This window comes from Schistocerca americana, chromosome 2 (assembly GCF_021461395.2).
Source record: "Schistocerca americana isolate TAMUIC-IGC-003095 chromosome 2, iqSchAmer2.1, whole genome shotgun sequence".
Taxonomy (NCBI): domain Eukaryota; kingdom Metazoa; phylum Arthropoda; class Insecta; order Orthoptera; family Acrididae; genus Schistocerca; species Schistocerca americana.
In genome coordinates, this window is record NC_060120.1 from 722788562 (window position 1) to 722860650 (window position 72089).

The following is a 72089-nucleotide window of genomic DNA, read 5'->3' on the forward strand; positions in this document are numbered from 1 at the left end:
CTATATCAGAGGAGTTGCGATGGGGAGTTTCCCCTGCAAGAAAACTTCAGCGATATAACATGTATGGGACTCGATCAAATAGTATAGAGTTATAGAGTTAACAGCGCCGCAAATCACTGTACAGCCTGCAGGAGAAGAGGTTCCATAAACGACTGCACTATTGTACCAAATGTAAGCAAAGACGTAACTCAGGTACGGTTCGTGTGTCCGTTATCACGGCTGTCATATCATGTGCTCAAAATGTAGATCTTGGGCATTGCTACTCGTCGTAAAGTGATTCTGGAGAAGCAGTACTGCACATTGAATCTCGATTAACTGCAGCACAGGCCTATCATTGACGGCAGTTCATGCAGTCGGGAGTCGTTGATGTTTCTTAATAGATTTCTTCTTTTAATTTTCACATCAGGTAAACGTATAGAAGTGTTAAGTTTGGTAGGCATGTAGATGATTTTGCTTTTCCTGAATGATCGTTCCAGTTCTCTTGAAATGTTCTCTTAAGAGGGTCTGTCAGTACGTGTACTGAATGGGAAGAACATCAGTCATGTTGGTGTCACACCAACTGCCTTATGTCCAGAGGGTTCCCTCCAATAACTGCGGCAGCAGCATATCTTAGGAACTTGAAATACTTGACAGTATTTAGATTGCCATCAATAAAACATGTAACGATGACGCGGGTCTTGCAAAATACACACCAAACTTTGATAGACCAGGAGCGTTATTTTTACGACTTCTTTGAGTGAGCGTGGGATATCAACTGACGATCAGTGCCTATTGCGAAGACTAAGTTGCCCATGGTTTGCTAATGATACATCGTCACTAACCAAAATATTGCATAGTCATGCCGCATTGCTTTTCATTCTTCATGGATAACATTCGGGGAACTGTAACCAGTTTTGAAACTCATTTCCGTGAAGCTGTAGATGCGGTGAAATGTGAAGAGGATGAAAAGTAATGAAATGTAGTGTTCCTAGAATTCATCCCTTTCGTGGTTACAAGATGCCTCTTAGTGACATTTGCATTCTGTGCTATTGCTGCTCAAATGTTAATTTCATTTCTTTCATGATCTTTTCTTATGTTTCCTTTGCGTAATTTATTCTGCACACTCCTTGTTTCTACAACTCATTTTTATAATGTCTGCAGGGACATATCGTCAGTGCTTGACACCATCAGGATATTCTTCAGCATCTAACCGCACCGCTGCTCTAACAGTTTCGCGAAATTCGCCACAAAAGATATTAGAGGTGGTCTATCCCAGCTGCTTGACCCTGTATATGCGACAGGAGCTCAACGTTCCATTCCTGTCTTTGTCATCATGTTTTACACTTTTGGCATGGATGCGTATGACCCTAGCTGTTTTTGCGCTCAAAAATAAAAACAAGAAAAGAAAAAAAACTGTAATGAAATTAACTCTGAAAATGGACCGCCAAAGTAATATCGGAAATCTTAAACCAAAATGTTTGTTGGATTACAGCGAGTCTGTGTGCAGTGGACAAATACGACATGCTACTTAGCTCAAAGGAATGTATAGGGAAAACTCTAAAATGGCATAAAAAACTCTTTTTCATTCCGTAGATATATGCTTACAGATTCCCACGTTATATTGGAAAGAATACTTCAACTAACGAATCTCATCTCATACGTGAGATTTTAGACATGCCGCCTAGAAAGGAAAACGTCAGGAGGTCGATGGATCAGACGAGGAAAATCCGTTGTTGCTTCGAGAAAGGCACTCTTCAAGGACCGTTGAGTCCTCAGTGGAAACACGGACTTGTAAGGAGACGCATCATGCGCAGGAAGAACAAAAATTAAAGAGGAATAGCGTTACTGCTGTAAACAATATGATGTGGAACTGTGTATTGTGCCGTATTACGAAATGCATCACCCAAACAAAAGCTGTCTCGAATGTACTTCTTTGTAATATTATCTAGTGTTAGGAACGTATCAGAGAAGAATATTCAATGTACGATTTATTTTAAGAACCTTTTAGTGAGAACAACCAACCGCACTCGGGTGTGCACACGGTTATGGCGCATTCAGCAATGAAAGTGTTATGGGCGCGAGGAGTATTACTTCAGGTGAGCTGCTAATCTTAACAGAAGGAATGAAAGCCGTCATGCATTTTAAAAAGGTAAGCACGCATTCTCGCAGTTACCATCACTTTCCAGAACAAGGGAATGAGCAAATAATAGAGGTCATATATATGGGATGAGTTGTTGCCCAAAAAACGTACGTAAATCTTCACGACGAGTGTACTTTGGCAGAAGCGATAGATATCAGGGAAATAATTATTAACCTGTGCTGACCACAGATAGAATGATGAAGGAACATACCTTTCAACATTTATGGATTTGGAGGAAGCTGTACCCTTCGACGTCTACAAATGCCAAGTGGATGTAGCAACAGTGGAAAAACTAGAAAGAAAATGTAATTCTAAGGAGGTTTGCAAGGAGGGTTGTCGCTTACTGCCATGTTTGTCTGTTGAGAACGAACGACGCCAGTCACTGATTGTATTATCTCTTGTATAGACCATATGCCTCAGCACGACTCACGTCACTAACGGCCGGTAGGACGGTGGTCTTTTAGAAGTAAGTGTTGACCTGTCCAAGGAGCCACTACGCACACGACATCTTGGTGCTACTAGAGATAAGTAGACAATGTTCCGTCAACGAATTTCTCAGCTAATGTTAATCATCAACGTCGCAAACATCACAGATTGTTGTAAAATTTCTCATTGCAGTAGTCAACACAGCAGTATTTACCCTGTAAAATATAGACACCCTACACGAGACAGGCTAATAGGCTAATAGCATGAAAGCCTTTGAATCAGATGTCTTAAGAACCTATCAAGACCATAATAAAACGGTTGTCATACGACCTTCTATTCAAAGTGAATAATTTACGAGAAGTGTCCCGTTCGTTGGTGCAAACTCTGCTTTACGTGGTGGTAATATTTCGTCCTATTAACCAGATAAGACATGAATCTTAATTTTTTCTAAATTTTCCTGGTAAGTATCATGAAGGACGTACAGCAGTATCAAACTTCTGTCTTACTGCCGGCCAAGGTGGCCGATCGGTTCTAGGCGCTTAAATCCGGAACCGCGTGACTGTTACGGTCGCAGGTTCGAATCCTGCCTCGGGCATGGATGTTTGTGATCTCCTTAGGTTGCTAGGTTTAAGTAGTTCTAAGATCTAGGGAACTGATGACCTCAGATGTTAAGTCTCATTGTACTCAGAGCCATATGAACCATTTTCAGTCTTACTACAGGCTCTGTAGATCTCTGTGTCAGCCAATGCGTGCGGTAACACTTGCTTGAAAGAAAACAAAGAAATATAAAAACCTGTGTTCCAGGTGTGATGAGTTGTCCAGAAGGATAAAAGAAATATCTCGATTAAAAAAAGCCACGTGAAATTTATAAACATCTAACTACATGGGACACGAATGGTGCGCAATAAAACCAAAGTGAACAACTGGTGCGGGAATAGTAAGTCTGGGGAAGAAGATGTTCCAAATACCTGTGGCTTCCCAAATTGCTTAAGATAAATGCTGGAATAGTTCCTCCGAAACTGGCACAGTCTCTTTCATTCCCCTATTCTTACACCATCTGAGCTTGTGTTCTGACGGTCCAGGTCTCGACTTCCTCTCTTACTTCCAGTAAAGCCAAAGGTCCAGAGTGCAGAACCACGTACTCAGGACAATACCGCAAAAGCTGTTCCGACTTGCTGAAAGCATGATCTCTTGTCTGTATCGTGATACCTGGGTAGTAAACTTAGTAGACATGTCAGGCAGGCGACAACAACCGCAGATCATGCAGCAAATTAAGAGCGGTCTTTTTGTGAGCCTATAGGAGGAACACGGTCCCTCTGAGAAGTTGCCTAACTCGTTCACCGCATCGTGGATTCTGGTGAGAGTTGTCCAGGGTAGAGGATAAGATCATAGTGCTGTTTTCGAACTCCTGCGGCCTACAGATTCAAGTCTGGACTGCCGCATAGTTCGAGGTATCACTTGGGATCGCAGCCCTGTCACAGCTCATATTGCAGCAAACATTTGACTAAGTGAAAGCCAGGGCCATTCGGAGAGGTTTTCTGTAAGATGGGCTACAGAATGGGGATGCATCTCATTAAGCATCTTTCACATGCCATCACCGATCTCCCGGCCATAGGTGATGCGCTGAAAGGTGTTGAATGACGTTGTGGTTGGAAGTGCATTCTGGGCTATAAGAGGGCCAAATATCGGAATGTGTCAGCGATTCGCAGGAAATTCGCCTCTAATTTTTGGCGAGAGATGATTGAATAGTGCAGGATAAATACCAAATTCCGCCCAGGACGTCCTAAGATGACAGGAGGACGTCTTCCATAACCAGCTCCTCGCAGACACAGCTCTGGTGTTGGTCCTCTCTGAAATATGTTGATAACTTCCGTCACCAGAACGATCACCTGTATCCTACTGTGCACTTATGGGCGGTACCTTGTCAGTTCTGCGTCAAGGTTTGTACAGGGAGAGATTTCCAGGACGAAGATGCCCCGACAGGAAAACGTTTGAAGCCATTCATCGTCGACTTAGGGAACATGGGGCGCTTAAGCCTGATACTTGCAGCTGGGGGAGACCGAGAAGGACAAGGACACCGCAACGGGAGGCGGCAGCTCGTCACGCTGTTAGTGATGACCGTTGAGTCAGCACAAGATATGTAGCTGCAACATTGAATGTTGACCACGTGACTGTCTGGCGAGTGTTACACGAGGACCAGGTGTATTCATACCATTTACAGCGTGTGCAGGCACTATCAGCAGCTGATTCCCCCTCACGGGTACTCTTCTGCGAATGGTTTATTCAACAAAATGCCAACCCTAATTTTAGTGCAATGGTGCTGTTCACAGATGAGGCGTCATTTCATAGAGTTCAGATTGTAGATTTTCACAGTCGGTATGTATGGACAGACGTCAATCCTCACGTATCTGTTGAAGCAAGACATCAACAAAGATTTTCTGTCAATTATGGGCCAGCATATTGGTGATTGTTTGGTAGGGCCTCACTTTCTTTCACCCAGGCTCAACGGGCAGAGTTATCAAAACTTCATAGAGAACGTTCTACTTGATACATTAGCTGATGTGCCTGTAGCTGTACTGAATGCACGATGTAGCACATTCTCATTTTAGTGTCAATGTCCGTTGCTTCTAAATAACAAATGGATAGGTAGAGACGGACCAATTGCCTGGTCTTCACGCTCTCCTGACCTAAACCCACTGGATTTTTATTCGTGGGGGCATTTGAAAGCTATTGTGTATAGAACCCCAGAGTAAGAAGTTCAGTCTCCGTGCCTCTATTATGGAAGGCTGTGAAACCATGCACCAACCGGCATCTTACGTGTCTGCTATGAATGCAACATCATTAAATATGAACTTTGTACACTCAACACCATAGAAATGCAATGATGTTCACACCCTGACATGCCATTGTGGAATGCTCTGGATACGGGGCAGCTCCTCTTCATTTATACAGTTTATTGCACAGCACCACTGAGGATGCAGTAATCACATGGTGATGTAGAACTAGAGCATACACTGCAGTCTGCTCTGCGAAATATGCCGAAGATTCAAGTTCAATTCGTACATCTGTAGGTCCAGATTTAATTATCCCGTTCTGATTTGAGCCGTGTATTATGACTGGCGCCAGCTCCTTGAATTTCTGTGAGCTGATTAAATACTCCTCCTCTTCATAGTATGAAGCACGGAACCTCGCATACTTGTCATATGCTAGACTGTATACGTTTTCATCCCGCTTCAGGTGTAAATTATCATACGTTTAGAATTCGGAGTTCAGGTAGTCTCTGAAGCGCAAATATGATGAACCTCGGAATGTCCAGTTGTGCGGCAGTTTTAATAGACCATGTCTGTTGCTTGCAGTTGGTAGCACTGGGTACCCAAAAACCTCCCATGAACTGAAAGATAATGGTAGGAATACACCGCCATTCAGTATCTTTAAAAGGTGTAAACGCTGCTCATTTCATAGAGTGATATGTGGGATTTTCCATATTATTTTGTTGTTGTTGATCTCGTTGTCCTCTTGAGCTCGTTGAATATATGAGTTGTCGTCCTTTGCACTCCATACCTGAATAGGACCCTGTTTAGCGTTCAGAACAATTCATCACAAGTCCCCAAAGTACCCATAAGCAATTTTGAAGGTATACTGTATTAAATCTCTTGTACTCTCCCGCTTTTCTATCCACTGGCTTGTCTATGAACCATCTAGATTTCCTAAGTCATTCTAATCCGAGGGAAAAGCAGAGACGACCCCATTAAGTCATATCATATTTCATTAAACAGGAATGCTTAAGCATTAAGTGTAAGGTTCGATGCCCCTGTAGCAGTACCATCGCTTTTCGTAAATGATCCATCAAGACATACGAAAATCTTGCTTAAGATAGTTAAGGCGTCTTCGTTTTGGATAACAATCTTAATTTGAAGGTCACTGCTGGTTCTATTATAGATGAAGCCGTATAGTGATTTCCTTGCTGCGAAAATGGACACGATGATTATCCTTGTCCACAATACGCAACTCCAGACAGTCCAAAGCCTGAACAGGTTCTGGGAGGTAAATAGGGTTTCTAGGCGTCTGAACGATTGTATATCCTGTTCCCACTGACCGGCAGAATCCGTAAATTGTACGAATAAATCTGACATTGAGGTAAGAATTTGCTGCAATGTTACAGTCGACGCAGACTGTGCTGACAGGAAGCATATTCACCGACTGGTATGATCTGTAGAATTGATTCGGATCCATCTTCAAAACGTGTCCCTTTGTGAAACCCAGTAGCCATATTATTGAACCTTTCTGGTTAAAATCAATCATTACACTTGTTACCTTTATTTCAGGTTTTAGTGAACTGGTATTTGCACATAGCGCGATCTCTTTCCCAGACCGTTTTAAAACTTCGTTTAAAAAGTCAATATCGTATGCACTAGGTTCTATTTCTACAATTTCTTTTCCACCATTAATTTTCAGAAGAAGTTTGTTGTTAGCCTCTGTGATATTCGGAATGCTATTGTAAGTCTCCAGTCCAATAAGCGCAATAATCCTCTCCCCGTTGCTTAAATCAATTGGTAAGGACAGTGCATCTGAGTCTCAACAGATGGGTGGATGCTTAATGCATGTCCTTACATATAAACTTCTTCGCAAACGTTAGAAGGGTAAGGTGGAACATGATGCACAGATGTTCGCGTAAGTAGGTATTTCAGTCCTGGTAGTGGTGAAAATTGTAGAACACATGACTTTTGTCGGTTAACTACCGTTGTAACTCTTGTGGTAACTGTAAGTCTTAAAGATCTAAATGAGTCGAAACAGTAGTCGTTATTTGTATTTTTCTTAACATACGCCAAAAAGTGGGTTCCTGGTCCCCTAACAATATCTAAATTCACAATTCCACATTGTGCCGATTTCCATATAATCTTCAGTAACGTACTCCGCACAAACACACCATGAAATCTTGGAATGCCGAATTTTTTCCTGGCAAACTTGAACAGATCTGTATTTTTAAGACGTCTGTCCAATAGAATAGCGAATGGGATTTGTTTAATTTATGAAAAGACCTAAACCTTCTTTGTATAGGTATAGTCGTTTCCCGATGGCTGCTGCTTCTGCCATGCGGCTACGTCTTCTTGCTTGGTCTAGTTGTTCCTGGAGTTCTGTGCATTCTTCACTGTCTGGCAACAGCTGCAGTACTACCGGCCAGGGATCCCATTGCTGAGAGACTTGCAAGGGCAGGAATGAGGAACGGGATAATTCTACCTGATGTTTCGGGTATCGGCAGAACCCTGAGCACTTTAACTGGTCCTTTACGTTTCAGAGCACTTTTAGCTGCATACATCACTGTCAGGATGCAGTTTTTGTAACACCTTTTCTTCGTCTTGATCGTTGTCCTTTTATTTTCGGTGCACGAGGTGTAGCGTTCATAACTTGCTTAAAATTCGCACCTAAAGCGTGAAATTCACACCCAAACCCAACTTAATTTTACCACGTATGGTTTTACCAATTACAAATGCTGCAATACGTTGTCCTATACCAATATCTTTTCTCGCTCGTATTGCACTGGTTTTGTCAGCTAAAATTCCTGGAGATCTTTATGTTTGGCGTATGCAGTGTCGTGTTCCAAACACACTATGTCAAGCAGGTGAATCACGTTATCACCACGAGCTAAACGTTCTTGATGCTTCATACGGGTTCACAATAATTAAACCTGGAATATGCAGACCAATGGGAAATTGTTCGAAAGTACTACCACCTTCTATAATGCCTCTCCTATCCCGCATGTTATGCTACTGTGCTGATTGTGCTCTGTAATTCCAGTTATACAGCATATCTTCAGCGTCAGTCCAGCTGTTTTGTGTTGTAGGAAAACCAAGCCATTTAACTAGTGCTCTATTCCATTGGCGTTTTGTGACACATTCAATGAGAAACACATGTGGCTCTGAGTTCTTCTTCATTCCTCGGTGTAAAAGCGTCCTGGAATTTCAGAGCCACTGCTATCCTTCAAGATGTAAGTTCTAGGATCTCTTGTCGACACTTAGGAAACTGTGAATATCTCACTCGACCAGTTTGGGAGGTATGACTTCTCAAATGATATCTTGTGTTTTGAGATGTATACCAAATGACAGTAAATTTCCCTTTACATGGATCCAGCATTTTAATACAGTAGTACACCATATCCACGAGTCCATTATCACAAACATCGATTGGTCGCATTTTTAATGTTCTGTGTTTGGTTCGATTATATTGGGCAATTATTTTTGCGAGGCTATCTGTCCATTTGTATGAGCTGCAGAGATTGACCTTTTATAATACATTTCAGACAATCCACAATACTCACCTTCAGGTGGGTGAATGTTGACTAGTGATGTATTCCATACCACTGCCTCACGGTCTTGAAATGCCTACTGTAAAACTTACCACTATGATCGATTCATTTCTGTCTGCAACAGACGCTCAAACACCCATTCGACGTATGTCCCCATTTTTGATTTAACGGATAATGCCCAGACAAATTTGGAGTATGTATCGATAACCATACAAATATATTTGAATCCATTATTCTCATGTGAGTATTCACTCATGTTCCGGCGTAACGACAAGCGCTGGTGCTACGATGAAGAACGGAAGAGGAGAGAAGGCTTTGAGTCGACGTCAGCCATTAGTACGCTGACTAGGACCACAACCAAGACAGGCACTGCAACTACACGAAGAGAATACAAGCGCCACGCCGCCAGCTGCGTTGTCATTTTAACTGGCCTTAATACGCTACATTAACACGATTTGCTTGAATTGTTGTCTTGCGATCCGAGAAAACAGCTTCCTAGGCAGCCTATGGTAGACGAGTGGGAAGGATACTACACCTCATGTCTACAAGATGACCCTGCCATATGTCATCCAAATTTTTAGCATAACATGCCTGTGAGATATTTTTTGCATCCTGGTTTGTGTAGTTCTCTAACTACTGACTCCACACTCATTCGATTATACCTCTCTCTCTAAGCTCTGAAATTATTAAGACAACCTCTTTCGAATGAGCGGAATTGCCTGCAGCATCTGACACCATGAGCAGTCGTAGTTGGTCTATTATCTCATTGAGGTCGCCATAGTGTTATACGAAGGGAGCTGATTACTAAGTCTTTTATGATGAATGTCAGTACCATATCATTGCTATACCAACCGATTAATAATAATGGTTTTATAATGTCTCTTCTCATGTCTTGGTTTCCTGCTTTCCAGTGTACACCAGTCAACTGTATTATTTCACTATATATCTGGCTGAATATTTTACTGTTCTTGACAGTTCGAGGAAAATGAGTGTCAGTAGACCTGGTGTTCTTTGAAATTCCCTTGCCCTGTCTGCGTTTTTTTTTCTTAAACTTAAAGGCTTTTTGTACAATGTGTAAGGTTTCTCATCTCTGTCACTAAACTTTTGTCTATCCTAGCATCGCTGTGACAGTTAATGAAACCAGCAATACCATCATCGTCGTCGATCTGTAATTTCGCTGAAAGTTCATAAAGGGATTTAGTAACTGGTTAAGGGTTTCTCTCAGCATCTGCTCCCGATCGAAATATCCTAAGCTTAGAAGCCGTAACTTCTCTTGAACACCCTTCCAAGCAGTGAGGACCTTACACTTAGTCGACATCTTGTTGCACTATGTCGTCAAAAGCATCCAGGCGTTCCCAAAAACATACGTTTTTCATATTAGGTGCATTGTGCTGCCACCTACTGCCAGGTACTCCATATCAGTCATTAGACATCGTGAGGGAGCAGAACGGGGCGCTCTGCGGAACTCACGGACTTCGAACACGGTCAGGTGATTGGGTGTCATATGTCTGTACGCGAAATTTAAACAGTCCCAAATATCCATAGGTCCACTGTTTCCATTGTGATAGTCAAGTGAAAACGTGAAGGGACACGTACAGCACAAACTCATACAGGCCGACCTCGTCTGTTGACTGACAGTGACCGCCGACTGTTGAAGACGGTCGTAATGTGTAATAGGCAGACATCTATCCAGACCATCACGCAGGAATTCCAAACTGCATCAGGATCCACTGCAAGTACTATGACAGGCGGGAGGTGAGAAAACTTGGATGTAATGGTCGACCGGCTGCTCATGAGCCACGCATCACGCATGTAAATGCCATTCGACGCCTTGCTTGATGTAAGGAGCGCGAACATTGGACGACCAATTTTCTGGTGGGGGTGAATGCTGTGTTGTTTTTGGTTCCTGGGGGAAGTTCTGGGGGAGAAACCACCTTTTTCAAGTGCCCTCTGTGGCAGTTTTCTAAACTAGCTCAGTCGAGGCCCATACGTCAGGGTGAACACCTGTGTGTCACTCTGTCTGGGGCAGAGGAACAGGACAAAGCTGTCTCCTGCACAGCAGGCCTCTCTCCCGACTGTTGATGCTGGAATACTAGAGGTGGCCATTGTGGCTGCAGCCCCCAGCATATCTGCCCTACTATTGGTGTGAAGATGTGAGCTGATGGTCTTTAATAGTATAATTACGTGTGGTGAGTTATGTTCACGTCGGTTTTGTGATGGTATTGCTTGTGTGATCGGGAAAAAAGCTATCTATTCAATTACTTCTTTTCTATGTATTTTACAAGACCTGATCTTCCAAAATATCATTCTCTGCTATTTTGTGGGAAAACTCATTATTATCTGCTGAGTTTTCCCCACGAAATAAAAGAGAGATCCAATCCTTGTGGACAGAATTTTATAAATGAACTGCATATCTTTCACTATGTAACTGACATTTATATTACTTTCGTGTAGTGAGATTCTTCCTCTCCAGCAAAAACTGGATCTTTTTCACACCAATTTTCAGGTGTGGGGGGCGGGGGGATGGAGTGGATGAGGGGAGGTGGCTGGAGGATTTCCCATTTCCCAGAGAGTTAGGAGTTATTAATTGATCGATTTAATTACATACTCAATTCATTTGATATCAAAAATGTCTTTGTTTCAGCGAGGGGAATGGTGGCTGGGAATTTCAGAGGAGGTGGGGTAGGGGAGATGGAGACAGAAAGCGATGTGGTGGGGTTTTTTTCAGAAGGACTTTATCCCAAGGGGGTCATAAATCAAATAGCAGAACAACAGGTTAAGGTCATGAATCAATGAGTTGTCACAATTTAATTTGCATATCCAAAGTGCACCAGAACCCGCTCTACCCTCTACTCTAAGTTTGGCTTGTATTAAGCGGAGCTCAAGGGTAAAGAATTTTTAGCTCGCTAGGAACTTGGGTGTTAAGGCCATGTAGTTACGGACGTCATATAAACTTCGTTGTTGACATGTTTAAAGGAGATTTATTGTTTATATGTTGAGGCAACCTTTGTTCGAATTCCAAATGTTCAGTTTATGACAGTTAAGCTGCTGATGTTTTGAGATTCTGATGTGAATGAACAGCTTGTACTACAACAGAATTGAACCGCTCCCTGGAGAAAAAATTATCTACATCCCTGGACCCTGGAGTTGTTACTTCCCGTTCGGTTAGCTTCTCAGTTGGAATCACGAGGCTGAGTGGATACCATTCCAGTCCTCCTACAAGGAAAAATCCCTGTTAGTACCGGGAATTGAACAAAGAGGACACTAATTTCCAAACGTCACACATATTTACAACGTATTATGCAGTACGACAAGTACTGTTTTCCTGGTGGAACTTTGGCAGACACTGCCAATGAAGTGCAAGGTATGGTCTCCGTCCCGCAGTTTTAAGCTGTCAGGAAGTTACAGAACAGCGCACATTTCGCTGGAGGACTGAAAGATTACTTCCGTTTGTGTGGTGGTTCTCCTGTGTGAGAATTTTAAATAATTAAGTGGACGACTCAATACGCAGTTAACGTAAACCCTAGTTTGGTCATGCGTACTGCTGGGTACGTGGAATAGGCAAGCGGTGGGAGTGAGAGCTGAGAGTTGATTGGGGGACCACCCACCCCCACCGCCCACAGCTGGCTGGTCGTTAGAGGTGAATATTTCAGCCAATGCACGGCCGGAGCGCCGTGTCCACAGCGGGAAGCATCGCGCCACGCCTGCATTCTGCATTCGTTCTCAACGTCCCAGCGACGTGGAAATATCTACGACATTGTCCGCGGTTCTCAGTCTTCGCAAAAACTCATTGCTGGTCGCTCACAATCACCCGTTAATATCAGAACCAGAGCGAAACAATTTCCTGTAGCGGTAATCGCAGGATGTTAGTGAACAAAATGCGGAAACTTCATCGCTGTGCTATCAAAAATGCTATAATCTGTTTTAGACCGACAAACAAATATAGAGAGGGAAAGATAATGTACAACACGTAAGAAGGGAGAAAGAAAAGGAAAGGAACTAATAATATTAGCTGTATCGGTATCAGCGATGGCGAGTAAAAGTTAGATGTTACTTACAATGGATAGCACGTCTTTTTAGGTACATTTTTAAAAATTTTCAAGTTTCTGGCTTTCACTGGCTAATTATTCATGAGAAATCAGGCACAGCGACTGCCTTGAGGATTTGCGGAATTAAAAGTTAATACATATTACAAAAAAATTTCGTATATGCACCTTTATCTGTTTTCAGTTACGGCTGGATGGTTATGGCGGGATCTGTTGCTTCTGTGTTCTGTTGACTTAGTCTTTGCCCGATTTAATCACTTGCACATTGCATAATACTTTATATTTTTTTGGCTCTGAAACAATCCTAGCCCGAAGCTTGACTATTCACACACTTGCTTCCGACTTCGCACAACGAAGCATTGTAGAAATGCAGGACGATGTTATGTTCTGTTTCTGAACATATAAATACTGTGACTGAGAATCGACAACATGCTAGAGCGCCGAACACAAGTCGTAAACTGTCGCTAAGCGTTCGCGGACGGCTGCCGTAAACTCCGATACATTAGGCTGCGAGCGCCGGCTATGTCAAACAAGAGGTAACGCCAGCAGTTAAACGTTGCAAGAAAATAGAGGAAACGGAGGTGGCCATGCGTCACTGGAAAAGAATTTGAACTTTTTTCATTACTGACGACATTTTTATTGTTCGCATTAAATAAGAAAAACTACAACCAATGGCAGTAAATGGTGACTTCTACAGTTCATCTTTTACAGCACAACAAACGATGTTCACGCTGCTGTCGAAAAGGAAGGATAAGATTAAAAATTTTCACAAAGCAGTTTTTTCCAGGTCATAAAGCGATCCCCAAAAATGTTGAAGTGATCCCTATTTGAAAATCTCTGTTGTACAAAGCCTACAACAATTTCTTAACCAGGCACGCAAAAATTTGGTAGATGCTTTTGGTAGTACGTAGTCAAGATCTGAAAGTACAGCTTTTATACTTTCGCAAGCGCCATTTGTTTATCACTCGCGCCTCCCCACTTGAGCCTCCACATGCCAGAGCCCGAAGTACTGTACAGTGGAGTGACAATTAAAACTCCTATTCGCGGGAACTTGAAGGCTAGGGAAGACAAGGCGGAAGGTGGAAACATGTGCCCAATGTTTTTTGAAATTTTGTTCGAGAAGAAGTTATCCTACGTGAAAATAGTAAGTAATATGAGTATGCAAAATATCAACCTCACGCACGCATGTGTTCTCGTACTGACATTCTGCAGCTGAATATGTGCCTGAAAACCAAATGACTAAACCGAAGGAAGCGAAGAATTATAATGAAATCAAGCTAATAATTTTCTATTATGAATTTGATCATGCCAATAATGTTGAAGAATAGCGCATCTTCTGCAAATTTGCTTCACTTTACAAGTCCAGCTTCAAAATCCAAAGAAAATAACGCACAGCATCGATGTTAATAATTAAATAGCGCTACGCTACTTCTTTAATGACTTCATTAATGACAGTCGTTTTATTCTTCTGCATTGCATTAGTGAACTGCAATGTTAAAAGCAAATACATTTCTGGTACCAGCTGCAGGTCAGAAGCCGCGCACTTTGGCACAATGAAGAAAGCATGATGCCAATGTCAAGACAGCTGTTCACATACCTCTTACTCATCCCATTGTACAGTTCTACGTACTTCGTACTTGGTATTTCAGGCGGCTGCAGGGGGCGGAGCGTGTGACAATGCGTACACGAGAAATTTAAAAGCTGTACTTTCACAGGGTCGTAACTGCGTACTGCCAGAATTACCACCCAAACGTTCGCTTGGGATCGACTGCTGGGGCTGTTATATTGCTAGTGTGATATTTATCCTTAAAGTATGAGGTTAAGATGGTAATGTTGCCTCGTTAGACAAATTAATTCCAGTACTGTTTTAGTATTAATTATTCATATGCCCGTGTCGAGCCGCGTAGTTCATGTAGAACATGGCTGTATATTACGTGAAGGCATATTTCGATTGCTGGCATTGTCACACGTGTGGCATTACCAATTACGCATGTATAATTTAACTATCGGTCCCGAATGCGTATTAAAATATACCGTATGTTTATATGAAACTTATACGTTTACACAAGTATTTATTTCTCGGTTTAATGTCAAAACCTATTTTTTTTCCACAAATACTTTTCAGAACTATGCGGGTAGTTTTCTTCTTTCTTGTTGAATGTTCCTTATTCACCATCAAATAATAGCAATAATAATAATAATAATCCAACACTGACAAAATTCTGTGTGAATGACATTCTTAGTTCTGTTGTAATACCTTTTGCTGTCAATAAGTCTTTCGCCAAAATAGTTTCTTTAGACAGCGATGCACAGTTTTAAGGTATTTCAGAGACGATTTAATGGAACCAGAAAAAGCTGCTGTAATGTATATTTAGTCACATTCAACCAGCTTCTCTCAAAAGTCACGGTTTAACACTACACTAATACGACACGACTTTCGCCAGACAGGGTGCAACTGATGCCAAGTTTTGCAGTTTGTGATTACTAAAAATGTGTAAGAAGCACATTCATATGATAGATGCTGCAGCTAACAACATTTATGTACTGGACGATAAGGAAACCGAGGTTTTTTGATGTAATGTTCATCGGTGACTTGGAAATAATTTCTCGTTAAGCTGGTTGTCTGTGCGTAAACTCACGTTACAACAGCTTTCGGTCGTTCCATTATGCCAGCCCTTAGAAAACTTTCAGGGACCTTGTTTCAAGGATTTGTTTTAGAATGATATCTTGAAAGAGTATTCATGATTGGCCGTTGTTATCACTTTGGTTTTTGTCTAATTTCTCTTGATGCTATATTCTTTTCCCATTTTCGTAACTCTCTCCATCACGAATTATATTACTTACTCCGATTCTGTTAGTAATGCTTCAGCGCCTGCTGGAAATTTTCACTGAAATTTTTTATCTTGCATGCAGTTCCTTCATCACTCTAATCGTATGTATGTCAAATTGTGACCCTCCGGTAGTTTACTCATTAAATGACGATTCGATGATAAGCTATACCTGTACCGTCTAAAATGAGTTGCTTTCGGGAATAAGGTTACACTCTTTTTGATGTTTATTTACAAGTATGTCGTTACGTTCTTGACATGCTGAAACTTCGAACCAGTACACTTACATATAGTATATGTCTTTATGTGTTGCTGTTAAGATATAAGCGGTCGGTACACATCCGTACGTTCGAGCTAATGCTTCGTTCTCTCGGTGCTTCTATAGCAATTTTCCAGAGCCGCCAGAGCACTCTTGCTAACGATGCTGGTTTAATCAACCAGGAAGATACGATATAGCGCAGAAACGGTTAACAGGAAAGCCTCTCGGGTCCGGAGAGGGAGGAAGGAAGTACCAGCACACTGAAGCCCCCAGTCGGTCGATAGGCTCTACTCAAACCATCCACTGCCGCTGTAACGCAGGCCCCGTTTCAGATTTAGACGGAATATTAATCAGGCCACGTAGTTAGCATACCCTCAGTTACGTTATTGCACTGAAAATTCTTTTTCAACCTGTTAAATTCCAAGCCGTCTTATATAAAACAGGCCTATCACTTCAATTCGATGTGACGAAGACACTAACAAATGTACGGCTTTCCTAAGGAACAACCCACGCTGATTTGTTTTCTCTGAGGAAGAAATCTCGTTTCACAAAATTATGTAAATGTTCAGCTATCCCTCTTCTAGCATCTAGAATTACAACGCCCACGTAACTGACGACATTATGAAACTGTTTTCAAAACTTGATATTCACTTTGTTGCACTATTCATCTAAGAAATCACTGATACGGAGGACTTATAGATCATGAATAGTGTTGTTATAGAATGAAATGTTATGTTCTAAGTGCTTCTCAGCTTAATTTTGAGCTTTGGTACTTTTCTGTAATTTGAATGTTGACATGTAGAACAGTACGCAGAGTAATTTCAGTTTTATGATACATTTACAGCTGAAGAGCTCAAGAGAGTCATTTTAAAGAATTCCAGTACGGTGCTTTTAACATTATGACAAGATATTTTGATGAGACACGTATCACTGATGAAAAGTTTCACATTAATCTGTAACACAAAAGCCACGAAAAGCAGCATCTAAAGGGGTCGGGTGAGGGGACAAACTGAGACCGTTTACGGAATTTTAATATCACACTCTTAGTAATTATGAATCCTTATTTTTATTAGGAATAGCAGTGCGTGGTTTTGAAGCCTTTCATCTTAGTTCAGTATTAAATCATGTCCCAGTCTGTTTAAGTGCCAAAGCACATTATAAATTAGCGATGTATTCCTGAAAATTTCACGCATTTTCTCATTGTAATAATGTGTGTTTATCCATATTTCAGTATTAATACATCCTTCCAAATTATTCAGAACAACAGCTATTAAATTACCTTACAACATTTTGTAGCTATCCGTCTCTCAAGCAGCTTGTTGCAACTTCCAGCTAAGTTATAAATCTGAATCGTAATTTATGCATTGTCTAACCAGTGTCCAAAAAGTACATCAGTAGTTTCTTCGTATGTTAGACACAGGAAAATTAATGATATTGTCTTAGACAGTATGGCGGTTTTATTTCGTGAAGTGCTCTCGATTACTAGTGAATTAGTGAAGCCTGCTTGTGACAAGAATGTTCACAAGCTGAACTAGCTTGTATGATCTACTCATTATCGCAATTGCGGAACATTTCATATATAGTCGATGTTTCAGCACTATATTGCATAGTGTTTCTACTGAGCTATGTGCAGATACCACTGGTTCTTCCACAAAGACGGTGTGGAACTGGCCGTTCATTTGTTGTTGACACTTTTCGTTCCAAAGTCCTGCTTCACACTGCATCAACTGTGAACTGAAGTGGCGGGTCTTATGTCGTCGATTTGGAAAATGGCTGCTTGAAGATCCACTTAGAAGAAAATTTCATTTCAGCTGCGCCCACTAATCGAGTGAAGCACTTATGTAAATAAGCGAGGCAGCAAGAACAAAAGGGCAAGTCTTGAGTAGCGAGAATAACGTTGCTCTAAGCAGCATAGATATCTATGGGATTCCGGAAAAGCGTCAATGAATCAGACAGGAACAGCAGTCATGAAAACTATATTAGAATGTTGTAAATTTCAAATTTGTCGTCTTCCTGTTTTTTTTTTTTTTTTTTTTCACATGTATACTACACCGGAAGAAAGATGGTACAAAGACATACATACACGAAAAAGAGCGTAATTAGGGAAAAGTAAAGATGGTTTAACTGCTTTTCGATTTAACCCTTAGTACACATAAAAATACAAATAAATGCACTTAAAATAGCGATGTATTTGAACGTGTTCTTGAAGAAGCATCTGTTAAATTGCACAAAAGCATGCAAGTATCAAGTAAAATTAAAACAATCAGTATCGCAACTAAAAGAAAAACAACAGACGGATAGAAACGTGAGCTAAGGTAACATGTGTGTAGCTGATCACAAGACAGGAGAAGAAACAAATTAGACAACTATTCGAAAAAAGTGGAAACAAAATTTTAGTCTTAAAAGCCTTGGAGGAGACAACACACACCATTTTAACATTTTAAAACGTCTAGCGCAGGGCAAATATCCTAACTTAAATTAATAGCTGCTGTCGTAACGATGTAAAAGTCATACAGCTATATTGCCTAATTAAACAACGAACTAATGTGATGCGGGTTAAAATCCATGCCTCAGGAGACTGACAAAAATAGTTCCATAAACTTAGTCGCAATATGAAACAATTTGGAATGTTTCATAACCTGCGTACCAGTCAACATGTGTGCACTCCACAGCTTGCCCCCCCCCCCCCCTCTCTCTCTCTCTCTCTCTCTCTCTCTCTCTCACACACACACACACACACACACACACACACACACACACACAGAGAGAGAGAGAGAGAGAGAGAGAGAGAGAGAGAGAGAGAGAGAGAGAGAGACAGAAAGAGAGAGGGAGAGAGAGTCATGCAATGGACGTACTAACAAAAGCAAAATTACTAAAACTCTTCTATAAAATCCCTCACTAATGGCAACATCATTGCATTGCAAGTTCCGTGCATTCATTAGCTCGTAAGACAAATGTTTTTTTAGATCAGTTAACAATCTGTTTGAGTAATATAAATAAAACTCAAATAAACGTACTAGGAATCCATTAGATAATACGTGACTTGTTAGATATAACTGACGAAAGAAGGAAAAATAAATGTACAGCAAATGAATCGGAAGAAATCATCGCACGCAGAATGTGTAACACAAACGAGGATCAGTCCGTGGTCCAGAGCAATAAAGGAATACGCGAAGTTGTACTGTGTCTTAGAGGATAGATCGAAGAACTGCTTTGGACAATGTCGAGTGAAATCGGCTCTTTGGAATACTATGCAGCAATAAAATACGAGGAATAAAAGATTATCTAAAACCGGTGCATAATACAGATATCAGTTCTAAGAATCGGAAGAGCAAGGGAGGAAATAATTGAGAAGGGAGTAAGACAGGGTTGTAGCATGACCAACACGTTATACACTGAAGTGCCAAAGAAACTGGTAAAGACATACATATTCACATTCAGAGATATGTAAACAGGCAGAATACGGTGCTTCGATCGGTAACGCTATATAACACAACAATTGACTGGCGCAGTTTTTAGATCATTTACTGCTGCTACAATAGCAGGTTATCAAGATTTAGATGAGTTTGAACGTGGTGTTATAGTCCGCTCACGAGCGATGTGACACAGCAACCCCGAGGTAGTGATGAAATGGGGATTATCTCATACGACCTTTTCACGAGTGTACCGTGAAATCAGGAATCCGGTAAAACACCAAATCTGCAACATCGCTGCTGCTGGAAAATGATCCTGCTTGAACGTGACCAATAGCGGCCGAAGAGAATCGTTCAACGTGACAGAAGTGCAACCCCTCCGCAAATTGCACAAGATTTCTATGCTAGGCCATCAATAAGTGTCAAGGTTCGAACCATTCATCGAAAAATCTTCAATATGGGCTTTAGGGGCAGACAGCCCACTCGTGTACCCTTGATGACTGCATGGCACAAAGCTTTAGGTCTCTCCTGGGACCGTCAACACCGACGTTGGACTGTTGATGACTGGAAACATGTTGCCTGGTCGGACGAGTCACGTTTCAAATTGTATCGAGCAGATGAACGTCTACGGGTATGGAGACAACCTCATGAATTCATGGACTCTGTATGTCAGCAGGGGACCGTTCAAACTGGTGGGAGCTCTGTAATGGTGTGGTGCGTGTGCAGCTGTAGTGATACGGAACTACATCTAGGTACGACTCTGGCAGATGACACATACGTATGCATCCTGTCTGATCACCTCCATTCTTTCATGTCTATTGTGTATTCAGACTGACTTGGGCAATTCCAGTAGGACAATTCGACGCCCCACACGTCCAGAATTGCTGCAGAGTGCCTCCAGGAACTCTCATCTTAGTTTAAACACTTCCGCTGGCCACCAGACTCCACAGAAATTAACGTTATTGATGTTATCTGGTATCTCTTGCAACGTGCTGTTCAGAAGAGATCTCCACTGCCTCGTACTCTTACGGGTTTATGGACAACCTTGCAATATTCATGGTATAAGTTTGCTCCAGCACTACTTCAAACATTAGTCGAGTCCACGCCTCGTCGTGTTACGGCAGTTCTGCGTGCTCGCAGGGGCCCTACACGTAGGCAGGTGTACCAGTTTCTTTGGGTCTTCGGTGTACAATCTCTTCGTTGAGAAAAATGTAAACGAAACCAAACGAAAAATCTGGGAGGCACCTGAATTTCTGGCAAGACACAAAGTTTTTTATTCTGGGGGCTTCAATTCTGTCAAAGGTGGCAAACGTCATGGTAGATCAGTTGAACAAATGTATAGCATCTTGAAAAGGGCCTCTAAAATGAATGTCGTCTAAAGCAAGCAAGGATAAAAGAATGTTGTCGAATCAAATCAGGTAAAGGTAAGAGAATCTGATTATGTAGTAGTAAAGGTAAAGTATGTGGCGCAAACCCGTGACCGGACTATTGGCTAAGCTGCAGGCACAGTGCAGCCCTTGTATCCGTTGTTGCACGAGCAGGGGCAGGGGTGGCGGCTCTTCACCCCAGCCGCTTTTTACGCCCTAGAAAGATCCCCGGGAATAGGTTAAGAGGAAAACATGACCTGGTACATGACACACCGTCAACTGGCATGTAAATAATTGTAGCTCCAGTGCCCTGTGACATACAGCCCGGTCACTAAAGTACGTTTCTGTCGTTTGTGTTTAAATCAGGTGAAAATGAGCGTGAACAACAAGAGATGTTGATTGACCGTTGTGAGGGACACGGGGAAACCTTCTGACCTGAAAGAGCCCGAACGACACCAAAGTGTCGGTCTCCATTTGGTCAGCTGCTCGAATAGTGCAATATCCAAGTTTGTGGAGCATTCGGATGCTACACTGGCCAGTGTTGGACTCCTTGGGAATCTGAGGCAGGCATGCACGTTGCCAATGTTCCAGTAGACCAGATCACAAGGATACTATCACAAAAGAGGATCGCCATATTGTGCACCAAGCACGTTTTTGCCCCTTCACGGCTGCACCTGCAATCTGATAACAAGTATTGGATTCACTGCAAAATTCTGTCTCCTCCCACACCATTGGTATAAGATTAGCTGCAGACAAACTGGAGAATGCGTAGGCAGTAGCTAACACCAGAACGCAAACAGCTGCATCTGGAGTGCTGCCGTGACCGGGAACTATCGAGTGCTGATGAATGGCGTTGCATTCTGTTCATCGATGAATCGCTATTCTATAGTACTCCAGATGACAGATGTCTGCGATTGTGGCAGCGACGAAGGGAGAAATAGCGTTCTTTCAATATTTTGGAGAGATATAGCAGTGTTACTCCTGACGTTATGGTGTGGGAAGCCTTCGGTATAAACATCAAGCCACCCCTTGTAGTGACTGAGGGAGCCCTGACCACACATCGGCATGTCACGGATATCCTGACCGCTACGGTAGCAGGTTCGAATCCTGCCTCGGGCATGGATGTGTGTGGTGTCCTTAGCTTGGTTAGGTTTAAGTAGTTCTACGTTCTAGGTGACTGATGACCTTACATGTTAAGTCCCATAGTGCTCAGAGCCATTTGAACCAATTCTGAAGGGATATCCTGCGTCCTCATGTCTTATCTCTGACGCGATAGTATCATTGCGAAATTTTTCAACAGGGTGATGTTCGCCCACGCATGGCATGTGCCTCTGCTAACTGTCTGCGTCTTACTGAGATGTTCCCACGGCTTGCAAGATCCTCAGATCTGTCGCCGATATCCAGGATATCTACGACCAGTTTGAACAGTTGTGACCGAACATGCCTCAGGGTAGGCCACACCGGCTTAATGAGGTCTTCCCAGTCGAATCAGTGTTTGATAAAGGCCAGAGTGGGTGTAACATCATACTGATACGTGGGCTCATAGGGCCAAGTCGTTACTAAATTTAACTCAGTTTTGTACTCACTAAAATAACGCCACATACCCACTCAACCCTTTCTTTTCGTTTCTTCCTCCCCTTATAGGTGGTAGACGTTTTTTGTCGGGCAGCGTAGTACACGAGTTTTACTATTTCATCAGCAAAATAACTGACGGTGACTGATGTAGACAGGGTTAAAATTCAGGCACGCAACAGAACAAATCAATTTCCCGGAAAAAGTTAAATATTTAAACATTTATGTAAATTTAAAAGTTAGGAAATCCCATCTGAAAGTATTTCTTTGGATTCGAGGCCTTGTACGGGAGTAAAGAGTAGACGACTGATAATGCAAAGAAGAAAAAAACATATGGTTTTGAAACCTAGTACTATAGAAGAACTCTAAATATTACATGTGAGCATCGGAGAATTAATACAGAGGTCCTGAATCAAATCGAGAAGAAAAGAAATTTATGAAATAATGTGACTCAAAGGAAGGATCAGTTGTCAGGACACATTGTGGAAAGTATCGATTGATGGGACACATTGCGGGAAGGATCGATTGATTGGACACATTCTGTGGCGCAGACGGAAGGAAGTGAGTCTATGGCAAAAATTGTAAAGGGAGACCAACGACTGACTACAATAAGCAGGTTAAAATGGGTGTAGGATGCACTATTTCTTCAAAAGTGAAAAGACATGCACAAGAGAGAATAATATGGAGAGATGTACCAATCCCGTCTTCGAAATGGTGACTGTAGTAACACAATTTATAGGCACTGCCGAGTGTTTTCGTAACTCGAATTTTTATGCCACTGTCTCGACTTAACATATGTACAACGTTTGTTGCATAAGCACAGCACATCCACCATCGTCTCAAATTGTCACGGAATCCATCACACATCACGTACAAGTTGTTATCAGTTGACATCCACAATGATGTCACATATCAGTGGTTGATGCTGTTTCTTCTTATGTTTCAGCAAACTGTAAGATAGGAAGATTACACAACTTCGTTTTTATACTGATGTAAGATCTTGACAGCTTCTCTATGCGCAGCAGTCGAGTCATGAAGTCTGATACTGAAACACCGGGAGTTCTAGGAGCAGTATTGGATGTGTTGCCCTGTTCAACCTAAAAAGAGAGACAATGGTAGAGCCACTGTCGGCAACGAAGGTGAAGTTAGGTTCCTGAGAAGAGGCAACACAAGTGATCGACCCTGTTGGAAAATACAACACGCTGATTCGTGATCGTGCTTAGTGCATTTAACAGGGGAACGTTCCCAGTCGCAAATAAACGACCGTGATGACACTTGATGGGTATGTGGATGGGCCAAAATCATGCAATAAATATGTTTCTTTTTTCGTCCAATGGTAAAACACAACCCGAAAGATAATTTGGCGTATTAGGTTTAGACGAGATATCTTCGAAACAATGACACGTAAAAAAAATACTTCATATAAATGCTCTCATTCCTTCCGAACAGCTCTTGTAAATCCCAACGGTACCGACCGAACGTCGTGCCATCCCCAGCCCGTCGGCGTCACTGAATGCGGACATGGAGGGGCATGTGCTCAGCAAACTGCTCTCCCGGCCGTTGTCAGCTTTCGTGACAGGAGCCGCTACTTCTCAATCAAGTAGCTCCTCAATTGGCCTCAGAAGGCCTGAGTGCGTCCCGCACGTTAGCAGCGCTTGGCAGATGCGGACGGTGACCCATCCAGGTTCTAGCCTAGCACGACAGCGGTTAACTTAACTGATCTGACTGGAACGGGTGTTATGACTTATGGCAAGGCCATTGGCTTTCATATGAAAGGTGAAACATAATTAATGTTCTTGAAAACAGGTATAATCAACATTTGTAATAATATGAAAAATTTGCAAGATACCCCACACGCGTTAATTCATTATGCAAAGTGAAAACATTTGTTGAAACCTAAATTAAAGAAACCTACGTGCCATATCCGTCCATGTGCAATAGTGCTGGTTTCCGAAATGGCATTTTTTGGAAATTGCTCGTTTTCAGTGTGCTGTTGGAGCGTTTTCAAAATACCTAACTATTGTATGTGTGGTGTCTGTTCTTTCGGACTTTTCCGAAAGACTAGACCCCTCACATTCATAATTCGTGATGAAAGAGAAATGCCGACGTCAGTCTCATGAGGGTATAGAACAGAGACATCAAGTGAAAATTTGTGCCGGGCTGGGTCTCGAGCCCAGATTTTCCACTTTAGGCGAGCGATCGCTAATCAAACACGCTTCTCGTCCAACCGAAATTCCCAGTTCGTTACACATAACTTCCGTTGCATCCCCTGTCCACCATCCTCATTGTTCGAAAGATTTATCATGATTCTCGCAAGATGGCGGATCTAGCGTGCATCCACAGTGAAGATGTATCACGAAATAACGTCCAGGCATATAGATATTACTACAATATATGTAGTGGAGAGGGGGAGCTGTGGAAGTAATTTGCGACATGTTGAGAATTTGGGTCCGATTGCAGGGGTGTTCGGATAGTGAAAGTGGTCAAGGTGACTACTCATGCAAAGTCATCGTCCACCACAAATTTTTACTCCTCATTATTGAATTATTTCAAAGCTCTCGTGAGGATGACGTCTGTATTTCTGTTTCATCGTACCTAATTAAACTAACATTCATAACTAGTCTAATTATTTGTTTTTCTTACTTTGTTGGATGTTTGAATTCTTGTTATTTTACGTTTTGAATTAATGATTCCTTTTTACCGTTCCACATATGTGATTTTGTTAATTGAAAGTAATTAGTAACTCATTATTATGATACAAGATCATTACAGTTACGACAATATATTAAGAAACTTTTAAAATACAATTTTCCTATTTACACAAATATCGAAAGTTGTATATGTCCCATGGCTGTACCTGTGCTGCTGAGCCTTTTGGGATGACCAGATGAACAAGTTCCTTGGGCTCACGTCCGACGCTGAGTACGAGTACGGTTCTTTTAGAATGGTGACTCCAAGCGTCTAACAACAGGATAGATTTCTCCCGCACTGGGAACGAAAACATCTGTCAAATACCTTGTGACGTGGTCAGACGTTAGTTTGCCAAATTTTGATGCCATTACAATTTCATTTTTGCTTCAAAAAGAGATTCTCGAATTCTCGGTCCAAACTCTTTCTGTGTCGTTAGATTCTTGGGGTAGCCAGCGTGAAAGAACTGTTTTGTGCGCACACCGGAGGACAAGGAAATTGTTCATCTGGTGATCACAAGAGGCTCGACAGGACAGGTACAGCCGTCGGACGTATACGGTTTTCAGTGCTGGAAGAACTTTGTGAGACGTTTTTCAGATCTAGTTCTGCTGAATGATTATGATGTCAGTCTCCACATGAAAAACAATATAATCAATCTGCATTCAGTAGTACATAATCAGTTCTCTATGCTGAGTTTTTCCAATGCACTGAAATATTTGTGACAAAGATCAGAATATTCAGAGGAACCCTGCCAGAATCAGAAAATTCCGCTAAATGTTGTGTTGTCCGCCGTGCGTATTATGTGTAGAAATTTCGTTCATTTTAAGTGCACGGTGTGAAAAAAAGTTATGTTCTAGGCATTTTGTTACAGATTACCAATACCTTCATGATTTTGTATAATAATAGTGAATTACTTACTATTTTCGATTGAAAAATTCACCTACATAAAACGCTAAACTAAGAAAGCCCATAAATTTAAAACGTAAAATAACGATTTAAAAGAGAACTAATATGCCAAATTACCTTTTAGTGTGTGTTTTACTTGTTAGCAGAGGCAATACCAAGGGGGGGGGCGGGGGGGGGGGGAGAGTACAATGCGTCAACTTTTTTAAAATATTGCAGTCTAGTCTGCTTATATTTCAAAATTTTGAAAAACTACTTTTTGTTTCCAATGAAATCTTCTATCGGATTCATTATATGTTTTAAATTTTTCAGTTAAACTGCATCAAAAAATTAATCATGTGTACATTGTCCACACAGTCGAGCGTATACGTCACCACACATTCCACTGACTCATCTTGCAGGAATGCCAATATTTCATCTGCCACCTCTTTCTCATTCTGAGAAACCTTGGGTTCCTCTCTGACGAAACGTCAACTTCGGCAACTATTGTCGTAGGTTATTGCAATTTTTGCTTTGTTTATCGTTGCCACTGCTCTGCTTTGTGTCAACACTACTACTACTGTAGCACTGTTGTGAGTTACTTGTCGGCTAAGACTAAGCAGTTCCACTACGCTCTGTAGCCTCATACCGTGCTCACCATTGGATAGCTTCAGCCCCGCGCCGTGTTGCCATTATATGCCAATGTTGTAGACAATATGTGGGGCGTCAAACGTCGTAAACATCATTGCTCTTTTGCGACCACGCTCGCAAGTGGTCCATTGTCAGTAGTAGAAACTACCCTATCATAGTTCGCGTTCAGTATTTTCTGGTTCAGAGCCTCATTTACACATCAACATCTCTTTAAAGAGTATATTGAAAATAAAAGCCAACGACAAAGAACGAAATATGACTTTTTCGTGGTTGTCAAAGAGTCTGTAGTACACGTTATTGAAAGTAAGTCGATGTCGCTAGGTCTTTTAGATTCTCGACCCGACTTACAAATGAGTATTTCTTTAAAAAGTGAGTTGCTAACACAATTCAAAAATGAACGAATTTTGTTCTTTTTTTCAAACTAATTTTTGGCATAAAGTGCACCCGCCGCCCCCCTCTAAATGCGGGTTATGAATAATGTCTTGGTATTGCTAGGGTTAAAAGTGAAATAGCGTACAAATGGAAAAATAAATATTGCATTATTTTGACCCCTCTACATATCTGACAATTTTGATCAAGAGCGTTTATTTTTATCTGGCAACGTTGCCATTTAAGCTACGACAGAGGGTTTCATGACTGTAGCATACGTTCCTTACATACCAACCGAAGATTCAATTGATATGCTACATCAATAGTTAAATTTTGTAAATCACGCTATTGTACCATTGATTGTGTCAATTATTTCACAAAATTATCGCATGGTGTGTAACAAGATAGACTACTTCTTGTTCTTTTATGACCTGTGCTGAATGTGCAGTTGTAAAATATTTTGGTTTCTAGACAACACTATGCATAAAGATGAACAATTTAAGTTCTGTAGTACAAACCAAGTCTCTGAATTCTGTGAGTGATTTTATGTTAATTTTTAGGCAAATTTCATAGATGGGATGCCAATTAGGTTTTTATGAATGTATATGTCGCTACTTATGTCGTTATCGAAGCTATTGTGAACACAAGTCAATATTTTAATAACAGATCTCAGAACAATCCGGAAGGTAAGTTACAATAGTAACATCATAGTCATGTGAAAAAGACTTGCAGGTAGTATATGTGTATAATATGGGTGCATGCTGATACTATATGTTATTAATTTTAATTTCACAATAAATTCTATTAGTACGAGCAAGATTCAACTTTAATGTAGAAGATGTCAAATACTGGAGACAAAAAAGTGCAAAATTTAAATAAAGTCATTCCATAACATTGTGCGGTATTACGTTATTCCAGTAGATTGTTTTACAGATTCTAAATTCGAATTATTTGTGGTGTGAAATCAAGAAATGACAACAAAATGTTGTTCAAAATTTTGTGTATATTATCACTGTCTCTCAGTAGCTTGTTATAACTTACAGTAATCAATATTTCCCTCTTATAACTCTGTTTCTAAGTTCATAATCCTAACGCAAGCGAAGAAAAACATTTACATAAAGACTGAAAGATTGTTATCTTGATATCATGTTCCAGTAACTTAATAGCTGCTATAGAAAGATAATCCGTTAATAAAGACCTGTTTACTAGATGGCCGAATAATTTAGCGGCGCACAACATCATCTATAACTTTCTAGCAGGAATAAATGGTTTGCTTATGATTAATAATAGGACACAATCTTAATTTCAGTGTGCAACTCCTGTATAACATAGGTAAAATACTATAGTTAATTATTGTAAGCCCTACTGATGTGATGAGTTTGGGTATTCCAAAAACTAGCATATGAATTAGTGATCGAAAATCTACTCTTATTTTCTTTTTCCTTTTTGCATATTCTTGTGGGCACCTTAATTGACTAGCATGTAAGAAAAATTAAATCTAAACGTACTCTTCTTGTGTTACACATGTGTACTAGTTTATCATTCACGATGTTATACTTCCTGTTGGTTGTGAAAAGGTTTATCATTCACAATGATACATTTCCTGTTGGTTGTGAAATTTTGTTGGTTGTGTCCTTCTCAAGCCAGTAATCGACGACTCTTAGTGCATATTTTATGATTTTTTTGTATTACGAGAAAAAGGCTATATTTAATTCTGTTTGTTGTAGCTGCAAACTGCAGTCCAGGAATTTCACTGGCCCTGGGGCCATGGCAGTAATTCGCTTCTTAATGGCCAGGTAGAAACTGTTTTCTGCAATTGTGCGTTGTAATACCTGCGGCTAATATAGGGGAAGTGGCTGTGTCGTATTTTCCTCGGAGAAACGGGTAACGTGGATGGAGGAGTGGGAAAAGGAAATAGGGGTCCACCGATGAAGCGGAGAGTAGGCAGGAGGGGAAACTTTAATCAACAAATGAAGTCCGTGAATCAGTGGTTCTTTACTACTGGTTCCTAGTTTTCCGTGGCTAGGGTGTGTTGACCCAAACCGTAAACTATTGAAGAAATAATATGAGTGAAGAGCAGCCATTCACTGCACGTAGAATCACTACTAGCTGTTGACCGATGTTCATTCAACTTATGAAGGATCACACGCGGATATTATATTTGTCGTTGGTAGCCAATAACATAGTTAGCCTCTTATTGTTGAAGAGCTATAGCAATGACTATTTTTAAAAAATGAAGAGCTTTGGTTAATGACAATGATTGATCTATTGCAAAGGAAATGTTGGCTTCAGGAACTGCTCTTTATTTTCTACTTTTGTCGCTAAATTCAAACAGAAAAACAGTTTCACTGTTCGTAATTGAAAATAATTAACACTCCCCATCAGTCAGATATAGATGATCATAAAACTACCGGCCCAGCCGGCTGGATGAATTATTTATAATGTGCAATGATGCACGCAAATCTTGTCGTGAGTCAGTCTACCTATTAGCGAAAAGCATATAAAAATCCCTAGGGTAGATACTGAGATCAGCATTCTTATGCAGAAAGAAAAACGCTTTGGGTTTTAATTTATGATATGTGTAGGTTCTGGTCAAGGTTTCTCTATCAGACCATCTCATATATCCCATCATTGTCACGAGATGCCATTCTACGATCCAATTACTCACTGAAAAGATAACAATACGTATATTACTCACTCATCATTACTATAAACAATAAATCACACACATAAACCTTCCTCGTGAATCACTCTACTTATTAGCGAAAATCTATTACTGATAGGCGAATCAAAATGCCCACAGTAGTTCCTGAGATAATTCCTACCATGCAGAGACCAAAACGAGCCGGTGATTTTATAATATGTACAGATATTAATCTTCAACCTAGAATCACGTACAGTAATTTTAGATCTGTTAAAGATATCAGTTGTCAGTTTTCAACCAGGCGAATAGGCACAAAAGGCTTGTAAAATAATCATGTAGTTACTTTCGACAGTAACATTCATCATCATAAGAACTCTCAGCAAAAAAAATTACAACTGAGAACGGTATGAGCTTCCAAACAGTGCATTAACCTACAGCAACACTCGCACATGAATCTTCACTATTTTTTCTTGTACGCCCCACAAATTACTTATGACGTTGAATCTATCATATCAAGAAATGTTACTCTTGAAACAACGAGAAAAATACAATAGAGGTCCGTTACAAACAACTGATGTCCTTACTTGGGTCAGTCACAAAATAACGAAGAAAAACTTTGACTATTATCTGCGGCCCTAGTAACTATTGTGTAGGTGAAAAGCTTATGCCAAAATGACTTTAACATGTCGAAAGATATATGAGGTAAATGGGCTGAGCAAGAAACCTTGTATAATGAAACAGGAAGAAGTCGAAATGATCCAAATTTCACACAGTTTTTATCTATTTCCACGTTTTTTCAGTATTTCTTTACTCTCCCTCAATAAAGGCTCCCTGCTTTTCAATGATCTCGTCTCAATGTTTGTGGAAGTTTTAGAATTCCATCTAACACACCATCTTTGTTCATACGACAACTAGGTCGGGCTCCGGTGGCAGAAAGCTCTTCCGGGGATGAATAACAGCATCTTCGCACAGAGTGGTGTCAGAATTGGAGAGTGCATGACGTGACACTTCTCGTTCAAATTCATGCAGTCATTCAATTACGACATTGGCGTTGAACAATCGTGGAGGACCAGCAGCCCAGCATGTACCAACTGATAGCATGTTTTCTCGATACTTTCTCCGTTCAACTGTGGAATGGATTCGTAGTGATACACTAATTTGACGTTCAGTGCTGGCCGGTGTGGCCGAGTGGTTCTAGGCGCTTCAGTCCGGAACCGCGTGCCTGCTACGGTGGCAGGTTCGAATCCTGCCTCGGGCATGGATGTGTATGGTTTCCTTAGGTTAGTTAGGTGTAGGAAGTTCTAGGTCTAGTGGACTGATGACTTCAGATGTTAAGTCCGATAGTGCTTAGAGCCATTTGAACCATTTTTGACACTTGGGGCACATGAACTCTGTAATGATGATTCCGTGATAATCATGAACAAAGGTCATAATTTTTTGCTCTTTGAAGCCGGTGAAATGTTACTGGCTGAAGCAAAGATGGATTTATCCATTCCAGTGGATCTGTCGCTCTAATGTAATTTCAGTTCTGGCTAAAAGTTCACAACCTAAATTCAGTTAATAGCAACCATTTCATATAATATCCGAAGTATTCGGTCACACCTACGTAAAGTAAAATTGACCACTACAGATCACGCAAGGCGCACCTGCCAGTGAGCAACGAGGTCTGGAGTGTTGTCAGGGAGGCAGCAGCAGCAGCAGCAGAATGGGTCTATCAGCAGAGCTCATAGTAATGGTGGACTAGTCACTAATTGTGACCTGAGCAACACATCCAACAGAGACATTGCAAAGCTTCTAAAACTGCTCAGGACGGCTTTTGGTTAGACGAATGTGAAGTGGTAATGCGAATGAACAACCACGAAAAACTAACGTAGCTTTCCGAAATTTCTTCACAAAAGAAGAAAACTAAATATTCAGAAATCTGAATCAAGAACAACTTCAAACATGAAAAACTTAGAAGTAGATACCCTCGGTATAGCGAAGCAGCTTAAATCGCTTGATGAAGACAAGTGTTCGAATGTTCAAATGTGTGTGGACTCCTAAGGGACCAAACCGCTGAGGTCATCGGTCTCTAGACCGACACATTACTTAAACTAAATTACACTAAGAACAACACACACACACACACACACACACACACACACACACACACACACACACACCAATGTCCGAGGGAGGACTCGAACCTCCGGCGGGAGGGGCCGCGCAATCCGTGACATGGCGCCTCAAACCGCGCGGTCACTCCGTCGGCTGAAGATAAGTCCTCGGGTCCAAATTCTGTACCAGTTAAGTTCCTTTGAAAGTATGCTCATACAACAGCTCCATACTTTGCAGTCGTATAAACCTGCTCGATCAGCGAAAGGTCCGCACTTAAAGTTGCACAGCTTCCACTAATACTTGAGAAAAAAAAAACAGGAGTAATCCGCTGAGTTACGGACTCATACAACTGACGTCGATTTGCAGTACAATTTTGGAACATGTACTGTGTTCGAACATTATGAGTTACGTCCAAGAAAACGAGTGGCCGTGCGGTTCTAGGCGCGTCAGTCTGGAACCGCGCGACCGCTACGGTCGCAGGTTCGAATCCTGCCTCGGGCATGGATGTGTGTGATGTCCTTAGGTTAGTTTGGTTTACGTAGTTCTAAGTTCTAGGGGATTGATGACCACAGATGTTAAGTCCCATAGTGCTCAGAGCCATTTGAACCATTTTTTTGAAGAAAACGAACATTTTAACAGTGAGCACGGGTTCACAGCGCTATCGGCAGGGGATCACAAGCTGATTCCGTATTTCTAGATTTCCAAAAAAAGGTGGAAGGAGTATATAGAGGGTCTAGATAAGGGCGATGTACTTGAGGACAATATTATGGAAATGGAAGAGGATGTAGATGAAGATGAAATGGGAGATACGATACTGCGTGAAGAGACTGACAGAGCACTGAAAGACCTGAGTCGAAACAAGACTCCGGGAATAGACAACATTCCATTAGAACTACTGACGGCCTTGGGAGAGCCAGTCCTGATAAAAATTTACCATCTGGTGAGCAAGATGTATGAGACAGGTGAAATACCCTCAGACTTCAAGAAGAATATAATAATTCCAATCCCAAAGAAAGCAGGTGTTGACAAATGTGAAAATTACCGAACTATCAGTTTAATAAGCCGCAGCTGCAAAATACTAACGCGAATTCTTTGCAGACGAATGAAAAAACTGGTAGAAGCCGACCTCGGGGAAGATTAGTTTGGATTCCGTAGAAATATTGGAACACGTGAGGCAATACTGACCTTACGACTTATCTTAGAAGCAAGATTAAGGAAAGGCAAAGCTACGTTTCTAGCATTTGTAGACTTAGAGAGAAAGCTTTTTGCAATGTTGATGCTATTTGGGGAGCAAAATAACTGATGATGGTTGAAGTAGAGAGGATATAAAATGGCAAGCAAAGCGTTTCTGAAGAAGAGAAATTTGTTAACATCGATTATAGATTTAAGTGTCAGGAAGTTATTTCTGAAAGTATTTGTATGGAGTGTAGCCATGTATGGAAGTGAAACATGGACGATAAATAGTTTGCACAAGAAGAGAATAGAAGCTTTCGAAATGTGGTGCTACAGAAGAATGTTGAAGATTAGGTGGGTAGATCACATAATTAATGAGGAGGTATTGAATAGGATTGGGGAGAAGAGGATTTTGTGGCACAACTTGACAAGAAGAAGGGACCGGTTGGTAGGACATGTTCTGAGGCATCAAGGGATCACAAATTTAGCATTGGAGGGCAGCGTGAAGGGTAAAAATCATAGAGGGAGACCAAGAGATGAATACACTAAGCAGATTCAGAAGGATGTAGGTTGCAGTAAGTACAGGGAGATGAAGAAGTTTGCACAGTATAGAGTAGCATGGAGAGCTGCATCAAACCAGTATCAGGACTGAATACCACAACAACAACAACAACAGATTTCCAATAGGCTTTTGGTACCGATCCTCACCAACAGATTCTAGTCATATTGTGTGTCTACTCAGTATCCTCTCAGTCTTGCGACTAGATCCGTGATTTCCTGTCTGAAAGGTCATAGTTCGTTGTATTTCCGTTCGAGGGCCATACAGTCCAGAATCAGCATGCCAAGCAGGCAACATTACCGTGAGCACTGAAGCAATCATTCCACTGATGCACGACGTTGAAGATACCCGCTTGGTGTAACACCGTGCCCTGCTTCGTGAAGAAGTCCTTTAATGCCTGCTGCACATCCTCGTCCGGCAGGGATCGTCGGCTGTTCAAGGCTTTTTTTATTAAGGAACCAGAGGCGTGATAATCCCATGGGTAAAGCCAAGGACTATAGGGCGGGTGTTTGTCTCCCACATGAGCTGGCGCAACTTCTGGGTTACGACATTTGCGATATGCGGACGTGCTTGACATGGAACAGCAAGACTCATTCGAGAAAAACAGTTTTCGACAGACATGCTGCCCCATTCACGCCCTCCATTCTCCGATGGACGTCTATCGGCGTTTGTCCTTCGGTATCCAAGAAAAGAATAACAGCGGATGGATAGCAAGTTTTCTAACAGACAGAGAGCAGTATGTCGTCCTGAATGGGATGACTTCAACAGAAATAAGCGTAACTTCATGTGTGTCCCAGGGCAGAGTAATAGGTCCGCTGGTTTTTACGATTTACATAAATGATATGGTTGATGGTATTGACAGCTGCATTAGACTGTTTGCCGATGATGCTGTAGTCTACAGGAAAGTACTATAACACGAAAGTTGTGAACAACTTAATGAGGATTTGCAGAAAATAAATGAGTTGTGTAATGTCTGTCACGTATCTATCAATATAAGTAAGTGTAACCTACTGCGTATAACAAGGCGAAAATCCCCATTAATGTACGAGTACAAAATAAATGCCCAGTCTTTGGAAGCGGTAACATCCGTCAAGTATCTGAGTGTGACTATTCGAAATGATATCAAATGGAATGATCAGATTACACAAGTAACGGTCAGAGCGAACTCTATATTGCGGTTTATTGGTAGAATCCTGAAGCAATGCAGTCCTTCAACAAAGGAAATTGCTTGCAATACGTTAGTTCGTCCAGTCTTAGACTATTGTTCGTCTTTATGGGACCCTTACCCTTACCAGGTAGGTATGATTCAAGAGATTGAGAGGGTCCAAAGAAGGGCGGCAAGATTCGTAATTGGTACATTTAGCTATCGCGAGAGCGTTACAAATCTCATAGAAAGTTGGAAGTGGGACACACTAGCAGATAGACGACGCGCTAAATTGAAGGGGCTGCTCACTAAATTCCGGAATCCGATCTTCGCCGAGGATGTAGAGCATATATTATTAACACTAACTTTCAGATTGGGCAATGATCACCATTCAAAAATAAGGGAAATTAGAGCTCGTACTGAGGCGTTCAGACAGTCGTTTTACTCGCGCGATCCGCGAGTGGAACAGAGCGGGAGGGGGGGGGGGGGGGGGTATGGCGTGAATTGTGCCCTCAGCCACACACCGCTAGGTGGCTAGCGGAGCATATATGTAGATGTAGAATCATGTTTGGACGCATTTGGTAGTAACGTCGGGAATACTTCACATTGCCGCATGTGCCGCACGCATTTCAGAAAGACCCTAATGGCACACTAGTCCCTTGCCTATATGTCGATGCTTATGTACCCACATCGAACTTGCGCTACGTTGCATATACGCTGCAGTAATGACCTCAAACGGGAACTTGTTGGGCGCCCCTTTGCAATTGACGGAAAATCGTCTAGTAAAACAAAAGTGGTCTCTGGCGTTCCTCAAGGAAGTGTTGAAAGCCCTATATTACTCTTGAACTATATTCGTATGAACGATTTAGCAGACAGTCTAAGCTTTCCTATTAGTTGTTTGCGGATGTTTCTGTCGTCTACCGTTTAGTAATGTCATCAGAAGATCACAACCAATTGCAAAATAATTTACACAAGGTATCTGTAACGTGCGAAAAGTGGCAATCCACTCTAAAGATTAAAGGGTTCGAGGTCGTCCACATGAGTAGTAAAATGAATCCGCTATTTGTCGCCTAAACGATAAATCGCTGGAACTTAAAATCTGTTGATTCAACTAATTAGCTAGGGATTACATTCATTTAAATTGGAAAGATAACACGGAACGTGTTGTGGCGGGAGACGAACCAAACATCGCGTTTTATTCTCAGAACATGTAGAAGATGTTACAGGTCTACTAAAGAGACTGCTGTGCTAGGCTTGTCCGTCTGCTTCTCAAATTTTGTTGCGCGATGTTGAATCGTTACGAGACAGGATTGAGGGAGAAGATCGAAATATTTAGAAGAACTGCTCGTTTTGTATTAATGGGGAATATGGGACAGTGTGTCACAGACATGATATGCAAGTTGCGGTGGGAATTGTGGTAATGTTCAGAGATCACGGTGCTTCACCAAAGTCAGCAATGCACAACAGTACCACAGACGTTAGCGATGTCTCACTGCAATCCGGAACGACGAATGGGAGAGGCTGAAGAAGACACACCTTTTCTCTCAGCACAACAGCGCTCGCACACGTAGCTCAATATAAAGCCCAGCATGGAAGCGCTCCGCGCGGGTCGTGACCTCAACTCAAGCAGTCAGCATCATCGAGTAGGACCAAAGAATTATTCATACGTCATATGAAATTGTACTTTCGTAAATGTTGAAAAATTCACTTCAAGAGAAGAATTTGATAGTTAAAGCGACAGATGATGCTTTAATAGTCAATGATAACTGTAAAGTATAAAGCACTCCTGTAGCAGAGGATTGAATCGAGTAAGGTATATCTTTTACCACTCATGTAACAAAGTGAACTAATAGTTCATTTGTTTTACTTCAGATTAGGCACCTCCCGCAGCAATCAAACAACCCACAGTTATTTCCGGACGATTATAGTTTCATCTGGTCACAAAATAAACATTATAACAAAGATGTTTTTCGTTGCGGCGAGATCTTTTCAGTAAATTTCAATCGCCCGCTTTCTCCTCCGCATGCGAAAGTATTTCGTTGACTCCTACACACATGGGGGAAAGGACCATCGTAATAAAATAAGAGAAATCGCAGACGGTATAGTATGGAAAGATTTAAACGTTGCTCCCACGCGCTGTTCGAGAGTATATCGGCAGAGAAATAATCTAAATATATTTCGATGAACCGTCTGTCAAGCAGCTACGTGTGACTTGCAGAGTAGTCACGCAGACCTCCAATGAATCATCTACATCTACATCTACATCCATACTCCGCAAGCCACCTGACGGTGTGTGGCGGAGGGTACCTTGAGTACCTCTATCGGTTCTCTCTTCTATTCCAGTCTCGTATTGTTCGTGGAAAGAAGGATTGTCGGTATGCTTCCGTGTGGGCTCTAATCTCTCTGATTTTATCCTCATGGTCTCTTCGCGAGATATACGTAGGAGGGAGCAATATACTGCTTGACTCTTCGGTGAAGGTATGTTCTCGAAACTTCAACAAAAGCCAGTACCGAGCTACTGAGCGTCTCTCCCGCAGAATCTTCCACTGCAGTTTACCTGTCATCTCCGTAACGTTTTCGCGATTACTAAATGATCCTGTAAAGAAGCGCGCTGCTCTCCGTTGGATCTTCTCTGTCTCTTCTATCAACCCTATCTGGTACGGATCCCACATTGCTGAGCTTCCAACACGAGCAGTCGGCTCCAAGAAGCAGTGAGAGCTATCCATGGCCTGATTAGCAGCAAGTGGCAGCAGGCGCGCTCCCTCGCGGGCCACCAGTCAAAGCGACTGCCGGGTACCGGGCGCGTCCCTTCCAGTGCGACGCCTCCCGGGAGCGTCGCGACGCCAGGCGGCGCGCGCCACAAGAGGCGAGGCGGTGCGAGGCGTCGCGTCGCCACCCCGGCTTGGCGCCGTCACACCACGGCACGCCGCGCCGGCTCCAGCCAGCCCGCCTGGAGACAAACTGCTGCCTGCTTGGATGTCTTCCAGCTCCAGTCGCTCTGCCGCAGCTTCCAAAATTAGCCGTGCTTAGTTTTTTGCTTCCCATTATGGAAATTGTTCTGCAGCTTCGCACCCGCCGTTCAACGAGACCGCTAACAAGGATGTAACTACCCCGAGAGTAATAAAGCCTCCAAATGAGTGTGGGCTGCCGGCCTACCGGTGCGGTGCGAGTTAAAGCAGCGTCTGTTTGCGGATCGATTTTTCCCTTGCTTATAAAAAATTCAGAATCGTTCCGAAACGATTTCGTTTTCAAATTTTCAAATTTGCAGCGTCACACACAATGCGATTGAGGTAAGCGCAACGGCCAAAAGGTTAGCCACCGTCAGGAGACTTCACTCTAATACCGTGAAAAATCGCGTTTCCTTTTTTTTTTTTTTTTTTTTTTTTTTTGAGTCATCAGTCTTCTGAATAATTAGTGCGGCCCACTGCGAAATCTACTCTTCTGCGCCAACCTCTCCATTTCAAAGTAGCACTTGAATCCTACGTCCTCAATTATTTGCTGTATACATTGGTCTCAACGTCTTTCCCTACAGTTTTTACCCTGCACAGTTCCCTCTAGCACCATGGAGGTTAATGCCTTATGCTTTAACACACGTACAATCATACTGTTCTTTCTTCTTGTCAGTCTTTTCCGGATCTTCCTTTCTTCACCAGTTCTTTGCAGAATTTGTCCCTGTTTTCCCATTGTCCATGATTCACTACGATACACTGCCCTGTTCCAAACGTAAGTTCTCAGAAATTCCTTCCTCAAATTAAAGACTATGTTTGACATCTGTAGACTTCTTTTGGCAAGGACTGCTCTCTTTGCCTGTCATAGTATACGTTATGTCCTCCTTGCTTCGTCCGACATCAGTTATTCTGCTTACAACGTGGCGGAATTTCTTAACTTCGTGTAATTCGTGATCACCAATTTCGATGTTAAGTTCCTCGCTGTTCTTATTTCTAAAGCTTCTCGTTACCTCTGCCTTTTTCCGGTTTTCGCTCAATCCATATTCTGTATTCATTAGACTGTCCATTCCATTCAACAGACTCTGTAATTCTTTTTCACTTCCAATGAGGATACCAATGTCATGAGTGAGCCGTATCACTGATAACTTTCATGTTGAATTTTAATCCCAATCTTGAACCTTTCTTTTATTTCCGTCACTGCTTCTTCGGTATATAGATTAGGGCGAAAGACCGCATCTCTCTCTTACTTCCTTTTTAACCGAGCAGTTCGTTCTTGGTCTTCCAATCATATTCTTTCCCTTTTATCCATCATTTTGATTTGCAGCTCCTTGTATTGGCCGTATTTGCTGTTAAAATTGTTGGATGTGAGGTCCGCTAGTTATGCAAAACACCGTTTTTCTCAGTATCAAACATGTTTCGGCACTACTGTGCCATCGTCAGTGGGTTTTCGTTTTTATTTTTTTTTTATGCACACCAAATGTAAGGCACAAATAAAAACGATAACCCACTAGTGATGGCACAATGGTGCCGAAACATGTTTGGGTACTGAGAAAAACGGTGTTTTGCATAACTGGCGGACTTCACATCCAACTACTTTCCCTTTTGGTTTTTCTACTTATTGTATATCGTCCGCCTTTCCCTGTAGCTGGCTTTTATTTTTCTCAGATTTTCGACCATCTTGCACCATTTCACACTGTCGAACCCTTTTTCTAAATGCGCAAACCCTATGAGCGTATCTTGATTTTTCTTCGCTCTTGTTACTGTTATCAAGCGCACTACCATTCCTTCATAACGGCCGGAGTTCGGCTGAGAAGAGATTGCTCGAATATCGTCAGGTATACATCTGTGATTAGATTCCAAGAAGCAACTAAACTGCAGGTATGTTGATTGCTGCTCTTCAGCTGCTGCTCAGAACAGTGGTACAATTTTCTGTAGGATTTATATCGGATAATTCGACACACCGTACGAGGTGCGACAGTATATCACACAGTTCGCTCCACCAAGGAACGTACACCGTCAACCCAAAAGGTTTCGAGACTAGCTTAAGAAAAAATATAGACACTTTAAGATGGTGGTTTTAATGCTTAATATGACAATGCTCTGTACTAATAACACAACTGTAAAACAGTGGTGTCTTTCTTCTTGTCTGTTTCATCACGCTAATTTTCAAAACTGCTAACCAAATTTGATTGGGTTTTCAAAGTGAAACATAGCATGGGGCAACATATGGGCTTTATTTCATTAAAACAGGAAGACGAAAAAAAAGGATATCATAATTTAGTGTTTTATCTAAAATCGTCTGCTCAGCTTAGAAGTTCGAATTTTTAGTCGTCACGGCACAGTCCACCAAAGAACCAACAGTTGGCGAGATTAGTTTAGTAGTACACCAAAGAACCAATGAATGGCATTGCTATTTTTTTTAACTCAGTTAAAAGTATTTTCGGACATTAATGTCACAGATAGATTTAAGCGCCACAATCTTATCTTTGCGAATACAATTTAACATTGAATGTGCTCGGCTTGGATTTACGGATTTAATGATTTCATTTTGTGTATTAAAAAAACCTAATAACCTTGGTTTGGTTATTTCGACAGGTTTTGGTGCCTGCTCACTAAATTCTGATTTTCTTTTGTTTACAAACAAAATTACCTTTAAAATGGTCGCCTCTTCATGAATACACCAGAACGGCTAAAAGACTGAAGACTAGCTGGTCTCAAGAATCCAATGAAGATCGCGAGGTGAGACTTGCTCGGGCTTTAACTCGCTCTTTGGTAACTCCTTCCGAAAGCGAGTCGTGACTTCACTATCATCCAGAGCGTTATGCATTATCTTGCTCCTCGGATCTCTTCCACTCGCAGAACAGGAAATTTTGATGGGAAGTGGCGCAGGCGAGCAAGTTTTTATATGCTGAATCCCGTTTATTCCTAAACATTTACCATTTCGCTTTAAAAGTATACAATTCCTGGTGAGCTTTTGTTGTGTCATGGCCGTAAACAAACCACAAGAACAGACGTAGCTTGTTTCGAATGTGGACACTGGATTCAGTTGTTTTTCGCATGGCCAGCTCTATGTGGCTCTCTCTCATGTGTGTGAAGCAAACGTTATATGCAAGTCAAAAATTAATTCCACCCATACAAAGTCTTGGGAACAGCAGTAAATAAATACCCGAGCAACGCTGCGTTTATCAGCTACTGCTTGGTAATATAATAAAGCTTTCTGCGATGGAAAAGCGTGTTTCCATAAATCAGAACGGTTTCAGAAAGCATTGCTCAAGCGACACTCAGCTTACCCTTCTCTCACTCTGACATCCTGCGAACTATGGATGAAGGGCAAAAGGCAGATTCCTCATTCCTATATTTCCTTAAGGGGCTCCGGAACGCCCTATACTTGCAATGTTAAAATAACGCTTATAAATTACATCTTTCCTCACAAAGTATTTGAGGTAGGAAGTTGAACTTCTTACAGATTATTTATTGGAATATGGGCCACAACTTAACACAGGGATTTTACAAAATTTTAGTTCAGTTATTAAAGATGATTTTTTTTCAATTGCAATGAAAATTCACAGCGTTTTTTTGTAATTTTTTATTTATATATTCAAAAATATACAGTTTTTTGGAAAAAGGCTGTGTTAAATTATGCAGAAGGTACTGTGAAACATTTGCTGAAAGTTTGAAACAAATATGTTTGGAAGATCCTTAGAAAACATGTAATTAGTATGAGAAAATAAAAGTTTTGGGAATCGAGCGACAAAGATTGGATTAACTTTTTAGTGCATTCCAGGTCCATAGGATGGATTATCTTCATCCTCTGCAAACTCCTCCTCCAGATTCCTCTTGTTCCTCGTCCTGTTTACTCTTCCTTGAATTTCTAGACTCTTTACAGCCCTGTCTGCAGCCCGAAGGCGTTCCTTGTCTAAAGCAAGCATCGCTCGTTGTTGTGTTCGTAGATTTTGCTACCACTTTCTTCAGTTGCAGTTACTGCAACACTGTTCCAAAAGGTGGTCATGTATGAACACTTATCACATTTCAGTTGTATTTCACTAGCAAGTCCTACGTGCTTTATTATGGAGAGTTCCAGACCAACTTCACTACAATGAATACATCTTACACAGTTTGAAAAAATTCCTTTGAGAACCGACATATCAAATATTTCATTCACATCCGATTCGCCCATAAAACATTCATAGTTTTCACTCATTGAACCAAGCTTCTTCTGTGAAGTATTTTCTTACCCACTTTGACTGCTATGGGCAAGTGTACTTGAGAGGTTAGGTTCACTCACTTGGTTATCATCTTTATTGTTTACAGTAATAACACATACCTTTGGCTTTCCAACATTTCTCCTTTTCTTAAAAGCCTTCAGAGGATTTCTAATAACTTTACTTTTACTCATTATTATACTTCAACAAAACAGAGACTCAAGAAACAGAATTAATTACGAATATTTTCGAGATAACGACAGAGTAAATAAACATGAAACAATCGACAATCACACCAGCGATATACTCGTATATTGAACCATCACAGGTTAGCCACAACACATACTTTATCTCACATCACTAAAATGTACCTGATAACACGGACGTTAATAATAACACCATTTGACAGCAGTTTAACAGCGCCACACTGGGTCACGCCCATGTAGAACACATTTCAAAAAAAATTTAGAAATAGTTGTAGTCTTCGGAATTGAATAAATTATATATCTATTAAAAGGTAATAGTCTGCAGATTCAGAAAACGCAAAAAAGTAAAAATTGAACTTTTCATGATTTTGAGCCTTTCCGGAGACCCTTAAAGAGATTAATGTGGTACCCCTGTCAACGAAGGTACGAGCTTACAGAATAGGTTCCAAGGTACGTGAGTGGCTTGAAGGATTGTAAAGTAATAGGACCTAGTGCGTTGTCCTCGACGGCGAGTGTTAAACAGAAACAAACATATTGTGGGGAAGTGCGGTAGGAGTGCAGTTATTCTCTATACGCGCAACTGAGCTGACGGACAGTGTGAGCAGCAATGTGCAGCTGTCTGCTGATGACGCTGTGGCGTACGTGAAGGTGTCGAAGGCGTCGACTTTGAGTGACTGTCGGACGATAGAAGATAACTGAGACAAACTTTGTAATTGGTGTGATGAACGGTAGCGAGCTCTAAACGTAGAAAAATGTAGGTTAATGTTGATGAATAGGAAGAACAAACCCATAATGTTCGAATACAACACGAGTGGTGTGCTACTTGTCACAGTCACATCTATTAAATATCTAGGCGTAACGTTGCAAAGCGACATGAAATGTAACCAGCATCGGAGGATTGCACTGGGGAAGGTGAATGGTCGACTTTATTGCGAGAGTTTTAAGAAAGTGTGTTTCATCCGTAAAGGAAACCAAATACACAACATCAGTGCGAGCCATTCTTGAGTACTGCTCAAGTGTGAGTTCCGTGCCAGGTCGGATCAGTTCAGAGGAGGGCTGCTAGATTTGTTACCGCTAGGATCGATAAACACGTAAGTACCACGGATATGGTTAGGGAGCTCAAATGGAAATCCCACGAGGGATGGCGACGTTCTTTTCGAGGGACGGAATCGAGAAAATTTAGAGAACCGGCATTTGAAGATGATTGCAGAATGATCCTGCTGTGCCAATGTACATTTCGCCTGAGATAAGAGAGATTGGGGCTCGTAGGGAGACATAGAGGCAGTCGTCTTTCCCTAGCTATGTTTGCGAGTGGAACAGAAAAGGAAATAACTAGTAGCGGTGCAGCCTTCCCTTCGTCACGCGCCATACTGTGGCTAGCGGAGTATGTATGTAGATGTAAATTGTGGAATTACTTCACCCAGTTAAGTAACAGTCACTAACACTAGTTGCATTCAGTATGAGTAAATCTCACAGTAGATGTAGCTGTTTTTACGTATCTTAAATATTTTCCCCTCACTTGAGTATAGCTCACAGAACTTTCACAGACCCATGTGAAACTATGAGAGAAGTCTTCCTTGGGAATGTCGTTTATCTTGCGCATCACATTGGTTTGAATGGCGGTTATATCGTCAAAGTGAATTTCTGCGCCTTGTAGTAGGTTAGTATTGTTGATCCGAAATCTCATCAGGCGTGATGACTTTCCAAAACAGAATTATCGGCGGTTCTCATTTCAATCAAGTAGCGGCAGGTGTCCGCGCGTCGCTATCTTTATTCGGGAAAAACTTTGTACACACTTTTCTCTTCTTCCAAATATACTCCAGAATATTTCTGATTTAGAGACGTTGCTACATAGCCGTTTGTGACACAACAATGTTGAGATACGTCGGCCGCACGTCCACTGCTTAACTCTGCTTACAACTTATTTGTCAAATGCCATCTGTTGCTACTGTTGTCAGTTCAAGCTGCCAACGTTGCTACTACGTTGACGTCACCTTTACGCCAGAAACTTTCTGAACGGGCACTATACGTATGCAGCCCTTTCCAAATGACAGTTGTCATCTTTGAAGACGAGATTGCTTACAATATACTCATCAGGTATAAGTAATGTGTGGTCTTCGTAAGACGTGCAGTTTTGATGTACCGCTATAAGCTTTGCGGGCTACTCGAATCCAAATATCCACTGTGTGTAGTTTCCTTCGCAATGTTCACTCAGAAGCTGGTTGAACTGGTCCTGCAGCCAATGACAAAAACCATTCCTCTGAGGCTTGAAACTGACTGTCATTGACAAAGCGAGAGGCCTCTTCGGTTAGGATCTTCCCATTACAAACGTTCATATGCCGCGTTGTACAACTGCGAGCTGCTCACCACGCCTTGTAGACAAGTTGGACACCAACAAATCCGGAAATTTCATACACAGCGTAGCGACAGGTACGTCCAATCACGACAGCTCCTTGACGCCATTTTCTCACGTCAGCCCACTACGTCGGTGCCACACAATCGACAAGTTCATAAATTCCCTCTTTACTGCGATGATTTACATAGGCAATGTAGACCCATATGAACGCCTGGTACCAATTCGATTATACCGTCAGCAGCGCTCGAAAGCGACAAGCGCGCTCTTTTAAGAGAATGGTTAATAACTTTCCCGGTGTGCTCATATTCAGATTGAGCAGTGTCGGCTCACCCAGAGTGGATCTTACACGGAAAGCAGCATCCGTGATCGGCCGCCGCACGCGGAAGGCAAGTGACGCTCGGGAAGCGATGAGAGATAATTCGCGAGAAACAAGTTAGGCTGGGTCATAGGAGTGGCGCAGGGGTCTGGCGAGAAAGTTTGTGAAAGCCTGTGCTGCGGCGTCCAGCCCGGTAGCTGCGGCTCGTGTTCTTTTGCGCCTGTCTATGCACTGCTGTCGTCAGCGCCTTTAAGCTGGAGCCGTGGATTTGCCGCACGTCGCCTTACGTACACGATTTTATTTTCTTGGGCCTTTCTTCTTCGTTTCTCGAGGCTAACCTGAAAGACATTACGATTATTATTTTGGAAGCTGAGGTATTACATGTCCTTGCACTCTCAATCCGTGCTCTGTGACCGCTTTGTCCTGATCCTTCACTTCTTGGTGGTGTTAGAGAAAGACAGCCTCCCAGTTACGATTAGAACCTTGCTGCCTCGCCGAAATTTTAATATTTGTGCGTATGATGTGCTACTATTCTTAAAACCGCATTTGAGCGGCTCTAGTTTAATCCTTAGACCGCTTTGCATCCATAAGGGATTGATGTATATTTTAGTATGTTTCAGTGTTGTCCATAGAGCTCGTTAAGTCTAAGGTGTGTCCTATGTCACTGTGCGATTGCGCCGGTTGATGTCGAAAGTGTGTTATTCAGCTGGCGGGAGAGAGGTAAACTGTAAACTACGACAATTTTTCACTTCTCATGCCTTCTAAATTTTACTGAATACTAATCAGTGTAGGTTGCCCCTCAGGACCCTGAGTTGTTTGTAGTATTCCATTTAATGAAGTTTACTTATTAATTTTATAGTAATATAACCATTGTATTTATTCATACTTCTTGTAATGCCTAGGAGGAAAATAATTTAAAAGGTCTTGCTGCCCTTTATTTGTTAGTCGGGACTTGCTACTAAGGTGACTAAATCGGGAGCGCCCTTGTATTTCGGCCAATAATTAACGACTTCCAATCTTTCAAGTAAATATTAAGCACGAAGACCTGCTCAACATTATTGCACCTTAGGCTGTAGTTCAGTACTTGTTTTCCCCAGTGTGCGGTTCATGTGAAGATCTGGTATTTGTATCTTAACTAATAGTATTTTCTGTATCTCGGGTGCAGCAGTCATATTTCTTACCTAAGCTCGTCTAGACGCTTCCAGCCGCGAGAGCAGGCTCGGGTCCCTTCGGAGCGTTCGGTCCTTTCTACCGGCTTCCTGGCTTCTGCAAAGGCAATGCTAGTCAGTGTGTATGACGGCGGCAAGGGATTCTCAGTCTGTACATAGAGCCTGTCTCTCACTGTGCGCATCCAGTAGACAAGATATTATGAAAAATTGCGTACAGTTTTGGCTCCGTGGCTTTGAGATTTGATCTAGTAACTGTATTTGCTATATTGTTGGGTTCTGGTGCGCCTCTTGTTATAGTGTGAAAGTGAAAAAGTTGTCCAGATTGTCAATTTTTTTAAAGTAAAATTTTGATACTGAATGTTTTCAAAATTTTTTCCTTGTTTGCACCAGTTAATTATTCTTTGAACCTCTGAATTTTCTCTAATTATTTACGTTCATATTTTGGTAGGGATCCTAATTTCATGAAGTAATGTTTAAGTGTGAAGAAATTGTGGAAGTAAATGCTTTTTTGTTAGTACACTGATAAGGGCAATAATTTAGTTTTAACCTCTTTGGAGACATGTTATGCCATAACTGAGGCAACCAGAAGCACACACGGTAAGTGCATCAGAATTTCTTTTCACGAAATGCCATAAACTTCTTACTTCCTTCGTATGGTTGATATTCTAAATTCCTTTTCATCATAGATTATTTGGTAAATACTATATTTCCGAGAATGAGCTTTTGTTTTACGATTTATAACCTAAAATAATTTCGAGTAATCGAGTTTTGTATAGTTACCACGGATCTAGAGAGTTTTCTTTCTGTAGATATGGGTTTCACACTGTTATCGTAACATTACAGTCAAAAGACGACTTACTACCGGTACAAAGGAGAAAAAAAACCTATTTAATAATTACAATTAACGGTGTTTACGAAGCATGTACACCAAACAAATGTCTGAATAGTTAAAACGCCAAGAGCTTAAAAGCATTATCCTGCTCCATCTAAATGACACTGGAAACTCATCCTCTGGATGAGTTTCATACTCTTGAGTTCTCCTCTGAATTGTTCACAGTATAAATTATATTATTGTAGAAAGCAGGGATTTCGTTTTCTTCCAACGTCTACCTGAAATGCTTTTTCAGTAGGAAATTGATGTCCGTCATATTTGCTTCCTTTAAGACTCTTCCAATTCGGATAACATGTGGCTCCACGGACCGATAGGCTTCACCTCTTCTGCGTATCCCCATTCATTCACTGGCATCCATTCTAAGCCCACTTCATCTCTTGCCAATCGGTCCACGTTTACTTCTGGCTATTACAATCCGTTTTATAGCAGCAAATCACAAGTGCCAGCGACTAGATGACTTAATGGCATCAGCAACTGCATCCTTCTAACACCAATTGTCGACATCTATTCCTAATTAGAAAACTATTCCATGATCCACGAACACTTCACTGTACTTGTTGAGATAACAGTGCCTCTGACCTGAGAATCTTTTAAATTAGACCAAAAATTCTGGCCACAAAAGCAGCTTCCATACCCCAGTCGCCAACCAGTGTCAGCCTGTAGCGGGTACCAACCCACAGAAGACATGGCCAGCTCCCGCCCTCCACTCTTCGCCGGGAAGTTGAAAAAAAATATTCAAATGTGTGTGAAATCTTATGGGTCTTAACTGCTAAGGTCATCAGTCCCTAAGCTTACACACTACTTAACCTAAATTATCCTAAGGACAAACACACACACCCATGCCCGAGGGAGGACTCGAACCTCCGCCGGGACCAGCAGCACAGTCCATGACTGCAAAGCCTTAGACCGGGCAATTGGAGAAAGGGATACAAACAGACTCGGTTGCCCAGACGGCCGAGAACCAGCCGAGTGGAGACGAAACCTGCAGCCTTCCGGCACTCCCTGCCAGGCGATGAGCATCGGCTTCCACTCCGCATCATGGCAGTTAAAAAGGACTACAAAGGATTCCTTCAGCGCCTTACACAGGGGATGACATCGTTCCTTACAAGGGAACCTCCCCATCGCACCCCCCTCAGATTTAATTACAAGTTGGCACAGTGGATAGGCCTTGAAAAACTGAACACAGATCAATCGAGAAAACAGGAAGAAGTTGTGTGGAACTATGAAAAAATAAGCAAAATATACAAACTGAGTAGTCCATGCGCAAGACAGGCAGCATCAAGGGCACTGGAAGCTCTGAAGCACCGTAGTCCCGTGGTTAGCGTGAGCAACTGCGAAACGAAAGGTCTTTGGTTCAAGCCTCCCTCGTGTGAAATTTTTTTTATTTTCAGACTATTATCAAAGTTAAGGCACTCAAACATAATCAACTTCACTCTCCAGAATTCCAGGACATATTCAGATTTGCTTGGACACCTGCAGGATTTGACGGTCTACACACGGAAAAATTTGAAAACGTTAGAAACATATGTTTTGACAGAGCACAGGGAAAATTGTGCGACTGTGAAACTGTTGCAGTCATTTGTTGCAGTTCATGTGACAAACTCTTCTGTTTTCATCACTTTTTTGGGAGTGATTATCACATCCACAAGAAAACCTAAATCGGCAGGGTAGAAGAATCGTTTTACCCATTCGCCAAGTGTACAAGTTAGATGGGTCGACAACATATTCCTGTCAGGTGACGCACGTGCCGTCACCAGTGTCGTATAGAAAATATCAGACGTGTTATCCTGTGGAGGAATCGGTTGGCGTGACCTTGCGAGCAAATGTTTTCGGTGTCCACTGGAGAGGCACGTCATTTCGTCTACTAATCGCACGGTTTTACGGTGCGGTGGCAAAACACAGACACTAAACTTATTACAGTGAACAGAGACGTCAATGAACGAACGGACGGATCATAACTTTGCGAGAATAAAGAAAGTAAAATTTTCACCCGATGGAAGACTTGAACCAAGGACCTCTCCTTCCAGAGCTGCTCACGCTAACTACGGGACCACAGCGCTCCTGAGCTCCCACTCTCCTTTATGTTACATATGCTGCACATTGGACTACTCAGTTTGTGTATTTTGCTTATTTTTTTCGTAGTTCCACACAACTTCTTCCTGTTTTTTTCGATTGATCTGTGTCCAGTTTTTCAAGGCGTATCCACTGCGCCAACTTATAACTAAATCTGACGGGGGTGCGATGGGGAGGTTCCCTTGTTAGTATGAGGGCTGCAGGAGGCGACAGTGTGAAATGTCGAAGACTTGAGGAGGCTCACAATCGAGACAACAGAGCTCTAGATTCCTTTCTGCTCTCACGCTGCTGTCCCCGACGATCCCATCAAGGTGGTTTTCAATGGTCTTCCAAATGCCCTCGAACGGTGACCTCGTAAAAGAAGCCCTGGAAGACATCGGATCTGGCATGGGCACAGTGACGCGCATCACATCCATTCAGAGGCAGGGAGAGTCAACTTCATTCCTAATGATAGCCAGGCACAACCAGGAGAACAAGAAGCTGTCTCCAATGAACAGTGTATCCGACACTCAGTTCACCGTCGAACGTTTAGGGAACAAGAGAGGCTAGCTCCGGTGCTTCCGCTGCCAAGAGATCGGACACGTAGCATGCCAGTGAATCGTCCCCGAGACATGCCTGAGGTATGCGGGTGACCATGCGAGCGAAGATGTCCTCTACCCAAGACACAACATTACAAGTGCAAGAACTGTTGGCCCTCATGCAGCGAACTACCTTGGCAGTGAACTGTTTAAGGCTCACACATTTTGCTTTGTTCCTCTTCGAGTTGGAAGAATTTGCTGATTTTTATGGACTCTCTCGTTTGCAACTGACTGCACAAGTATTCCATCATTAACGTCTATGATTATGGAGGAAATGGCAAAGCAGTTTTGGTATATTATCCAACACAAACACCATAAATGTTCTTTATGCACTCTCACACAAGCCAGCCACGAAAAATGCGCCAGTATGGCTAGGTAATAGACGGCGTGATATTGTTTTTTATTTTACAGTAGCTTGATGTTGAGGCAACTCGTGAAACTGCCACATTTAGACTCAAAACTAACTTTCATGAAGAATTAATAAACTGAGAAAGTAACATTATTTATACCAAATATGTAACTGTACAAAGCAAGGTTTCCATCTTCAGACCTTGCTAAGATTACTCCAAATTCTGCTACTTCGTCATGCAATAGATTCCCTCAGTTTTGCTTTGCGACCAGAAGTGGATACCCGAACTTTTGCAACTGCAGGTTGTTCTGGAGGTATGGTTCGGAGCAGGCACAAGCCAATATAATTGCGTAGGCTTCCGCGTCCAGAGTCAGTCGACATAAAAGTTTTCTGGGTTTGGTACCGCGTCATAATGTAAAAACTGCAGCTGCTATAGAAAAGCCAGCGTTTCGGCCGCGATTGCAGCGGCCTTCTTCTGGGTTGCCGCTGCAATCGCGGCCGAAACGCTGGCTTTTCTATAGCAGCTGCAGTTTTTACATTATGACGCGGTACCAAACCCAGAAAACTTTTATGTCGACAGGCACAAGCTGTTTTACTCATGTTTTTGGGACGTAATCGATAGACAGCATCATGGAGAACAGAATGGTGGCAACAACTCGTTTTCGAGAAAAAGTGGCTGTACTGCAGTTTTCTTCTGCAAGCCTCAATTAGAAAATTATTTGTTTTGTTTGTTGTTAGTTTCATGGAAGAATATTGTGTGGCTTTAAATTTTTACCTTGTTGTCAGATATGGGCCAATCAACAATTTTAGTGGGCCCTTATTAATCAGTTGCTCTTGTTAATTGCTGGCACTTGTTATTTATGCAATAAAGACATGCTTATATTTTTACCAGACGGCGAGTGTTGCTGAAAAGAAAACCCCTGGGGTTCAGTTGTTCCATGTGGGTCCTTTCCCGGAAGTCCTAAACATCGTCAAATTCCGTACCACCCATCACTGAAACTATTATCCATACGAGTATATTCTACTGAGGACAGAGCTGTCAGATGTTGTTGTAACAAAGTACAGGGTTATTACAAATGATTGAAGCGATTTCACAGCTCTACAATCACTTTATTATTTGAGATATTTTCACAATGCTTTGCACACACATACAAAAACTCAAAAAGTTTTTTTAGGCATTCAAAAATGTTCGATAGGTGCCCCAAGCCGATAATCAAGTTCCTCCCACACTCGGCGCAGCATGCCGCCATCAATGAGTTCGAAAGCATCGTTGATTCGAGCTCGCAGTTCTGGCACATTTCTTGGTAGAGGAAGTTTGAATCTTTCACATAACCCCACAGAAAGAAATCGCATGGGGTTAAGTCGGGAGAGCGTGGAGGCCATGACATGAATTGTTGATCATGATCTCCACCACGACCGATCCATCGGTTTTCCAATCTCCTGTTTAAGAAATGCTTCTGCTTTAGCCTTTTCCGTAAGATTTTCCAAACCGTCGGCTGTGGTACGTTTAACTCCCTGCTCGCTTTATTCGTCGACTTCCGCGGGCTACGCGTGAAACTTGCCCGCACGCGTTCAACCGTTTCCTCGCTCACTGCAGGCCGGCCCGTTGATTTCCCCTTACAGAGGCATCCACAAGCTTTAAACTGCGCATACAATCGCCGAATGGAGTCAGCAGTTGGTGGATCTTTGTTGAACTTCGTCCTGAAGTGTCGTTGCACTGTTATGATTGACTGATGTGAGTGCATTTCAAGCACGACATGCGCTTTCTCGGCTCCCGTCGCCATTTTGTCTCACTGCGCTCTCGAGCGCTCTGGCTTCAGCCGAACAAAACTTTATGAGTTTTTCTACGTATCCGTAGTGTTTCGTGACCATATGTCAATGAATGGAGCTACAGTGAATTTATGAAATCGCTTCAATCATTTGTAATAGCCCTGTATATGATTCCAATGTATGACATTCGCTTGATTCTTCGCACATTTCCCCCACCTGCAAACTATTTGGTTAATAGCTTGTAGTCGTGCAGTAAAATACAATTCGGTTTATTTTCACTAAAATGTGTACATATACCGAGTGGTACAAAAGTAGGGTAGAACATGTTATTGGTTGCTCACTCCACCCTCCCTCAACGGGGAACGCCGAAGAATTTAACACGTTCACGTCTCGAAGAGAGCGGCGCTCGTTTTCATACATTGTTGTATCTGGCGGCGCTGGTTTTCCCGTTTCTCACCATGGGGCGGTGGTCGTATTCAAACGCCCTACGCAACTGTTTTAATATATGGACCTTTTATTTTGAAAGCACATTCCTTTAAAAGAACGGGAGATCGCATAAAATAATTTTACGCTAAATTAATCACAAGTTATGTGACATCTGATTTGTTTAGAAAGCTTTCTCGTTTATGGCGCACAAAATTTGTATTCACAACTGTCCCTTGAGCCTGGTATTGAATACTGAATATATCTGACACATTGCTGAAACTAGGAAATTAATGGTGAGGAAGAAATAGTAATATGTTGTAAATCTTTCAGACATGACGCACGGTGCACACTAATAATAAATTAATAGACCGTGTGTGTCCTTTAACTACAGTTAAAAATTAAGAAAACACTCAGCTGAGTAGCATGCAGCTACGTCAGTAGGGCGAGGGAACCGACTTCGATCATGAAAGTAGGTGGGTGCTTATCTTCCCTGTGGTGTCGCGTGTTTTGGGGTCACCTACATACCACCAACGGCAGGAGTTTTTACTGTGTAATGTCTTAGCAGGGCGGTCGCGATAATTCCATCGCTCCATAGTACACGAGGATCTGTGTCAGTCAGGTTGGAATTCCGTTCTTTCCTTCATCCATAAATTTCGAGTACATTATGCAGTATCTCCAGTAGGTTCTAATTTTCTTTTGTAATAAGTTAATTTTATCTTGGTACAAGGGCCTAATTGTTTTTGATGATGTTCATAGAATTAGCCTAGAGTGTGTCACTACGAAACCGAAGGTAATGTTTTTAATTGCTTATAAAGTTTTAGCTAATATCTTTAGTGTTCGTTCCGTCTTACAAACGTTAATGCCAGTTTTCCATTTTTTATGCCATTCATACCGAGAAAACTACCCCTAGAAATAATGTAATGCAGGAATAAAATTATTTGTCGTGTATGTCTACTATACCATCAAATTCGACGCCAGTCTACGAACTAGTATTTACTTCAATTTCGTCGTCGCGTTTTCGTCGACTGATGTGAGCGGAAAGGCATCAGACTGATTTACACGGTAGCGCGCTCAGCTTTTTTGTCTCGAAAAGTATTTGTAATCTCTTTTCACAATGAACAAGGTATCGGGGAACTAACAACAACGAGTGCTCACGCCTACTGTAGTCATCGAGACAGAGTTATTGAAATTTTTAAGCGAGATTATGCTATTTTCTTCGCCAGAATAGCACATCTGCAGCAGAAAAATGTAATGACACAGGTGTGGTGTGCGCCTGATATGGAATTTCAGAGTAAAAAAACATTGCATACAGTTTTTAGTGCTTTTGTGGCCAAAGATGGATGGCTCGCTAGCAGGAAAATTAAACAACTCATCAGTGGAGCAAGTGGTGCCGAAGCCAGTGTGGATGAAGGATTAAATTTCCAAGTTGACTTCCAATCAAACGATGGCTATAACAGCACAAATATCCACATAATTTCTTGTAAGCCCTACAAAAGGTTTGTCTCGTACAGATCTCATCATAGTTCCATTAAAAAATAATATCTGCTCCTCGGTAACTGTCCAAAATTGAAGAGTCCCTGATCACTATTCGTGTAAGTAGAAAAAGATTATAAATATCTTTCCCCGGCCAAAAGCTATATGAGACGAAAAAGTTACTCCACGAAATATGAAAACGGTGTAAACTTGAGAGTATTCATCCTTTAAGACATTTATGCGTTTTGTATTCCGAAGACAAAGATATGGCCTCAGATGAACGTTTCCGAAGGAAAACAGCCGCTCCTGATTACTTCCACACTGCGGGAGTCTATGAGATCACGTGTCGCTATGAACTCTACACTATATAGGCGTAACATGAGGAACTGCTGAAGAACTTAATAGGAAACACGAACGTCACACGCTGCTGAAACAAAGTTTGAAATCCGCGGTAGAGGAGCATCAGGAGGACTGTGGCCGAGACAAAAGTGCACGTGTGCTGCCTGAGGAAAGAAGAAATGTCCGAGAAGCCACTGAGATTTCTAAGAACGAATGTTACGTCAATACAGAGAGTTGAATAGGGAATTAGAAATGAGACATTAAAGATAAAGAAACAAGTCCTCGGAGGAGAGGCTTATAGACCAGTGGCCTTCAAGTCTTCCCCATGTGGAATAAATAAAGCGTAAACTAAACCTTACCCTGTCACCGAGAAGCATCGGGGCTTAAAAACAAATGATTGACCGGACACCACGAAATCTTGAATAAGACCCTATTAGCGGACTCAACAAGTCAAGCATACAAAAGAAATATGACAAAGCCTAATAACTCCAAAGATTATTTTACTTTCAACGGCTATGGAAGCCTGCAGACTTACATACAATAAGCTCAAAGGGCAAGAACATAAATTCCTCCTTGATAAAAAATATAACAGAACATGAGTCAAAGACATTGAACAGATTACGATTGTCCTAAGACTGAATGACCACAACAGGACGCTCCTTCCAACCAATTTACCATGTCCATAACGCGTTAAAAGAAAAGTAATAAATCTTCCGCTGAATAAAAGCAGTAATTCATTCATCAACTAAGGAAAGAAACAGAGAAACAGAAACCTCATCCAAGTTTTTCTACCTCTAGGTCCATCATTTACACCAACCGAAGTAACACCGGGCTCTCACATATCCATACGTACAAAATCATCAATTATGACTTGAGTGTCACACTGGTTAAAAAAATGTGTCTAAGAAAATAAAAAATAAACAAAGAAAGAAGTCGAAAAAGGTCACCTAAATAGCTTGCAACATTTCTAGTGTGCGAAATAACCAAAAACAGGCACATATGCCTATATATGAACTAACGACACATAAATTCAGAAAAAGAGAAACGTGTGTAAGAGCAACTTACAGCGTCCACCAACAACCTAAACCAGATCCGTTGTTGCATAGACTCGACAATCTTGTGTGAAGTAGGATACAACAAAACCGAAAATATGTTAATCATATCTACTTTGGAGTGATGGACAGTACATAAATGAAAATTATGATTAATTCTTGCGACTAATAGATGAAACACAAAAATTAATATATGTTATAATAAGTTTATCATCTGTATCGTTGATTCTGTTGCCGTTATGTACTAAGTTTACTTTCGTAACTCATTATGCAGTACCGACCCTAAATAGACTCCTTTGCACATTCCTTTGTGTCATTGCGTCTATTTAGCGCAGGATATTAAATGGCCATTGGCTCTTTAAAATGGAGAATCAGTTAATTTTAGGACCAATAATGTCCTGTGTTATTTAGCCTCACTAAGTTAAACGCAAAAGAAGCGATGTTGTCTGATGAGAGCAGTACCCGGCCATTAGCAGCAGTCAGGCAGGAATATATCGGAAAGAAGAGCAGGTCAAGCGTTTTCTGCACTTCGTTTATTTGACAGCACATGGGTCCACTTGGTTTCGTAGCTATACATACTATTAATTAACCACTTGAAACTTTTTGACGAGCCCGACATGGTGAAAACAAATGCGAACCATACGTAAATATCACGAGTCACAGTATTAGAAACGACAGTCGGGTGACGTTCTTTTTGTGTCGGATGTGGCTGTATTTAATACATAAGATATCCAAAAACCAATGCACGGTCAGATAATTTATAATTTTTAGAGTTGCAGGTACCAAATGTGTAGCTACATAAGGAATATCCGCCTGTCGGTTTGTACTGTAGCTGCCTCACCCATCGCACTGGCCCATTTGGCATGCATCTCCAGTCGCTCGGGCACGGAGTTCGTCTAACTGAATGGTAAGGCAAGGCGTTAGTAGAAGGTAGGAGAACTTTTACAAACCCGCACAGAACTGACACACTGAAGCGCCAAAGAAACTGGTATAGGCGTGCGTATTCAAATACAGAGACATGTAAACTGGAAGAACAAGGCGCTGCGGTTGGCAACGCCTACATAAGACAAGTGTCTGGCGCAGTTGTTAGATCGGCTACAGCTGCTACAATGGTAGGTTATCAAGATTTAAGTGAGTTTGGACCTGGTGTTACAGTCGGCGCACGAGCGATGGAACACAGCATCTCCGAGGTGGCGATGAAGTGGGGATTTTAATAGGATAGCACGAGATATCTCAAATTACTCCTCTGGGTATAGAGCGAGTAACAGAATAATGGTCAGCGTATGTTAATGTCGAAAATCTGTCTTTAGAACTATGCCATGTGCTCAAATTCACTTTTAGAGAATGTCCTAGAAACAAACCAGATGCTTGTTGATATATAATTCCGTTAGAAGTATACCGAGAATTCATCCAATTTCCAGCACGAGTATTACGTAGTATGAAACACCTTTTCGCGCCCACTAACTTGTCAGATATTTGCTAGAGCGACTGGTGTCACATAATCACAGTAGCAATTTCCATGGTTACTTTCTCATGAGGAAATAAGTGAAACTTACAATGTCTGTGGGTTCCTTTCCAAATTAAGTCCTTTGTCACGTCTGAGAAGGGAAAGTTTTGGATAATTACCGCCATATAAGTCAGGTAAATCACTATTTAGGCATGTTCCCTTGAAATTAAGGTACCTCGCATATGTGCCATTCGATTTATTTTCTTAGTAGTGTTAATAGCCTCAAGAACTGGGAATAGTGTGTAACCCATTAATATTAGATTCAATATTTTCATTTTATCCGCTGACACTCACATACCACTTTCATCATCTTTGATTATCAGTGTTCATTTCTTTTAGTATAGTTTGAAACTGTAAGCACTTAAACCCAATTTTGTGCTACAATTTTTAAGAATTATCTGCATTAAGTGGGTCTTTTTTCTTGTGCAATAACGCACTAGTATAAATATCATAAAATTTCTTTTCAAGTTTTCTTTGTTCTACTAGCTTACTGTCGTCGACAACCGCCAATGTTTCGACAGTAGCACATCCTGCCATTTTCAAAGTATAACTGCAGTTATCTCCTGAAAAAGGCAGTATGTGCTACTGTCGAAACATTGGCAGTTGTCGACGAAGTCACTCGGCTACATTCCAGTAAGTTATTTGAACACTGTATTCGCCGAGAGGTTTCATGTTTCACGGAGCTTCATTCCTTACATATTAATTCACTGCGTTTTCGTCAGTGTTGTTTTTAGATTAGAATTTTACGAGTACAGTAACCTGCACCGTCCTTAGCAACATTATTTCGCTACTCTATCGATATCCAGTGAATTTATTATGTACAATTAATTTCAAGGATTATTGATGTTTTGTGGGAGTTACGTCTGTAGTTTATCGGCGAAAAACTTCCGAATTAGAGCAGTACCGAAGCAACTGATAAAAATGAAGCAGTGGGAACTCCTAAATAAATCAATCATTCCTTGAAAAGTTGTCTCTAAAGACATTGGATACAAAAAGCAAAATGAAATATTTTGTATTCAACGTACGTTGCAGCTTTCAAGTTGTTTATAAAGATATTCTACAGCATCCACTACCAAATCTGGATTTTTCACCATGTGATTTTCTTGTCTTCGGCAACCTGAAGAAAGACATACATGGGCGGCAGTTTCAGTAAGACAAGGAGGTGCAAGAGTAGGTGTGATTGTTGGTTCGTTATTGGCCGACCGGGTACTACAAAACAGGAACTGATAATCTTATCGCCGGCCGGGGTTGGCCGAGCGATTCTAGGCGCTATAGTCTGGAACCGCGCGACCGCTACGGTCGCAGGTTCGAAGCCTGCCTCGGGCATGGGTGTGTGTGATGTTCTTAGGTTAGTCATGTTTAAGTAGTTCTAAGTTATAGGGGACTGATGACCTCAGTGCTCAGAGCCATTTGAACCATTTTTTTGATAATCTTATCTCTCAATGCGATAAACATCTTAGCACTTTTGGTGATTACTTTTGAATGGAACCATTCCAAGGTCTTGTGCTGGGTATTTGCTTTTCATCAGGCACTCCCTCTCGCTGAGACGGGCAAGATAAAAAGCCTTCGTTGCAGAAACAGGACTCTGCCCTCAGATGACAGGTACTAGAAAATAGTTCAGCAGGTAAGTATGTCCTGTCTTCCTAAAAAAACGTGACAAAACAGCTCTAACTTACTTAACGTTTGTAAGGTGCTGCGAAGTCAGTGACTAGCCTCATGGATAGCTTCTTAACATTTTTCACTAGACCTGTAATGCAATGCTCTCTGGTGGCTTGATCGGCACTGGATTTTTAGAAGTGACACCAAGAGGAAATAACTTTTAGCGGAACATTTTATAGAAAAGAGGTGAAGAAATCCAATTCATTGCTTTTTAAATTTTCGCCATTTCTTGGCGCAATATTTGTTATAGAAACAGTTATGCCATTGGCAGGCAGTAGTAACGTTTGAGAGGACTGGGAGAGATATCTTGTTGATGGGAAGAAAGGAGACAGCTGCTTTCTGAAGACTTAGAAAATATCAGATGTGGAGAAGTCACAGAGAGTGGCAGGACGTGAGGTTGTGCTCCGAAGCGGTGGAGCTACCTGTGGTCCGATGTTCAAGTTCTCAGCTTATTGCGTGAACTTTGCAGATTCATAACTTGGGAACAAACTGAATCAATACCACAGTTATGAACATTTTACTGTCGTAATATGACTGACGCAGGTAAAAGAGTTTACGACAGTTTTGGAGTTCTAACAACGCAGTTAACCTACAAGCAGTAGCACGTAAATTAGAACTTTTATCCCTTAGCATATTTAACCTGTTTTTTATTAAAAAATTAAAAAAAGGGACCATTATTCAAAAATGACAGGAATTAAATTTACAACCAACACTTAAAAAGGGTCACTAACGTTAAAGAACCTATTAAATGATCATTTGGTTAGCACATTAAGCAGCGATAACGTATTGAATATTTAAAGCATTAATTTGACTGTTCTGCTCAAACGTGGAGTCTCTGCGCACTCTTTATAATGGTGCACTCAGACTTCACGTTTATGATACCAATTTTAAATTACTGATAACTTTAATAAAGGCCACTTTAACAATTCAGGGTCAGGCCCAGTAGCCCAGCGATTTAAGTACGTGCCCGGAAACCGAGAGGTCACGTAATCTATTCCCAGTCAGACAAAAGACTATTTCAACCCAATTTTAACGTAGCCTTCATTTCCCAGTGCTGTGATTTGCCAGGAACACCGTGAGGTCGAATTCCACATTAAAGTGTAGTTGTTCTTTTTTACGGTTACTGTGGTAGGTTACGGAGACGTATTTCCCCGAAATGGATGTCCTATTGGAAGACTAGCGCCAGATCGTTGCGCCACACAGAATAATTATTATTACTAATCAATGAAGCTATGATTGAGTACATCGTAATGCTAAGCATCTGGAATACAACAAATAGCTATGCTCTAGAACTTCGTTGTCGAGATCTGCTTTAATCAACCGTACGAGATATAGGAAGATATATATACTGTAGAATGACACATTGTAGCTATGTTTGTTGTTGAGTTCTGCGTTAATGATAGTATCAGAGGATATCAAACTGCACTATGTGATCAAAAGTACCCGCACACATGGCTGAAAATGACTTACAAGTTCGTGGCGCCCTCCATCGCCAATGCTCGAATTCAGTATGCTGTTAGCCCAAACTTAGCCTTGATGACAGTTTCCACTCTTGCAGGCATACGTTCAGTCAAGTGCTGTAACGTTTTTTGGGGATTGGCAGCCCATTCTTCAAGGACTGCTGCACTGAGAAGAGGTATCGATGTCGTTCGGTGAGGCCTGGCACGAAGTCGGCGTTCCAAACCATCCTAAAGGTATTCTACCGGAATCAGGTCAGGTCAATGTACAGGCCAGTCCAATACAGGAATGTTACTGTCGTGTAACCACTATGCCGTAGGCCGTCCATTATGAACAGGTGCTCAATCGTGTTGAAAGATGCAATCGCCATCCCCGAATTGCTCTTCAGCAGTGGGAAGCATGAAGGTACTTAAAACATCAATGCACGCCTGTGCTGCAATAGAACCACGCAAAACAAGGGGTGCAAGCCCACCTCCATGAAAAACATCATCACACCATAATACCACCGCCTCTGGGTTTTACTCTTGGCACTACACACGCTGGCAGATGACGTTCACCGGGCATTCGCCATACCCACATCCTGTCATCGTATCGCCACATTGTGTACTGTGATTCGTCACTCCACACAACGTATTTCCAAGGTTCAATCGTCCAATGTTTACGCTCCTAACACCAAACGAGGCGTTGTTTGGCATTTACCAGCGTGCTGTGTGACTTATGAGCAGTCGCTCGACCATGTAATCCAAGTTTTTCTCACCTCCCGCCTGACTGTCATAGTACTTGCGGTGGATCCTGATGCAGTTTGGTTTTCTGTGTGATGGTCTGGATAGGAACTGTCGGCGGTTTCTGTCAGTCAACAGACGAGGTCGGCCTGTACGCTTTTGTGCTGTAGGTGTCCCTTCACGTTTCCACTTCACTGTCACAGCGGAAACAGCGGAGCTAGGGTTTTTTAGGATTGTGAAAATATCGTCTATAGACATATGACACAAGTGACACCCAATCACTTGACCAAGTATCGAAGTCCGTGAGTTCCGCGGAGCGCCCCATTCTGCTCTCTAATGACTGTCGACGTCGCTGATATGGAGTACCTGTCAGTAGGTGGCTGAACAATGCACCTAATACGAAAAGTGTATGTTTCTGAGGGTGTCTGAAGACTTTTGGTCACATAGCGTAGGTGATACCAAAATGAGTCGTCATATTGAAATTACTTGACATTCAAACAAATGGTTCTCACTGCTTACAGCTGCAACATATCCATTTCGTTTGGCATATTTTCTGTTAATGGAACTACACTTGTTTAAGTATGCTTTGTAAATAAGACCTTGGAAATACAGATCGCAAAAAGAGCAATAGCGTCGAGAGTTTTATTTAGGAAACAGCTGCCAAGTGTAGCTTTCATTTCGATAATGAAGACAACGTGGTGTATTCAGATTTTATGTATTGCTATTAGGTCTAGTACAACTTTATGATAAAAGTAAATCATTACCTTCTCGTTGGGCTGAACTGGTCATCCGGCAAGTTCCAGCATTTGGTAAGCTGGTCGCCCTCGTTCGCCGCCTTCTGTCCATCTGAATATGACAAACTGCCAAACTCCTCTCTCCCGCCTTCAGTAGCCTTATAACTGCTCTGTTCACCCGAGCTTGAACAGCACATACCACTCTCCAACACGCCATGCAGAATGAATTCAAAATGTGGGCGTCAACTGCCGAAGTTCTGTTTTTGTGAGGGAAGACAGTGAAATAATCTTTGGTTGTCAGTAATTTCGTCACATCACAAATAAGAACTTCTGATAGAACTGTCATAAGTAAATACGGCTTTGATTCTCTGCAATTCGTGTCAGGAAAGTAGTTTTCCAAGTGATAGGAAAAAGATGACACGTACAAAAATGCCAGAATCAAGACTGGTGTGCATAGTAGGATTACCTTCCTGCGTTACTTGTTTTACATAAATTTTTATAAATTTAGGTAGTAAATAAGTACATATTTTCGATCAAGGTAGTTGGACAAACGCGCTTAGAAAGCGCTCGAACAGAGCAGCTGCAGTCCCTGTTAAGCACGAAGACACTTCTGATATGAGATCAGATGGTAGGTAGTTCTCTGGTGAGTTATGTCTCCAGACACTCAGGGCGCCTCCGTTTCTCATTTCTCGCTTCCGAGTACACATGGGCTAAAAAACTTGGACGTAAACAAGGCTATCTCCACACGATTCGGTTACCGGACGTGGAAGCGCGGACCATTAGCTCTCGGCATTTTCCCTATCCAGACTCTACAGAAACATCAAGCGTTACTTTTCCTTCAACTAGTTCACCAGTCACGAAGGCGTGCTGAAAAGTAATGCCTCCGAATTTTTTCTGTCAAAACTCTTAAAGGTTTTTAAAGAAAACAAACGATATTAACATTCTACATATTTATTCTTAATGTCTGCACTTCATTTCATAACATAGTCGCCCTGACGAGGAACATATTTCTCCCAACTACAGAACAGTTTGTTGATATGTCGCTGTAGAAATTCTGACGTAGCCTCAATCTCACCTCCGTTTCCATCAAAGCGAGGTCCTCAGGTGATCTTTAAATTTTGGAAATTTATGAAAATCGGATGGTGCGAAACCGGGACTGTATGGAGGCTGATCTACCACATTGAACCCAAGGAGTCGGATTGCTGCAGGTGTCGCTGTGCTCATGTGCGACCTTGCATTATCATGCTGAAGAAGGAGGCGCTCCATGTGTAGACTAACTCTTCGAATTCGAAAGTCGATTACAGCACGCTGTTTCTCAGGCACGGACATACTTAGGATACACATCGATATGCTACACTCTACAATTGGGCGCACTCAAGCATCTGATGGCTGCAAGTATGTAGACTTGAAGAATAAAGCTGTAGAATGTTAATAACCTTTGATTTATTAGAAGAAATCTTTTAAGAGTTTTCACATAAAACAATTTGCTTGTACCACTTCAACACGCCTCCCCTTCCCCTCCTTCCTACTCCCCCCTCCACCCCTCCCCCCACATACATGCAGAACCAAACATGATCTTTCCAATATTGTCACAAAGGGAAAATATACTTTTGCGACGTCTTGCTGCTTTACTCTTAAATCTAAAACATGTTTTATAATGGAAATTTTGATCACTCCTTCTCAGTGTGTTCAATCAAGGAGGGTGTACTTAAATGCCTGAGTCATTTGGAAAACGAAACTGCACTACGTAGCTGACAGCCTGGAGACTGCTGTTCACCTCAAAGCGACATGAGATTGCAGTATTGGAAGGTCAACATGCACTCTCTGCTGGTAATGCCAGCTTTCGAAACTGAAGACGCTACCTTTCTTTCAACTACCTGGTCAGTTACGGTACATGTACGAGCCGAAATTAACATTGTTCAATACTATCGTCAAAGAAAAAAAAAGTATGAATTGGAGATAGAATTCAGGCGCTTCGTGTAGCAATTGAATAAGCTAGCTGCTCAATGACTATTTTTAAAGTTGTAAACAAGGAAATACCGACTGTTCTCGCGAAACAAGGGCAGAATACATTGATGAGCCGAAACCTCGTGAGCACTGCCCACCGCGAGGTTGTCTACATCTATATCTACATCTACATTTATACTCCGCAATCCATCCAACGGTGTATGGTGGAGGGCGCTTTACGTGCCACTGTCATTACCACCCTTTCCTGTTCCAGTCGCGTATGGTTCGCGGGAAGAACGACCGCCGGAAAGCCTCCGTGTGCGCTCGAATCTCTCTAATTTTATATTCGTGATCTCCTCGGGAGGTATAAGTAGGGGGAAGAAACGCACCCTCTTTCCTGGACAGCAAGCTACACCGCGATGCAGAGCGCCTGTCTTACAGAGTCTGCCACTTGAGTTTGCTAAACATCTCCGTAACGCTATCACGCTTACCAGATAACCCTGTGAAGAAACGCGCCGCTCTTCTTTGGATCTTCTCTATCTCCTCCGTCAACCCGACCCGGTACGGAGCCCACACTGATGAGCAATACTCAAGTATAGGTCGAACGAGTAAGCCACCTCCTTTGTTGATGGACTACATTTTCTAAGGACTCTCCCAACGAATCTCGACTTGGCTCCCGCCTTACCAACAATTAATGTTGTATGATCATTCCACTTCAAATCGTTCCGCACGCATACTCCCAGACATTTTACAGAAGTAACTGCTACCAGTGTTTGTTCCGCTATCATATAATCATAGAATAAAGGATCCTTCTTTCTATCTATTGTATGCTGTTTGGTGGCGCTGAGGGCACGTGACGCGGTAAGAGAAGTATATGAGCGGAGCAGAGATGAATCGAGAATCATTCTAGCCACGATACGTGGCGCAAATGCGGAAATTCGCCAGATTACTGTGGGCCACTGCCAGCGAGCGAGCGTATCGGAAACGGGGAAGCCGGTCGGCTACCGACGTGGGCATCTATGGTAAGTGTTGACGAATGCTGAAACCACGAGTAGGCGACAAGTTGGACGTCCATACCTCATCACAGAACATGGAGATCGGAGGCTTTCACACGCTCTGTAGCAGTCTAGGCGGCGATCTTTGGCGGATTTCACGACAGACTACAGTGCTGGCGCAGGAACAAGTGTTACAGAACACACCGTTCAGCGCACAGCGTTGAACATTGTGTCCTGCAGCAGAGGACCAATACGTGTTCCCATGTTAAGAGCATCGTCAGTTATGATTACAGTGGGCACGAGATCATCGACATTGGACCATGGATCAATGGAATCGTGCCGCCTAGTCAGATGAATACTGTTTATTGTTAAAGCAGGTCCATGGGCTTGTCTAGATATGCTGTCGTCCAGGCGAACGGATGTTCGAAGCATGCACCGCGCCACGGACGCAGGCCGGTGGAAGCAGTATTATGTAATGGGGGGGCATTCACCTGGGCTTCCATGGGACCTGCGGTAGAAATCGAACTCACCATGACAGCTGTGGACTACGTGAACATTGTTAGGGATCACCTGTAACCCCCACGTGTGGTGTGTTCTCCAACAGCGATGGCATCTTCCAGCAGGTTAACTGCGCGTTTCACAAGGGGAGAATCGTGCTGCAATGGATTTAAGAGCGTCATAGTGAACTCACGTTGATGTTTTGGGCATCAAGTTTGGTTTATCTGAATCCGATGAAATGCATCTGGAACGCTATCGGGCGCCAACGCCACGCCCGCAAATCATCAGACAGTAAATTACGGGAAGTGTGTGGCCTGTGCGTAGGCATCTGGTGCCACAAACCTCTGGAAACCTATCAAGCACTTGTCGAATCCATGGCACGCAGAACCTCTTGTGACCGAACACGCTTTTAAATAGGTGACCATAATGTTTTGGCTCATCAGTGTACATAATGCGGCTAGTGAAGTCTGTACCTTTCCAATGGATATTTTTACCGCTACATTTATTTCATATGGTAATTATTAAGGACCCAACAGATGCGCCGGAGATATAAGTTATGTTTTGCACATTTGTTCGTTCAGTACGTAAGCAGATAGGCTCTGGACATTGTTTTCCGTTCGAATGATCTGTTACTGAGCGCCAGCTAGACACCCTAGGAGTTGTAAGACCATAATTGTAGACTGATGAGCCACTTTAATCCTTCCTCAATGATAGAAGACAATAGTAGTTTCTCTGGTGGCAAGTGGATGGACTACGTAATGGTAATTACAATTAAGCCTGGGAGTACCTACGACCATGTTCCTTAAAATACTCAAGTTTTTTAATTTCTGACATCTACACTTGAAATCTGTTGAAGTTACAACAAACTAAGAAACTTCTTAAAGGGAGGGTTTCACTTTCATACTGTCTGACGTAATTCTGACGTCATTTACTATATATTTTCTAAGCGTGAGTTTTTTTTAACGATCTCTCATACTGCATATTTCTTCATTACTATTTTGTGAACTGAAATTGTAGAACGATTTATTTTAGTTCGGTGATAATATGAAATGCTGTGCAAAAAGAAGTCGGTGTATAGTTAAAAATTGCTGTGTGGCAAAACGCTGTCTTATGAATCACCTGCAATCAAATAAATTACCAGTTAGGGCTATTTAAAAAATCTTAAACTTCGATGGATAAATCTTATGCTACTGAATTTTGTTTTGGACTTACATTGAACAATTCCAGTTATGTAGTGATACACACATTGATTACACGTTGATTACATTTATTCACTATGAGATAACAGCACTTGAGCGTCGCATTTGTAATTATTTTAATAAATGAAGGGATTTGGTATGCCAGCTGTAGAAACGTACATGGAGGGCATTACAGTTGTTTTATTTGCATGCAAATTTCTATTTTGGATGACACAAGTTAACTTCAATTGTTCTTTACCAAACGAAATTACTTTACTATTGATGTATTTCCATCACAGCCATTAAAAAAAACAATAATATGACCATATTAATGAACCGTACTAATAAAAGTCTCAAGCTTATTTTTTCTGGATTTTTAGTTGTTACTCTGAGGCAGGAAGAATATTGGCTGGCGGACTTTTATGAAAGTCAGTAGTACATTTCTGTTACCAGGCACTGCATGGAGGAGAGTTGACATTTCAGATACATGGCGGTATTCACCCGTTGGAAAACCCCAGCATGGTCACTTGCGTATTTGTGGCCTGAGTGGGACTGGAATCCTCAAACATGTCGCTTTGGCTGTGACTGGCAAACAACACACACACACACACACACACACACACACACACACACACACAACACAAAATCTCTCACCAGAGGTTGAAGTGACCCACACAAGGCGAAGTGTGTCTCGAAAAGTCTAGAAAGATGTCTCAGTGAAATGTCACACATTAGGAGAATCTCTTCCCTAACCTTTTGTAAAAATTTGTTGGCATGCCAAATATAGCGTCTTGACATACGAATTGCATGCTAACATTATTTATTGTGGTTCCACAAATCCTCCATTCTCACTCAAACACACACACACACACCCGCAATGAAAGTGAACTCTGAAACCACTACTCCGTTTAGAGTATATGACACCTCATGCCACGCTCCCAGCTGAAGAACACGTTCGTCATCTATCACTGATTTTAACAAGCTGCACTTGCACAAATACCGCGAGTAACACACACTGGATCCAAGTCGTGTTAATTCTATACTAAACATACTATGTATTTTTTTTGTGGTTTTTCATTGTTGGTGGCGACTCCATTGTTCATCTGTTTACTGCTACAAGCCCAGTCAGCTGCTACCACAGCCAGCCTGACTCGCCAGAGTGACATTACCACGTATATTTCGCGCTGTGCTAGATGATGCACCACGTAAGTAATTCGATCTCACTAACATACACCAATATTTTCACACAATTTTACGTCTCTTAAGCTCAAATGCATCCTTAGCAAGATGTTATGATCTGAGGAGCATATTTATGACTTTACTTATCTTCAGTGATAATTTTTTACCCCAAAAGTAGTACTTCGTCATATGATCAATTTGGCATATTCACGACGCCTAATTGGAACAAATGTTTCTTATAGAATCCATGATTAAGTATCACTCTTGAAGCAGTTTAGAATGTAATATTTAGTTGTCTAGTGCATCTGATGCAGCGGACTCTCTGGTTAAAGCTACTGTTACATTATTATACGTATTATTATACGTATCATTACTTACATTATTCATTTTCGGATCAAAAATATGCGGACGTATATTAATGAACATTATTACTGGTATGTCATCTTAAATGGTGATTAAGTGGATGACACGTAGATGTACTAGACAGAGTCAAAGACTTCCACATTCGATATAGATAATGTGATTCTAAGCACAATACCTTCTGAAGAAGACAGTTTTAAAACGGTCGAAACCATGGTCAAGGCTTGATAAACTAGTATTTTGCTACTGTTTTCTGTTATTCCTATTCCAGTGAAGCAGTTGAAAAATACGTATCTTTAAGATATTCACCTCTACGTTCTATCGTACACCTCACATTGCAACTTTTGTGCAGCTGCAGTACAGTGCAAACTTTTGTGCACTCTTGGGAGAACATATTGTCTGGGTGCCTCTGCCATATCCCTTATGAGGGCAGGAGCGTCTATGATGTGAACAAGCAGTTCATCTCGCGTATTCACCTTTCGTTTGCCGCGCGTATAAGCCGCGCGGCCTGAGACGCCTTGTCACGGTCCATGTGGCTCCCCCCGTCGGAGGCTGGAGTCCTCCCTCGAGCATGGGTGTGTGTGCTGTCCATAGCGTAAGTTAGCTTAAGTTAGATTAACTACTGTGTAGGCTTAGGGACCGATGACCTCAGCAGTTTGGTGCCATAAGACCTTACCACCACCACCTTTCATTTGTAGACCTCGGACTCATGCGAACCCAGAAACAAAAATCAAATGGTATAAGGTCTGGCGATCTTGGTGGCCGTGTACTGCTGCTACTAATACTACTACTACTACTACTACTATGATTGTGTTTGAGAAGGGGGGTTTGTAAGGCACACGTGCACGCCACTAGTCTAAAAACAAATTGTATGTTAAATCAGTTGTTTCTCGGGAACCATTCGGAATAGGACAGATTTCCACATGAAGTTGTTTCTTCAGATAACTGTTCATGTCATATCCGTCATCGCTGACCTATCGTCCTTGGACGCCCTGTGCAAGCAACCCCTTCAGCGATTTAGATACTTCCTGTGTCAGTTTGTGACGCAGCCGGTCAGCAGAATGACCAGTCAAGATGGTGTACTCAGTAATGAAACAAAGCAGTAGGCTCTGCCATAAATATCGATTCTTAGACAATGTGTCTAATAGTGTATTTTAATACGACAGTACTAGGCAATTTATAACACTTAAAACACTTGATAATGGCACTTTGAAGACGAAATCATGATTGTGTAAGTGTAAATGTAACACTGTATATAAACAACAGTCGAATGACGGTACTGACTTTAAAGAAATATATTATGACTGTGGCCCGGCATTATGAAAAAATTATTAGATAATCCATAGTTCCTACCACCTACTCTCTCTCGGGAGTGTTAGTCTCATTGCACCGGTCGACTGCCTGCGCATTGTCAACGTCCTACCGATGGCTCGCCGTCGATACATCCCTAATCCTGAACGCACTAAGCAAAGTTTCGGACTGAATCTTGGAAATTCGAGGGCAACTTGTTGAGTGGAAGCTGTGCGTCACCACGTGTTCTCCAGCAGCTGGCCAAATATTGATGATGCAAATTTGTCCAATCAAGTGTACTTTGCGCCGGCCCTTGTGACTGAGCGGTTCTAGGCGCTTCAGTCTGGAACCGCGTGACCGCTACGGTCGCATGTTCGAATCATGCCTCTGGCATGGATGTGTATGATGTCCTTGGGTTGGATACGTTTAAGTAGTCCTAAGTTCTAGGGGACTGATAACTTCAGATGTTAAGTCCCATAGTGCTAAGAGCCATTTGAACCGTGTATCTTAAACGTCTACGTACGTGAGCAGTATCCTGTCCCGAGATTCACTAACGATCTCTGCTTTCGAGCTGGATAAATGTATTAGCGGACACCGTTGAACCAATAATATCGTCATATCGCAAGCACCATATTTTAGTGAAATGTCTCATAAGATTGTACAATTAACATTCGTTTCCGAAGAGGAGTATTTGCCCAACCATACTTTTAAGGGAGGCAGGGGTTACGAGCGCCCCTCGAGCATCAGAACCACCTGTAGGAGCTATGCTCATTTATAGAAGCAACCCTTTGTCGTCCAGTGAAATGCAAATTTTGTTAAATATGTATGCCAGACCGAGAGAGGAGACAGTACTTGAGAAACAACATAGTACTTCCATACGAGAAAAATCAAAGGGTCTATAAGCAAACTCGTAACAGGTGGCAGGTCTTTTCGCTGATTTCTAAAACGGGCTTTTTCACTTTTCGCTGCGTCATGACAGTTGGTGTGGGCGGTTCACGGTCTGCGTGAGGCACTGCATATTTAATGTCAGCCGAGATCAGTATCTCTTCTATGAGTGATCTGAAAATAACAATCATGCCAATCTTCCCTTAGGTATTGCAAAGTAAGGTGTTTTACAAAACATCTTTTACGGAAAATTACATGTTCCGCTGATATTTGTTGGAAGATACTTTTGTAACTGTGTTCTCGCAACGTCAAATTTGTAATTCGAACACCTAGAGAGTAAACCTGGCACTGGTGCCTTTTGGAATCACCTAACATTCAATTTTCCGAGTCTGTATTTGCCCCTATTCTTGCGTATCTTTTCTAGAGTAAGGAACATCATACGTATGACAATACGTTGCCGTTTTTTGTATTTACTGAGTATATGGAAAACGTGATCTCGTTTCCTTCTGCTACAGCCAACAAACATCGCACGCAAGGGCCAGGAAGCTAACATACGAGAAATTAGAGCTCATACGGAGGTATACAGACAGTCTTTCTTCCCTCGCTCTATTTGCGAGTGGAGCAGGAGGCGAAATCACAAGCAGTGGTACAGGGTACCTTTAGCCACGCACCTTACGGTGGCTTGCGGAGTGTCTACGCAGGTGTAGACACAGATACACATAACATCGCACACTTCTGCTCTCATCGCTTGGCATACTCCTTGTTAGATAATACATCTGTTTTGAATACCATCTGAAGTAATTTACTTTTCATAGAACTTTCAGTTTATTAATAAAATTGTTAACTTTATCGTTTCATCCCTCATTCTATAAATATTTCACGTTTTGAAAAATGCAGGAAAAGTCTCTGTTGTATTAGCAACGTTAACCATTAATCTTCAACGAAAATTAATACAGTTACTCAGTTTCATAAATAGATCACCAAATATATTCCATAATTCACTATTGGACGCTTCATCCAGTTTCCTTCAACTTACATAGAATTCATAATTTCTTCTGGAGTTACAAAAATTGTAAAATGTGTCATTTTCCCATAGAAAATTGTCATTTGTTACAAAAATTTTATTCTTTCATTTGCTACAAATTCTTTTAACTTCATATTTGTTATAAAATTATTTAAATCATCTTCTAATACGAAATCATTAGTTTATCTACTGCTGTAGGATTTTTTAAATAAATTCTTATAATTAAATCTTTAATTTTTATATGAAAGTAACTCCATTTTAACTTCAGTTTTGTATTGTTAATGTTGTTTAAGTTTTTCTGTTTCACATATTAGTTTGCCATCACTTACTTTCATAATGCCTTCTACGTGTAACTGGAGGAAAAGATCTCTGTAGGGAACGCCATGTATCATGTTAAATAATTATTTCAAGAAAAAAGATATTGGATTACTTCAGAGCTTAGAATGGTCAGCTAATTTACAAAGACTGAGAAAGACGCAAAAAAAGATGTGGAAATTCTGATATATAAGGGAAAATGGTGCAAATGGCTCTGAGCACTATGGGACTCAACTTCCGAGGTCATCAGTCCCCTAGAACTTAGAACTACTTAAACCTAACTAACCTAAGGACATCACACACATCCATGCCGGAGGCAGGATTCGAACCTGCGACTGTAGCGGTCGCGCGGTTCCAGACTGTAGCGCCTAGAACCGCTCGGCCACTCCGGCCGGCTATATAAGGGAAAAAACAAAATAACCAAACAAAGATGTTAAAATTGCATCTCTCTCATGTCTTTCCTCATAGCATGTGAGCTACAAATAGCACCGACTAGAGTCTGCTGGACTTGGTGTACCACATAGATTTATAGCTTACTACAGAATATTTTCACCACAGTCTGAGACGGTGGATACTGTTGAAAGCGAGGAATTCCTCGGGTAGTAAATGTCAGAGACTTAAGAGCATATCGAAGGAACTGTGTTACTTGCGTAAACATCAATAACGGTTTGAAAAGGAGAGAGGGAGTGTATTTGCAGTATTTTCCCTCTCCCCTAAACAGTCATGGCTTCGCTAAGTCGGTTAAGAGATATTCTCGGATGATTCCTTTGAAAAGGACGCAGCCCATTCTCTTCGCCATCCTTTTTCTCAATTCGAATTCGAACTCCTGCTTTAATGACTCCATCGTTTACTGGACGTTAAATGTAACGTTTATTCCTTCATTTATTACGCGAAAAACAAATTCTGTCCGCCTGAACGATAACTTATCATCGTATGGGTGTATTAAATGGTATGACATAGGCAGCAAAGATCCTAGACAAATGTATTACAAAACATTGTTGGCGAACTATACTCTGCGGCAAAGAGAAGAGAAAAGAGAAGTTTTATTTTCCTGCTCCACCGTGGCTGAGGCAGCCCTTACTCGACGACAACCGATATTTTCTAGTTGCGTTATACTCAGGCGTGGAGTCACACACGTGCTCGCTGGTTGACAGGTTGCATCTGAAAAATTGTATGCGGGCCGTAACTCTCCACTCACTCCACTGCCTAAACGTCATCACCGATGACGTCCAAATGTATCGTGTATGCAGGACTGGGCCAGAACTGAAAGTGAGAAAAGTGAGAGCTGCAAATGGATAAACAATTAGGAATTATAACATTTTTGGTGCAGGTCTTGCGAGATCTGAGCGATTTATGTTCGTTTGCCGTTAGTCGTTGGCGCAGCGGGAAGAGCACAGAACAGAAATCTGGGGTCATGGGTACGAATCCCTATATGTAAACCTTTTTATTTTCAGTTTTTGTTTTACTGACACATAAAATAAAGCGAATTAATGCTCTATATTTTTATTTATTAATTTTTTCATAAATGGAAGGCAGAGTAAAATTTAAAATTGCAGATAAATTTCCTGGGGAAGTTGTAAACCGTACATGGGGCTATCGTATATGAAATTAGACATTGTTATTATTTTACGGTTGATGATTTACGCTT